Source organism: Nycticebus coucang, chromosome 12, assembly GCF_027406575.1.
Source record: "Nycticebus coucang isolate mNycCou1 chromosome 12, mNycCou1.pri, whole genome shotgun sequence".
Classification (NCBI taxonomy): Eukaryota; Metazoa; Chordata; class Mammalia; order Primates; family Lorisidae; genus Nycticebus; species Nycticebus coucang.
Window position 1 is genome coordinate 70,139,376 of NC_069791.1, and position 71,712 is coordinate 70,211,087.

Sequence of the window (71,712 nt, forward strand, 5' to 3'; positions counted from 1 at the left end):
TGGCTGACTGGATACATAAACTCAGACCAGATATCTGCTGTATACAAGAATCTCACCTTACCTTAAAAGATAAAAATAGACTCAGGGTGAAGGGATGGGCTTGTATAATACAGGCAAATGGAAACCAGAAAAAAGCAGGGGTTGCAATTTTAGTAGCAGATACAATTGGCTTTAAACCAACAAAGATAAAGATAAGGAAGGTCACTACATATTTGTCAAAGGAAACACCCAACATGAAGAGATTTCGATAATTAACATTTATGTACCCTACCAGAATGCTCCTCAATTCATAAAGCAGACCCTAATGGACATGAACAACTTGATATCTTCCTGCACTATAATAGTTGGAGATTTTAACACCCCCTTTGACAGTTTTGGATAGATCCTCCAAGAAGAAACTAAACCAAAAAATATTAGACTTAAACCTGACCCTAGAACAAATGGACTTTATAGACTTCTACAGAACGTTTCACCCTAATAATACTGAATATATATTCTTCTCATCAGCTCATGGGTCATCCTCCAAAATAGATCATATCCTAGGACACGAGTCTAACCTCAGCAAATTTTAAAGTGCAGAAATTATTCCTTGTATCTTCTTGGACCACCATGGAATAAAAGTTGAACTCAACAGCAACAGGAATCTTCATACTCAAACAAAGTCATGGAAGCTAAATAATCTTTGGCTGAATGATAGCTGAGTCAAAGATGAGGTTAAGAAGGAAATCACAACTCCAAGCCTGAAGAAGCTATGTTGAATGTGAGTGAACAGGTGTCTCAGGAAATTCATTGTGGCCTCAAGGACCTGGGCTTTACTGCCCTAAGCAGTGAAAACACAGTATGTCTTATAGGACAACTCCAGAACATCACCAAGAAAGAAAACCGTGTCCGTAGTATCATTGATCAGCGCCTCCTTTTGTTTCTCAAATGCTGTTTGGTTCGTGGCATGCAGGAGTCTCTGCTACACTTTCCTGAAGGCCTTAATCACATCGAAGGAGAGTTGACAGAACTAGGCCGGAAGTTTGTCAAGCTGATGCATCATAATCAGCAGGTATTTGGCCCATACTATGCTGAGATCCTAAAAAATGTCGATACTCTAGTTCAAGCACAAGAAACAGAAGTGGAACCTATCTGATAGTGCTGGACTCCAGCCATGGCAACAGGGACCCAGGAGAGAGGGCTCAGCATGTTCCTGAGATGATATCACCTGTGGCCAGCAGAGAAGTCAGCCATCTTCCTCACTACAGCCGGGATACAGGGCTGCAGCGGTCAGCATGTAAACACCAGCTGACCCAACCCCGTTGGTTAATAAACTTCTGAGCTGCAAAAAAAAAAAAAAAAAAAAAGAAGGAAATCACCAAATTTTTGGAGCAAAATGATAATGAAGACACAAATTATCAAAACCTGTGGGATAGTGCAAAGGCAGTCCTAAGAGAGAAATTTATAGCATTGGAAGCCTTTATCAAGAAAACAGAAAGAGAGGAAGCCAACATCTTAATGGATCATCTCAAGCAACTGGAAAAGGAAGAACATTACAACTCCAAACCCAGCAGAAGAAAAGAAATAACCAAAATTAGGGCAGAATTAAATGAAATTGAAAACAAAAGAATCATTCAGAAAATCAAGAAAACCAAAAGTTGGTTTTTTGAAAAGATTAACAAAATTGATAAACCTTTGACCAACCTACCCAGAAATAGAAAAGTAAAATCTCTAATATCATCTATCAGAAACGATAAAGGAGAAATAACAACAGACACTTCAGAAATTTAAAAAATCCTCAATGATTACTACAAAAATCTCTATTCCCAGAAATATGAAAATCTGAAGGAAATGGACCAATACCTGGAAGCATGCCACCTTCTTAGACTCAACCAGAAAGAATCAGAAATCTTGACTAGACCTATATCAACCACTGAAATAGCATCAATAATATGAAATCTCCCTAAAAGGAAAAGTCCAGAACCAGATGACTTCACTTCCGAATTCTATCAAACATTTCAAGAGGAACTGGTACCTATATTATACAACATTTTCTAAAGCATAGAAAAAGAAGGAATACTTCCCAACACCTTCTATGAAGCACATATCACCCTGATCCCCAAACCAGGAAAGGATCCAACAAAGAAAAAAATTGTAGACCAATATCATTAATGAATATCGATGCAAAAATATTCAATAAGATCTTAGCAAACAGAATTCAACAACACATCAAAAAAATTATACACCTTGATCAAGTTGGTTTTATTCCAGGGTTACAGGGTTGGTTCAACATACGCAAATTTATAAATATAATACATCACATCAATATAATAAAAACCAAAGACCATATGATTCTCCCAATTGATACAGAAAAGGTCTTTGATAATATCCAGCATCCTTTCATGATCAGAATTCTTAAGAAAATAGGCATAGAAGGGACATTCCTTAAACTGATAGAGGCCACCTACAGCAAACCCATAGCCAATATCATATTGAATGGTGTAAAATTGAAAACATTGCACTCAGATCAGGAACAAGGCAAGGATGCCCATGGTCTCCACTGCTATTCCACATAGTAATGGAAGTCTTAGCCATCACAATCAGGCAAGAGAAGGTGATCAAGGGTATCCAAATAGGGTCAGAGGAGATCAAACTCTCACTCTTTGCTGATGATATGATCCTATACCTGGAAAATCCCAGGGACTCAACTTCAAAACTCTTAGAAGTAATCAAGGAATACAGCAGCATCTCAGGATACAAAATCAATACTTACAAGTCAGTGGCTTTTATATATGCCAACAATAGTCAAGCTGAAAAAACAATCAAGGACTCTGTTCCTTTTACAATAGTGCCAAAGAAGATGAAATATCTGGGAATTTACCTAACAAAGGACATGAAAGATCTCTATAAGGAGAACTATGAAACTCTGAGAAAATAAATAGTGGAAGATGTTAACAAATGGAAAAACATGCCATGCTCATGTCTGGGAAGAATCAAATTGTTAAAATGTCCATACTACCCAAAGCAATCTACATATTTAATGCAATCCCTATTAAAGCACCATTGTCATACTTTAAAGAACTTGAAAAAATTGTATTTCATTTTACATGGAATCAGAAAAAACTTCAAATAGCAAATTCATTACTCAGAAATAAGAACAAATCAGGAGGTATCACATTACTAGACTTCAGGCTATACTATAAATCTATAGTGATCAAAACAGCATAGTACTGGCACAAAAACAGAGCAGTAGATGTATGGAACAGAATAGAGAACCAAGAGATGAACCCAGCTACTTATCACCATTTGGTCTTTGACAAGCCTATCAAAAATATTCAGTGGGAGAAAGATTCCCTATTTAACAAATGGTGCTGGGTGAACTGGCTGGCAACTGTAGAAGACTGAAACTGGACCCACACCTTTCACCATTAACCAAAATTGATTCTTACTGGATAAAAGATTTAAACGTAAGACATGAAACTATAAAAATACAAGAAGACAGTGCAGGGAAAACACTTGAAGAAATTGACCTGGGAGAATACTTTATGAGGAGGATCCCCCGAGCAATTGAAGCAACACCAAAAATACATTACTGAGATCTGATCAAACTAAAAAGCTTTTGCACAGCCAAGAGCACAGTAAGTAAAGCAAACAGACAAACCTCAGAATGGGAAAAGATCTTTGCAGGTTCTGCTTCCAACAAAGGTCTAATAACTAGAATCTACAGAGAACTCAAACTAATCAATAATTAAAGAATAAATAACCCCATTTCTACGTGGGCAAGAGACTTGAACAGAAACTTCTCTGATGAACATAGGCACAAGGCCTACAAACACATAAAAAAATGCTCATCATTCTTAATCATCAGAGAAATGCAAATCAAAACCACTTTGAGATGTCATCTAACTCCAGTTAGATTAGCCCACATCACAAAATCCCAAAACTACAAATGTTGGCATGGATGTGGAGAGAAGGGAACACTTCTACACTGCTGGTGGGAATGCAAGCTAATATGACATTTTTGGAAAGAAGTTTGGAGAACACTCAAGGAACTAAAAGTAGACCTACCATTCTATCCTGCAATTCCTCTACTAGGTATATACCCAGATGATCAAAAATCATTTTACAACAAAGACATTTGCACCAGAATGTTTATTGCAGCCCAATTCATAATAGCCAAGACATGGAAACAGCCCAAGGGCCCATTGACCCATGAACGGATTAACAAATTGTGGTGTATGTACACCATGGGATACGATGCAGCCATAAAAAAGATGGAGACATCACACCTTTTATGTTTACCTGGATGGAGCTGGAACATATTCTTCTTAGTGAAGTATCGCAAGAATGGAAAAAAGTATCCAATGTACTCAATACTACTATGAAGCCAATATATAAACACTTACACACTCGTACAAATGGCAAAACATAACTATAGTCCAGAAAGTAGAAGGAAAGAGGAGAGAGAGGGGAGCAGAGGGGGGATATGGGAGAAAGGAGGATATATGGGATATCTGGACCTCACTTAATGTGCATGATGCAATAGTAGGTACATTTCAAAATGTTAAGAAATGAGTATAATTGTGACACATGTTACTTAGTTCAATGTAAGCATTTCACATTGTATATTGAAGCAGTACCCTGAACCCCATAAATGCATCAATTACAAAGTTATGATTTAATAAAAAATTTTAATTTAAAAAACAGAGAGAAAATAGAGGCAGTGCATTAGTAAAGGTTCTGATTAATCCCCAGTAAAGCAGAACTATTTTCAGAGCAAAAAAAAAAAGGGCGGGGGAGTGGACATTGGGTTACACATGCTTGGAAGACCAGCGTTTCCATCTATAACATGTGCTACAGGGCTGAGAAGCAATCACAGGTTGCAGGATCTTAGCATTGAGAAGGCAGAAAAGAGTAAATGAGTCACTGAGGCAAGAAGGATCATTGTCTTTAGCTACAAGAATGCCAAAGAAATCATCAATATTTATTGAGCAAGGCAGGGGAGAGTCATTGTTTATGGAGGCTTCTGACTGTTAAATTGAGCCCACGAAAGTTGGGATGCTGACACCAGAGAATCTGAGTAAGAGGGCACAATGAGGAACTCTTCAAAGAAATGCTTTAGACAGCATGGCCCACAATGACCCTTAGAGATCCTTCAACAGCCTCTAATTTGTCATGGAATGAATCGCCACTCAATGGACGTTGGAAGAAGATCCAATCATAGGGTTTCTTTCAGGCAAGTCAGGTGTCTTCATAACTCTGCAAAGTAGAGAATCAAACAGAAGCTGATTTTTTTTTCCTACGTGTGAAGAGACCTAAATGGAAATTCAGGAGGTACAATGGACTAGCACTCTCTTCCTGGTTCACTGGAAGGAATCCTCAGATTAAGGGGATAGACATTGAGAGATGGGTTGGGAGCAGTAGTCAGAACACATCTGCCTAGAACCTGGTTATCTACTTTGAGGGACCCACCCCAAGAGGAGGTCAGCAGGACAGACATCAGTAAGAGAGAGTGTCCCTCTCACCTGCTTCTCGAAACTGCTCTTTTGTTTCCACCACTGGAAAGTTACCAGTTAGTTCCTTACATCTTCTGGTGCTCTCTGAAGTTGGGCAGTAGTTAGAGGAAGAAGTGTTGTGCTTCTGGGTTTTCCACCATCTTTTCAAACCCAGAAGCACAAGCTCCAAAAGAGTAAACAGAAGACAGAACCCACTGACCCCAAACATGGTCTTCAGGAACAAGGTCTTCTCAGAGGGGCGGGACAGATTACAGGTTATACTACCAAGGCAAGGCTCTCGACGACATGCAAAGGAGCTGGGCACCTGAAAACCATACAGATGATACTGCCCTCCCAGGGCTGCCCCCTCCAGGGCCAGTCGAGCCCCCAACTGTGCCGCGTAGGCCCAGAGCAGCAGGGGGCTTTGAGCCCCTGGGGCATCTCTGCTCCTCTGCCCTTCACGGAGCAGGGTCTCCTCCTCCTTCTTCACCTTTTCCCATTCTTCCCAGTGCCAGATCACATGATACAGGGTGAAACCCATGTAGAGGGCGCTGGGAACAGCCACCAACATGACCTGCAAGGTCCAGAAGCGCAGCGGGGAGAGGGGATGGAGGGCGTCGAAGCAGGCGGCCTTGCAGCCAGCCTGCTGGGTGTGGCACACGAATTCACTCTGCTCGTCGCCGTAGATGCCAGGCCCACTGACAGCCAGCAGCACGAGGCGGAATCCCAGGAGCACAGGAAGCAGGAGGCGCCCCACTGGGGTGGAGTACCGGGCCTCCTCAGCCAGCAGCCGCCACAGCAACCTGCCGCACATGCTGCTGCGGAGAGAAGACAGGGATCAGTGCGTGTGCGTTGCTCACTGTCCTTTAGGGGGAGCTCCAGTCTACCCTGTCACTCCTAACTCAAGGATCCGGAGGCAAGCCACTTTTTTCTTTGGCCCGTGTGGAGTGCGATGACCTCATAGCTCACAGCAACCTCAGACTCTTGGACTCCAGTGATCCTCTTGCCTCTGCCTCCGGAGTAGCTGGGACTACAGGCGCTCGCTAAAGAGCCCGGCTGTTTTGTTTTTTTTGTTTGTTTGTTTTTTTAGAGACGAGGTCTCGCTCTTGCACAGGCTAGTCTCGCACTTCTGAGCTCAAGCAATCCACCCATCTCAGCTTCCCAGAGTGCTAAGATTACAGGCATAAACCACCGCATCCGGCCTGAGGCAAGCCTTTTTACTCCTCTCCAAGATCTGGTTGATCAAATACCAAGACTGATTGTACCTATTTATTAGTTAATGAAATCATCCACATAAAATAATAATAGTGGAAATAGTGGAGATGCAGTTAGGTTAGCATAGGGACAGACAAAGATATTTGTGCTTTCTCGCCCATGGATTTGGGTGTGGGACAAGATAAAGTTGTCTGGGCTTTCTCCAGCATGGCCTTGCCGGAAGGCGCCATATGTTCCTAGATAGCCATACTGTACACGGTGACGTCAGCTCATGTAGCTGTTGCTTGGCATGTTACCACTTTTGTTCCCCTGGGTATAAAGGTAAACAGGGCCTTCCCCTTGTGCAGATGGCAGAACATAGATTGTGGACGATCTATGTACCTCAGCTCCACAGCCACCAGAAGCTTGATAAGGGCAGACATCAATCGCTAACACTTAAAATCCCGCTTAAAGGCAATAAGACCAATTCTAAGGAAAAACAAATTGGGGGATAGGAAAACATACTTGAAAAGCACTTTCAGATTTCAGAAAATTAAATTGGGGTATTGGAAAACATACTTGAAAAGCACTTCTAGAATAATTTAAAATAATATTTTCCTAAATTGAAAATCAAGACAATAAAACAAAATCACTATCAGGAAGGAGAAAGCACTTCATGAAATGCCTGGAGAAAAAAGTAGTTTTTCAATAAATGTTTGGCTAAGTTTTGTTTGGGGAAATACTGAGTTCCACAGAGGGCCACAGGAAGGTTCACCTCCAATACTAGTATCAAGTTTTTCAATCTTGGCATTATAGGTATCTGGAGGCCCATAATTCTTTGTTGGGGTTGGGAAGAATCTGTGCTGTGCATTACAGAGTGGTTTGGCAGCACCTCTGGTCTCTACACACTAAATGCCAGCAAAACACCTCTCCCCTCCTACCTACATTATGACAACCAAGACTGTCTCCAGACGTTACTAAATGTCCCCTGGAGAGCAAATTCCACCCTGGTTACAAAGCACTACATCAAGGTCACACTGGGCCATCAGTTCTCCACTTGTGGCCTCAGTCGCCAGCTCTGAAGAGCAAAATGTCTGTAGCAGAGCATCTCAAAGGGCATTTCTAGCCTTCTCCACCACAGAGCTCACCACAGAGCTTTGGGGGGTTGGAAGGGAGAGAGAGAATATAGCAAGACAAAAGGACTGTCTGAGGACCCCTTGGTTTAGAGCTCCATTGAATAATCCTAAACACACTTCCTGTGGTTCACCTATGGCTGCTATCACCAAAACAATGCTTATTTCACACACATTCATCTGGGGCCTCCTGGCGTATGCAGACAAATTCATCTCCACCTCCCCAAGTCTGCAAACCAAAAGGTGCTTACTGTACAATGGCCTCATTCCCCTTCATCCCCTCCCTTCTTGGGATCCTGTAGTCTCCTAAGTCAGATCCAGTTGTTCCCCCCACATACACCTGTTGTCTCCTTCTCTGAGACCTACATCCTCTTCCCATGAACAAGTGTTCAGCTTTTACCCTCCAGGGCACAAGGCCCTCAAGCCAAATTTCAGGACCCAGAGGGCTGAGACAGAAGAAAGGGGAGATGCTACCAAAGTTGCCAGCTCAGCATTGTTGACAAAGTTCAGCTTAAAGGACACTCCTGCTTCTAAGAATGGAGAAACAGTTTGCAAATAAATTTTAAGGTTAGCAGGATCTGGGTGCTGTCAAGATTTTAGTCAGCCAAGTAGTAACTATGAGTTCCAAAGTTGGGAGAGGAAGAAGGGCTTGAATGGATTGTCAAATATTCTCACAGATTTTTTGAAATTCCATTATGACTTTGATAAGAACTTTGCTAAGCATCTCTTACTGTTTTGGAGGGGAAAAAATGTAGGATTCTGTTGGTGGCAGAATCCATCTCAGGGAGTTAGGGTGTGAGGAAGGGAATGTCCATTGTAGAAAGCAGGGCCCCGGAGGTTCAGACCCAGGCTCATAACTGTATCTCACCCCACCCAGACTGAAAAACATTCTAGGGCTTTTATTCAGTGTGGCCATGGAGCAGCAACACCAGCATTACCAGGAATGCAGAATCTCAGGCCACACGTCCCAGGGTTGCAAAATATCTGAATTTTAATAATATTATCTGGTGATCTGGGTATATATCAGAGTTGCAGAAGCCACTCTAGAGCCCAGGGCAGCCCTCACCACCTCTGCCAGCAGGCCTTGAGCCAGCTCCACCGCTCTCTGGCCCTGGACTCACCTGGTAGCTTTGAGCAGAAGCACCCAGAACAGAGGAGGGAAGCAGAAAGACGATTCCTCAGACTGGAGTCTGGGGATCCCACTCTCCTCTAGCCCTGCCTCCCATGCACCCACTTCTTCCTCCTCCCCTTTTCATTCCTGGCAGCCTTCCTAAAGGGGGAAAGAATGGCAGCTGGGGGCAGCAGCAGCCCTGCTGTTGAGCTCTGCAAAACAACTCTCTGTTGTTAAGAGTGAACTGAAACAGAGGAATGAAACAGGGATTTTCAGACCCTCTGAAAGAGCAGTTATGGCTTCAGCATGTTTCCAACATTGGGACTTGCAGCAAAACAGATGGAAATTCCACGGGTTTGAATCTCTACTAACTACTTCACACTCTCCTCCCCAAAGTATCCAAAGCACAAGTTTACCCACAAAAGAGTGTGTCCCGCATGTATGTAAGGGCCTACAAATATGTATTTGCATATTTATATGTGTTGGCTTCATTTCCTCAGGCAGCCCTCATCTCAGAACTCATGGTGGCCTGGGATGTCCTCTCCCCTGGTGTGGGAGAAATAGCATAGGCTCCCCTCACAGCAAGGAGGGAATCTGCTCCATGTGCCCTCAGCAACCCAGGGAGCCCAACCCCAGCCAGCCAGCCCCATTGAGAACTGTGACACTGCCCCCCAACCCATTCCTGCCTCCATGGCTGGAGCAGGGATCCTCCAGAGATGTGAGTGAAAAGGTGAAGGGGAAAGGCAGGAGAGCAGGTGGCTGGGTGAGGGAATGTGGAGTGAGGGGCTGATCTGCCTTGTTACCTGAGGTAATTCCTGGATCAACACTGGTCTCCTCATGGAAGAGGAGATGCTAGAGGGAATCTCGGTGCCAGAAACTTGGCAGCCCTGGCTCAGGCACAGGGTTCAGGCACAATACTCCTCTCTGTCTCTGAGCACAACTGCTTCCTGGGCACAAAAGCATGCTCATAACCCAGGACTGAATCAGCATCCGTCACCCCAAATCCTAATCCCTGATGGCCTTTTTTCCCCCTAGATCCTGTCCAGGACCCTGGTTCCTTCTTGTTTAAGGTTCTCCAAAGTATCTGCTGCCAGCAATCAGCTCTGCAGAACCAGTGTTCCCTGCAGGGGATGAGATGTCCAGCACTTTCCATGTGTTCACGGATGGGGATCTTAAGAACATTTCCTAGTAGCAGAGGTCTCCACTGCTTCATAAGGGTGGCTATCCTTGGTGCTTCTGGCAAGCTTCACATCTTTCCTATGGTTCCCTGAGCAGCCTGCAGGACATCGTAAGAGTAAAGGCCGTCCAAAGGGAAATTGCATTGGCATCACCCCCGTCTAAAGCAGAGAAAAAAAATATATATATATCTCACATGAGAAGAGCATCTTACTAAAATTATATTGAGAGCTTACACAAATTATAAAATAACTCTAAGTGCACCAAGATATAAACTTGGCAAGGACACAAAGAAACAATTCATAGAAAAGGTAATTTAAAGCCTATACATACTCAGCCTAGGTAGGAATCAAAGAAATAGTCAGAGACTATTACCAATGACCCAACATCCATTCTTCCCTTTTTCCTTAAAGGAAACCCAGGTTTTATTTAATGTGCCTGGTTAAAAGACAATATTTCCAAGCACTCATTACAGTTAGGGGTGGATAAATGAAATGTAAGTAAAATTGTTTAGCAGAACTTCCAGAAAACACATCTGAAACTATGGCCTTGGGGATGGAAGCCACATTTGAAGAGTCCTGCCACCAGCTCTGAACTGCTTACCTCTGAACTTATATGAGAGAGAAATGGGCTTACAGTTAGTCTTAAATCATTGAAATGTCTAATATATTACTAAAAGCTTAAGGCAATTTCTTTTTTTTTTCTGTTGTTTGCCACATCAACACTTTTTTATGTTCAAAACTACTCGAAGAGGTAAATGTTACCTTTTCAAAGATGAGAAAACTGAGACTCTTGATGTTACCTACAATGACTGAACTATACAGTAAGAGGCATAGCCAACATTAGAATCCAAATCTTACTTGAAAGCCCATGGCTTAAACTTTTCAAAAAAATTCCTGACAGATGTAATTCCTGATTATGAAAGAATTATTTGGAAAAAGAGGAGGAAGGGAGAAAATGAATTCATGATCCTAACTCCCAGTGGTGCTATGTCAACATTTAAGTACCCTCTTTCCAGTCTTCCTGCTGTATATTTTTTAACACATGAACACGTGGCATATCAAAATGGATGTATCAGTATTTTAAAAATTAACATCTTTTTTTTTTTTTGCAGTTTTTTGGCCCGGGCTGGGTTTAAACCCACCACCTCTGGTATATGGGGCCGACGCCCTATTCCTTTGAGCCACAGGTGCTGCCTAAAAATTAACATCTTTTAATTTTTTTCTCTTTTTTTGAGACAGAGTCTCACTTTATCACCCTTGATAGAGTGCCGTAGCATCACAGCTCACAGCAACCTCAAACTCTTGGGCTTAAGCAATTCTCTTGCCTCAGCCTCCCAAGTAACTGGGACTACAGGTACCCGCCACAACGCCCGGCTATTTTTTGGTTGCAGTTGTCATTGTTTAGCTGGCCTGAGCCAGGCTCGAACCCGCCAGCCTCTGTGCATGTGGCTGGCGCCATAACCACTGTGCTACGGACACCTAGCCAACATCTTTTGATTTTAATAGGAAAATATATATTAAAGAAAATTTGAAAAATACTGAAATATATAGAAGGAAACTAAAGTCACCTAGAATACCATTACCCAAAATTAACCATAGTTAATATTTTATATATTCCCTTCATCTTTTTCTTAATTTTCTTTTTATATAGTTTAGTTCATAATATACAAGATTTTTAAGTATAGTTAACAAAGATTTAAATAGATGAGAGAGGAGGGTCTTGATGAAAGTATCTGCCACTCAAATTACCCATAGATTTTAGAGAGGCAGAAAATAATCATTCGCATTCATTTATTTATTCATAAGGCCATTAAAATACCTGTAAGTATTAAAACCTGTGCTAAATTTCCACTAAGGTGAAGCTTGACAGAAACTATCACTTTGTTTTATCCAAGTGAGTCTAAATCATTTATATAATACTTATTACATAAAACTTTCAGTACCACATTAAAGGTCCTCCAAGACAGGAAAGGTAACAGGTGTAGTCCAATTAAAATTTTCTAGTATCTCACAGTGAAAAAGAATGTGCCTTAAACATTTTGCATACTTAAATTTACATAAAATAGGTTTAGTAAGAAAATTGGGCACAATTGATCATGGCTCAAAGAAGTTCTTTTTTTTTTTTGTAGAGACAGAGTTTCACTTTATTGCCCTCGGTAGAGTGCCATGGCATCACACAGCTCACAGCAACCTCCAACTCCTGGGCTTAAGCAATTCTCTTGCCTCAGCCTCCCGAGTAGCTGGGACTACAGGCGCCCACCACAACACCCGGCTATTTTTTTGTTGCAGTTCGGCCAGGGCCGGGCTTGAACCCGCCACCCTCGGTATATTGGGCCAGCACCTCACCGACTGAGCCACAGGTGCCGCCCTCAAAGAAGTTCTAAACGAAGTAAAAGATCTTGTATCTTGTATTACTAAGTTTCAAAGAATTTATTATCAAAACATCAGCTGTACATAAGTAATAAACCCTTAAACCAGCTATCAAGGAAAAGTGGCAATGCAAGTTTACACTAACATTACTGAAGGCAAAGAGTAAAGGTGAAGAACTCCATTTGAAATGTCGATTATATTCATGCAGCTTCCTTCTTGATTTAAACACTCATGACACATTGAATGAAATCATCATATTGGAAATTCACAACACCTTGCTAAGCAGTATCCCTTCTTCCAGAAAGCTGTCTGTGAGAGCCCACAGTTTCACGCAGCAGGTGATGTAGTCACCAAAAGTGATCTTTTCATTGGTGCTGTATCATTTTTCAACTGAATTCACAGCCTGGGGACTCAACCTAAATCCCATTGTTGTCAGGGCCTTTTACAATTCTTGAGGCTCCACTGTTCCACTCCTGTCACTGTCAAAACTGATGAAGTGGCCCTGTGCCTTGGGTCACACCTGTAATCCTAGCTCTGTGGGAGGCCAAGGCAGTGGATTGCCTGAGCTCACAGATTCCAGACCAGCCTGAGCCAGAGCGAGACCTCATCTCTAAAAATAGCCGGGCATTGTGGTGAGCGCCCATAGTCCCAGCTACTTGAGAGGCAGAGACAAGAGAATCTCTTGAGCCCAAGAGTTTGAAGTTGCTGTGACCTGTGATGCCACAGCACTTTACCAAGGGTGACAAAATGAAACTCTGTCTCAAAAAAAAAAAAAAAAACTGACGAAGTGTTGTCTCCAGCCATTCAGTACATACCAGAGTTCTTTAAATTCACTGAAGCCTGTTGTGCCTGACATATCTCTATCCACCATTGAAACCATAAGCCCACAAGTCTCTAGGTTAAAAGCTTTGTATTCTCCTGTGATGCTAGACTGTGTCACATATCTCTGCAGTTCATCAGCATCTATTTGCCTGTGCTGTCCGTCTACAGCAGCAGAGTAACAATACAGCGGATCCCAGGTTTGTCCGGGAAACTCCAGCCCTCTGGGAGACCCTACATACCCACCTGGGGAGCACCCATCACCCACGCTGGGGTGCCCAGGGTATGCCATGGTGCCAACTGCATGGCCTCCCCCAAGGCAATTCCTTAAAGTAATATTTTTGACTAGTAATTCCTAAAGTTGGCAAAAATGTGATAGAACATGGATATATTTACATATACATACATATAGCCAATTTTAATGCAAATTAAAATGGATGAACTTGTCTTTTGATAAACTCCTGGGAAATATCTATCATAAGCCTTAATTATGTTTATATTCATTGAGCCAATTAATCAATTTCAAACTAGAGATGCTTCACTGTATAATGGCTGTGAATACTTATAGTCTCTCTTTTCGGGATAGTGGTATGTACACATACGTACCCACATATGCACATATGTACACACATATGTACATGTACTTGTGGGTTAAACTTAGCTTTAATATGTCATTGTTTATATCAAGGATTTCCAACCTGTGGCCCGTGGGCCACATGCAGCCCATGATGGCTATGAATGCATTCCAACACAAAATCACAAACTTGTTTAAAACATTATGAGATATTTTTGTGATTTCTTTGGTGGAACTTGATTGCATGGCTCTCAAGTGTGAACTTTGTAGACAACAAAATCATGTCACAATGTCATGTAAAATTAACATACATACACTCTTGCTATTTTTAATGTGTGGCTTCAGTTTTCCAGCAGTGTGCAGCTTCTACTGTGTTATCTTCCAAGGGCACACAATCGAGTTGACACCATCAGACGTTACATATGTTAGTGGTGACATGGCAAAGCAACAATTATCAATAATGTGTCAACCTACCATTGCAAAGTTAGGCATTTTATGTTATTTAGAAGTCAGGTGAGCATTCTTACTTGATTTTTAAGGGTACTTCCATACCTCAGCAGCATCTCACACATTGCCTGCCAAGCTTTACAATTGGTCCTCTGCCTCACCCTGCATTGGCAGCTGGGATGTGGAAAGCCCCAAACCTTGCTTTCTATTTTCCTGTCAATTAATTTTCATAATAAAAGTAAAACTGTTCACTTATCTATTACTATATTTTTAATCCCAGCATGGCTTTTACAATGTCTCAAAAGAAAAAAGAACCCCCAAAAAAGAAAAGTTATGGATAAAGGAAGATTGCTCAATGACAAGTAGACAGATGACAACTTTTTTGTTGAGGCAAATAGTATAGCGCTCTGCTCAATTTTTAGGGAATTTGTAAGTTTTTGCAAATTTGTAAGTTTTTGCAAATTTGCAAATTTTCAAAGACTGTAATTTGAAAAGACATATGCAAATCCTGCCGTCAAATTCGATGCATATGATTGTGTCGTAAGGACAAAATAGTAGAACTGAAAAAGTCTGTCTTCTCAACAAATTTTTTTTTAAGTTACAACTCAGATTTCATTGTTCCATTGTCAAAGCTAGTTATGTGGTAACATATTTAATAGCAAAAAAAAAATCCAAACCATTTACTGATGGTGAGTTTATTAAGCAACGTATGGAAAGAATAGCAGATATAATTTGCCCTGAAAATAAGGAGGCTACTTCTAAAATCAGTTTGCCTTAGCAGACTATAGACAGGTAAATTGAAGAAGTTGGAAAATCTGCCAGACGAAGTGGCTCATGCCTGTAATCCTAGCACTCTGGGAGGCTAAGGAGGTTGGATTTCTTGAACTCATGAGTTCGAGACCAGCCTGAGTAAAAGCAAGACCTCATCTCTACTAAAAATAGAAAAACTGAAGCAAGAGGATCGCTTAAGCCCCAGGAGTTTGAGGTTGCTGTGAGCTATGATGCCATTGCACTCTACCCAAGCTTGAGACTCAAAAATAAAAAGTTGAAAAATCTACCAAAAGAAGTTTGGAGAGTAAAGCTACTAATTTTAAATTTTATGCTTTGGCAATGGATGGCAGCACTGATGCTACAGATACGGCTCAGCTTGCTTTTTTTTTTTTTTTTTTTCATTTATTTTAAGGGTATATAGAATTACATTGTTTGCATTTGTTAGAAAAAGTCCAAGTTATATTTAAGTCCTTTACCCAGGGGGTGTGCCATATAACCCTACGTTGTACCCATTAGGTAGGAGCTTACTGAGCCACTCCCCCTTCCCCCCTTTGAATTTAATTGTGTTTTTCTTCTTGTGTGGGCCTATAGTTATTCATGTACTAGTTTCAAATTAGATTTAGTACATGGGATGCTTGTTTTTCCATTCTTTCTTTTTTCTTGAGGCAGAGTCTCACTCAGTAACCCTGGGTAGAGTGTCATGGCATCATAGTTCACCTCAAACTCCTGGGCTCGAGCAATGCTCTTGCCTAAGCCTCCTAAGTAGCTGGGACTACAGGTGCCCACCGCAGCACTCAGATAGTTTTTTTGTTTGTTTGTTTGTTTTGTAGAGACAGAGTCTCACTTTATCACCCTTGATAGAGTGCTGTGGTATCACAGCTCAGAGCAAACTTCAACTCCTGGGCTTAGGCGATTCTCTTGCCTCAGCTTCCCGAGCAGCTGGGACCACAGGTGCCCCACCAAAATGCCTGGCTCTTTTTGTTGTTGTTGTTGTTGTTGTTGTTGTAGTTTGGCCGGGGCCAGGTTTGAACCTGCCACCCTTGGTATACGGGGCTGATGCCCTACCCACTTAGCCACAAGCCCTGCCCATTTTTTCTTTATTTTTAATAGAGACAGGGCCTCACTCTTGCTGAGGCTGGTCTCGAAATCCTGAGCTCAGGCAATCCACCCACCTCAGCCTCCTAGAGTGGTAGGATTACAGGTGTAAGCCACCTCCCCCAGCCTGTTTTTTCCATTCTTGAAATACTTTAGAAGGAGAATGTTCTTCAGCTCCATCCAGGTAAATACAAAAGATGTAAATACCCCATCTTTTTACAACTGAATAGTATTCTATGATATACATATACCACAGTTCATTAATCCATTCATGAATTGATAAGCCCTTGGGTTGTTTCCACATCTTGACAATTGTAAATTGAGCTGTGATAAACATTTGAGTGCAAATGTCCTTATGGTAATATGATTTTTTTCTTCTGAATAGATACCTAGTAATGGGATTGCAGGATCAAATGGAAAGTCCACTTTTACCTCTTTGAGGATTCTCCATACTTCTTTCCAAAAGTCTATATTAGTTTCCAATCCCACCAACAGTGTGTAAGTGTTCCTGCTCTCCTCACCCTCACTAGCATCTGCAGCTTTGGGATCTTTTAATGTGAGCTATTCTCACTGGGGTTGGGTGACATCTCGAGGTGGTTTTGATTTGCATTTCTCTGATGTTTAGGGATGATGAGCATTTTTCATGTGTTTGTTGGCCATTCTTCTGTCTTCCTGGGAGAAGTTTCTGTTCATTTCTCTTGCCCAGTGATTAACTGGGTTGTTTGCTCTTTTCTTGTTGATTTGTTTACGTTCTCTATAGACTCTGGTTATTAACCCTTTGTCAGATTCTTAACATGCAAATATATTCTCCCATCTGTAAGTTATCTGTTTGCTTTGTTTATTGTGTCCTTAGCTATGCAGAAGCTTTTAAGCTTGATCAGGTCCCATTTACTTATTTTTGTTGTTGTTGCAATTGCCAATGGAGTCTTCTTCATAAAATCTTTCCCCAGGCCTATATCATTAAGAGTTTTTCCCTCACTTTCTTCTAGAGTTTTTATCATTTTGTGTCTTAGATTTAAATCTTTTATCCAGCATGACTCACTTTTTCTAAGGGGTGAGGCGTGCAAGTCTTTTACATGTGGCTAACCAATTCTCCAACACCACTTATTAAATAGGAATTCTTTTCCCCAGTGTATGCTTTTGTTTGGTTTACCAACAATCAGATGGTGATAGGAGGCTGGTTTCATCTCTAGAGTCTTTATTCTGTTCCATAGATCTATGTCTCTACTTTTATGCCAGTACTATGCTGTTTTGATCACTATGGACTTGTATGTAGTCTAACCTTAAGTCTGATAACATGATGCCTCCAGATTTGTTTTCATTTCTTAGAATTGTGTTGATTATTTGGAGTTTTTTCTGGTTCCATGTGAAACAAAGAACTATTTTTCCAAGTTACTCAAAATATGATGTTGGGTTAATTCAAAGTATGATGTTGCTTTTAATGCTTTTAATTCAAAGCATTAAATCTGTAGATCACTTTGAGTAGAACAGACATTTTAACAATGTTGAGTATGGTATGTTGTTTCATTTGTTAATGTCTTTTGCTATTTCTTTTCTCAGGGTTTCATAGTTCTCTTTGTGGAGATTCTTCACATACTTTGTTAGGTGTATTCTAAAGTATTTCATTTTCTTTGAAACTACTAGGAAGAGAATTTATTTGACTGTTTGCAAGCAAAGGAATGATTAGATTCTTAGCTTGACTGATTTGTGGACATTCATTTTATATCTTAAGATGTTACTGTATTTCTTCATCACTTCCAGGAGTCTCGAATTGAGTCCCTGGGGTTTTCTAAGTATAAGATCGTATCATCAGCAAAGAGAGAGTGAGTTTGATCTCCTCTGTCCCCATTTGGATCCCTTTAATATCCCTCCCTTGCCTGATTGCATTGGCTAGGACTTCGAGCACTATCTTGAATAGTAGTGGCAATAGTAGACATCCTTGTTGGGTTCCAGTTCTAAGCAGAAATGCTTTCAGTTTGATCCAGTGTGATCCTGGCTGTGGGTTTGTTGTAGATGACTTCTATCAGTTTAAGAAATGTCCCATCTGGGTGGCGCCTGTGGCTCAAGGAGTAGGGCGCCAGTCCCATATGCCAGAGGTGGTGGGTTCAAACCCAGCCCCGGCCAAAAAAAAAAAAAAAAGAAATGTCCCATCTACATTAACCCTATTAACGGTTCTTGTCAGAAAACGATGCTGAATTTTGTTGAATGCTTTTTCTACATCTATTAAGAGGATCATATGGTCTTTAGTTTTGATTCTATTTATGTGGTGAATTACATTTACAGATTTACATATGTAGAACCAATCTTGCATCCCTGGGATAAAGCCCACCTAGCCAAGATGTATAATTATTTTAATGTGTAGCTATATTCTATTTGCTAGAATTTTATTGTGCATTTTTGCATTCATTGGTCTGTAGTTTTCTGTTTTTGTTGGGTCCTATTCCAAGACACTGAGAAGGAAGGAACCCTCACCAACTCCTCCTATGAAGCAAATATCACCCTGATGCCAAAACCAGGAAAGGACCCAACAAGATGGGGTAGATGCCCAGTAATGGGATTGCAGGATCAAATGGGAGGTCTAGCTTGAGTGCTTTGAGGTTTCTCCATACTTCCTTCCAGAAAGGTTGTACTAGTTTGCAGTCCCACCAGCAGTGTAAAAGTGTTCCCTTCTCTCCACATCCACGCCAGCATCTGCAGTTTTGAGATTTTGTGATGTGGGCCATTCTCACTGGGGTTAGATGATATCTCAGGGTTGTTTTGATTTGCATTTCTCTAATATACAGAGATGATGAACATTTTTTCATGTGTTTGTTAGCCATTCATCTGTCATCTTTAGAGAAAGTTCTATTCATGTCTCTTGCCCATTGATATATGGGATTGTTGGCTTTCTTCATGTGGATTAATTTGAGTTCTCTATAGATCCTAGTTATCAAGCTTTTGTCTGATCGAAAATATGCAAATATCCTTTCCCATTGTGTAGGTTGTCTCTTTGCTTTGGTTATTGTCTCCTTAGCTGTACAGAAGCTTTTCAGTTTAATGAAGTCCCATTTGTTTATTTTTGTTGTTGTTGCAATTGCCATGGCAGTCTTCTTCATGAAGTCTTTCCCCAGGCCAATATCTTCCAGTGTTTTTCCTATGCTTTCTTGGAGGATTTTTATTGTTTCATGCCTTAAATTTAAGTCCTTTATCCATCTTGAATCAATTTTTGTGAGTGGGGAAAGGTGTGGGTCCAGTTTCAGTCTTTTACATGGAGACATCCAGTTCTCCCAACACCATTTATTGAATAGGGAGTCTTTCCCCCAAGGTATGTTCTTGTTTGGTTTATTGAAGATTAGGTGGTTGTAAGATGTTAGTTTCATTTCTTGGTTTTCAATTCGATTCCAAGTGTCTATGTCTCTGTTTTTGTGCCAGTACCATGCTGTCTTGAGCACTATGGCTTTGTAGTACAGACTAAAATCTGGTATGCTGATGCCCCCAGATTTATTTTTATTACTAAGAACTGCCTTAGCTATATGGGGTTTTTTCTGGTTCCATACAAAACGCAGAATCATTTTTTCCAAATCTTGAAAGTACGATGTTGGTATTTTGATAGGAATGGCATTGAATAGGTAGATTGCTTTGGGAAGTATAGACATTTTAACAATGTTGATTCTTCCCGTCCATGAGCATGGTATGTTCTTCCATTTGTTAATATCCTCTGCTATTTCCTTTCTGAGGATTTCATAGTTTTCTTTGTAGAGGTCCTTCACCTCCTTCGTTAGGTATATTCCTAGGTATTTCATTTTCTTTGAAACTATGGTGAAGGGAGTTGTGTCCTTAATTAGCTTCTCATCTTGACTGTTATTGGTGTACACAAAGGCTACTGACTTGTGGACATTGATTTTATATCCTGAAACATTGCTGTATTTTTTGATGACTTCTGGGAGTCTTGTGATTGAGTCTTTGGGGTTCTCTAAGTATAAGATCATGTCATCAGCAAAGAGGGAGAGTTTGACCTCCTCTGCTCCCATTTGGATTCCCTTGATTTCCTTGTCTTGCCTAATTGTATTGGCTAGAACTTCCAGCACTGTGTTGAATAGTAAAGGTGACAGAGGACAACCTTGTCTGGTTCCAGTTCTAACAGGAAAAGCTTTCAGTTTTACTCCATTCAGTAAAATATTGGCTGTGGGTTTGTCATAGATAGCTTCAATCAGTTTTAGAAATGTGCCACCTATGCCTATACTCTTCAGTGTTCTAATTAGAAAAGGATGCTGGATTTTATCAAATGCTTTTTCTGCATCTATTGAGAGGATCATGTGATCTTTATTTTTGCCTCTGTTAATATAGTGGATAACGTTTATGGACTTGCGTATGTTAAACCAGCCTTGCATCCCTGGGATGAAGCCTACTTTTTTGATGATAAGCTGTAATCTATTGGCTAGGATTTTGTTGAGAATTTTTGCATCTATATTCATGAGTGAGATTGGTCTGAAATTCTCCTTTGTGGTTGGGTCTTTTCCTGGTTTTGGTATCAGATTGATGTTTGCTTCATAGACTGTGTTGGGGAAGATTCCTTCTTCCTCAATTTTTTGGAATAATTTCTGCAGTACAGGAATAAGCTCTTCCTTGAAGGTTTGATAGAATTCTGGAGTGAAGCCATCTGGACCGGGGCATTTTTTGGTTGGAAGCTTTTTTATTGTTTCTTTGATCTCAGTGCTTGAAATTGGTCTGTTCAGGAGCTCTATTTCTTCCTGGCTGAGTCTAGGGAGAGGGTGTGATTCCAAATATTGATCCATTTCTTTCACATTGTCAAATTTCTGGGCATAGAGTTTCTAGTAGTATTCAGAGATGATCTCTTGTATCTCTGTGGGATCAGTTGTTATTTCCCCTTCATCATTTCTGATTGAGGTTACTAGAGATTTTACTTTTCTATTCCTCGTTAGTCTGGCCAATGGTTTATCTATTTTGTTTATTTTTTCAAAAAACCAACTCCTTGTTTCATTAATTTTCTGAATGATTCTTTTGTTTTCAATTTCATTGATCTCTGATTTGATTTTGGATATTTCTTTTCTTCTACTGAGTTTAGGCTTAGATTGTTCTTCTTTTTCCAATTCCATAAGATCTCTTGTGAGATTGTTGATGTGCTCTCTTTCTGTTTTTCGAATGTAGGCATCTAAAGCGATGAATTTTCCTCTCAAAACTGCTTTTGCAGTATCCCAGAGGTTTTGGTAGCTTGTGTCTTCATTGTTGTTATGCTCAAGGAAGTTAATGATTTCCTGTTTTATTTCTTCCTGCACCCATCTGTTATTGGAAACACTATTTTCTATTAGCATCTCCATACATTCCTGCATGTCAGGACCCTTTAGCCACCATTTCAGTCTTGCTGATCACTATGATAATTATGCCCATCTTCATTCTAATGTTCAAATGCTTCCAATTAGCTTCTGCTAATGCAGGATCCTATCATCCCTATTGCTAGTACGGAGCCAGCAACAGCATCTCTCGCAATCAGCCTTAGTCTACAAAAGATGTATACTACCAAGCTTTTCATAGCTATTAGGATCCACCCTTACCAGCACATTCACTATTGCTTTGGTAAAAATAAGTGCTCACCAGGACTTCCAAAGCAATGTAGTCTGGTGGTGGACTTTCTAATCTCTTATTACAGATTTATTCACCCAGCTACATTTCTCCACATTTTTCAAATCTTTTTCACAATTTTCCATAAGAATGTTCTCATGTCTTGACTTTGTTAAAGGAAGCTCTTTCATTTTCCAAGTTCCCTAGAGCCACCACAGCAGCATATTATGTCAACCCCTAAGAATAATCTTACTAGAATATTAAATCTAGTGTCACAGGGTCCTACATTGACCAACTTCCAGATCCCACTTTATATTTTAGCCCCTTCCTCTGATCAATAGTCTTCAGAATTTACTAGTCTACTTTTCTTATTCCTGATGACCCATGTTATCCACATTCTGCAGCTCCTTTGGTATCAAAAACTTAATAAGTCTAGCACTTCTCCATCTGGGGTATCATGATATTTGATCTTTGTTATGGGTCTGGTGGCCAAAAGGGCAGGTAGGGACATATCTTGAGGAGAGTCAGCATTTTTTTACCATGCATTTGTCTAGTTGAAGAATTTTGCAAGGTTATCAAGCAAAGGCAGGATTCTATCTTCCAACAAAAAGAGTTAGCTACTTCTGCAAAACCAAATATCAGAAGAATCTGATGATTCAAGGATTCAAGGATCTCAAAGGGCATCTACCTATCTCAAAGGGCATTACCATTCTAAGTAGCAATGTCTTACTCTTCCCCATTAAAATCCTGACTTTGGCACTGGAGACATTCCTAGGCTGAAAATTCAACCTTCTCTGAAGTTATACCACTCTTACAAGTAAGTCCTTAGCTTGATCTGTCTAGCCTCAGGGAACTAACGATAAGCATCTCTTTAAATACTGTCAAGGGGGCATTCTAACTTTTGTGTTTTGCTTTAAATTGGTTACTTACTGCCCTAGTCTGGTGTTTTTTCTCTTCAAGGAATCAGAAGTGCTCAGTGATGGCCAACCAATTCCAAAATCCTTATCCTTACAATTTTTTTCATATCTTTTAAATGCCAGACATGTTGCATGAGCTAGAACATCTACTTCCACCTGCCTCCTTGCAAGTTTATCCCAAGTAAAAATCCTAACCACTGCATTGCCAAAACACAACAGAAACTATTACTACTTCACCTACCATCAATAGTGCTATCCCCATTGCCAGAACCCTGACAAGTAACCCAGCCCTAGAATCCCATTCTTATATTGTGCTTCCTAGGACCACTCTAGGTATCCAGAGTAAAAACAATGGCAAAAACAATAAAGGAAATTTCTGAGGAAGCGGAAAATAATCAAAAGGAAATCCAAAAACAATCAAATAAGAGATGAACACCCATCTATGACATACCCACAGTTAACATCATACTGAATGGTATAAAAGTGAAAGCTTTTCCACTTAGAACCGGAACCAGACAAGCATGCCCACTATTGCCCCTATTATTCAGCATAGTTCTGGAAGTTTTAGCCAACACAAACAGTCAAGAGAAGGATATAAAGGGCATCCCAATGGGAGCAGAGGAAGTCAAACTCTCCCTCTTTGCTGATGATATGATCTTATAATTAGAAAACTCCAGAGACTTGGCTCAATGCCTGTAGCTCAGCGGCTAGGGCACCAGCCACATACACAGGAGCTGGTGGGTTTGAATCCAGCCCAGGCCTGCCAAACAACAATGACAACAACCAAAAAATAGACAGGCATTATGGCGGCTATAATCCCAGCTACTTGGGAGACTGAGGCAAGAGAATTGCTTAAGCCAAGAGTTTGAGGTTGCTGTGAGCTGTGATGCCATAGCACGGTACTGAGGGTGACATAGTGGGACTCTGTCTCAAAATTAAAAAAGAAAGAAAAAGAAAACTCCAGAGACTCAACCACAAAGCTCCCGCAAATCATCAGGAAATACAGTAATGTCTCCAGGGTATAAAATCAATGTCCACAAATCAGTAGCCTTTGTATATTCCAATAACAACAAATAAAGTTGAGAAGCAAATAAAGGACACAATTCCCTTCACAGTAGTTTCAAAGAAAATGAAATACTTAGGAATATACCTAACAAAACAGGCGAAAGATCTTTTCAAAGAGAATTATGAAACCCTAAGAAAAGAAATTGTAGAAGACGCTAACAAATGCAAGAACATACCATGCTCTTGGCTGGGATGAGTCAACATTGTCAAAATGTCTGTTCTACCCAAAGCAATCTACAGATTCAATGCAATCCCCAGTAAAATACCAACATCAAATTTGAAGAATTGGAAAAAATAATACTTCATTTTGTATGGAACCAGAAAAAATCCTGTATATCTAAGGCCATTCTTAGTAATAAAAACAAAGTCAGAGGTATCACCCTAACAGACTCATGCCTTATTACAAGTCCACAGTAATCAAAACAGGATGGTATTGGTGCAAAAATAGAGACATGAATTGGTGGGACCACACCTACAGTGCATCTTACAAGGGTACAAGGGAAACTTAGTAAACGTAGAATATAAATGTCTTAACACAATAACTAAGAAAATGCCAAGAAGGCAATGTTAACCAGTTTGCTGAAAATATTTCAAATCGTATATAAAACCAGTGCATGGTGCCCCATGGTTGCATTAATGTACACAGCTACGATTTAATTAAAAAATAATAGAGACATAGACATATGGAACAGAATAAAGAACCAAGAGATGAAGCCAATCTCTACTTGCTATCTGATCTTTAATAAGCCAAACAAAAGCATACAGTGGAGGAAAGAATCCCTATTTAACAAATGATGCTGGGAAAACTAGATAACCACCCATAAAAGACTGAAACTCAACCCACACCTTTGACCCCTTACAAAAATTGACTCAAAATGGATAAGAGACTGAAATCTAAGACACAAAACAATAAAAAAATCTTAGAAGAAAATGTGGGGGAAACTCTTGATGGTGTTGGACTGGGGAGTTTTGTTTTGTTTTATCTTTGAGACAGAGTCTCACTTTGTCACCCTAGGTAGAGTGTCGTGGCTTCACAGCTCACAGCAATCTCAAACTCTTGAGCTTAAGTGATTCTCTTGCCTCAGCCTCCCACGTAGGTAAGTCTACAGGTGCCCGCCACAATGCCCAGCTATGTTTTTTGTTGTAGTTGTTATTATTGTTTGGCAGGCCTGGGCCTGGTTCAACCCCGCCAGCCCTGGTGTATGGGTCCAGGACCCTAGCCGCTGAGCTATAGGCACCAAGCCTGGACTGGGGAATTCTATGACGAAGACTTCAGTGTCCATCACAACAACAAAATGAACAAATGGGACTTAATTAAGCTGAAAAGCTTCTGCACAGCTAAGAACACAACAAGTAAAGCAAAAAGACAACCTTCAGAATGAGAACAGATATTTGCAGGGTATCAATCTGACAAAGAATTGATAACTAGAATCTACAGAGAACTCAAGTTAATCAACAGAAAAAGAGTAAACAATCCCCTCTACCTCTGGGAAAGAACAGAACTTTCTCTGACGAAGACAGATGAATGGCTAACAAATATTTGAAAAAATGTTCATTATACCTGATCATCAGAGAAATGTAAATCAAAACCACCTTGAGATATCACCTAACCCCAGGGAGAATGGCCCACATTACAAAGTCTCAAAGTTACAGATGCTGGTGTGGATGTAGAGAGAAAGGAAAACTTTTACACTGCTGGTGGGACTGTAAACTAATACAACTTTTTTGGAAGGAAGTATGGAGAATCCTCAAAGAACTCAAATTAGACCTCCCATTTCATCCAGCAGTCCCATTACTAGGCATCTACCCAGAAGAAAAACAATCCTTTTATCATAAGGACATTTGCACTAGACTATTTATTGCAGCTCAATTTACAATTGGCAAAAGTGGAAACAACTTAAATGCCCACCAACCCAGGAATGGATTAACAAGCTGTGGTATATGTATACCATGGAACACTATTCAGCCATTAAAAAGGATGAAGACTTTACATCTTTTGTATTAACTTGGATGGAGGTGGAACACATTCTTCTTAGGAAAGCATCACAAGAATGGAGAAGCAAGAATTTAATGTACCCAATTCTAATATCAAGGCAGAGATGATCTAATACAAAGTGGGGGGGGGCAGGGGAATGAGGGATTAGAGTAAGTGGAGGAAGGAGGGGGATTGGGGTCATGGTATATGGCACACCTCTTGGGGGCGGGACACAATTACAAGAGGGACTTTATCTAACAACTGCAATCACTGTAACCTAATTCTTCGTACCCTCAATGAATCTCAAACAATAAAAAAAAAAAAGAAAGAAAGAAAATAGGCATAGATGGGACACTTCTCTTCTTTCTTCTTTTTATTATGTCAGATTAATATGAGGGTACAAATGATCAGGTTACAACGTTTGCATTTGTGAGGTAAAGTCCCTGTTGTAGCTATGTCCTGTACCCAGAGGTGTGCCATACATCTTTATATTGTGCCCCTTAGGTGGGAATACATCAATCCCCCTCCTTCCTCCCCTCTCCCACTTTCTTCTCCGCTCACCCTTTCCCTCCTCCCCTCTCCCTCCAACTTGAATTGAATTGAGTTTTTCTCTTGTGTGGGCGTCTATTAGTTCATTTGCTGGCGTCATATTAGTTTTGAGTACATTGTATACTTGCTTTTCCATTGTTGTGGGACATTTCATAAAGTGATAAAGGCCATCAACAACAAACCCACAGCCAATATCATATTAAATAGAGTAAAACTGATCCACTTAGAACTGAAACCAGAGGGATGTCCACTATTGCCACTGCTATTCAACATAGTTCTGGAAGTTCTAGCCAAAGCAATCAGGTAAGAGGAGGCCATCTCTTTAGAGAAGAAGAGAATCCATGAGCCAATAACACACAACAGTAACAAGAGCTTGGGAACAGGTGCTTCAATCCAGAAAAGAGAATCTAGACAGGGCACCAACAGCAAATTAGAATGACACTAGATTTCTTGTTGGAAACAATACCAGCTAGAAGACAGTGGAAAAACATCTGTATAGTACTCAGAGAATTACGCTGTCAACCTAGAATTAAGTACTGAGCAAAAATATTTTTCAAAAACTAAAGCAAAATAAGAACTTTTCAGATACACAACAGCTGAAAGAATTCATTACCAGTATGAAATAAATAATTTATGCACTATAATAAGTATTAAAGAAAGTCTTTTGAGCTAAAAGAAAATGATACCAGATGAAGTTTTGCATTTATGTGAAAGAATAAAGAACACTAGAAATTATAACTATGGGTAATTATAAAGATTATTTTTTTACTATTTAAATCTCTTTAAAGTTAATTGATTGCTTAAAGCAAAAATATATCAATGAAGTTTTGGGTTTATAACATTTATAGAGGTAAGACACATGGTAACAATTACATAGAAGGGGGCTTGGAGCCCATAGCACAGTTGTTATGGCGCCAGACACATACACCGAGGCTGGCGGGTTTGAACATAGCCCAGGCCAGCTAAGCAACAATGACAACTGCAACAGAAAAACAGCTGTGAGTTCTGGCCGGCGCCTGTAGTCCCTGTTACTTGGGAGGCTGAGGCAAGAAAATCGCTTATGTACAAGAGTTTGAGGTTGCTGTGATGCCACAGCACTCTACCCAGGGCAACATAGTGAGACTCTGTCTCAAAAAAACAACTGCATAGAAGGCAAGGGGGAAGAAATGGAAAGGCCATTTGTAAGGTTCTTATACCATGGGTGGAGTGGCATAATAGCAATTGAAAGTAGACTGCAGTAAGATAAAGACATAAAGTCTAAGCCCTAAAATAACCCCAAAAGTGTTATAGCTAATAAGGCAACCACAGAAATAAAATGGAGCAAGTAGACAGAAAATCCGTAAGCATATAGAACGCTTGAACAATGCTGTTCAGGCACCATGACCTAGTTAACAATAGAACACTCTACCCAACAACACATTCCTGTCAATAGCACACAGAACATTTACCAAGATAAAACATATTTTAAATCATAAACAAGTCCTGATACATTTCAAAGGATTTAAGTACAAATATGTTTTCCGATCACAATGGAATTCATGATGATGATTTTACATGTATATACATGTCGAACCATCATGTTTCGCACTTTACTTGAAGGTTTTTATATGATATACTTTAATAAAGCTGTTTTTAAGTCATGAAGAACATGAAAAAACAAGCCTTGTTATCAGAGATATATAAAGAACTACAAATCAATTAACAAAAGATAAACTTAAGAGAAAAAAATGGTAAAAAAAAAAAAGAAAAAAACATGAAAAGTCACTTCACAGAAGAAAACCAAATAGCCAAAAACAAATAAAATATTTCCAGAGTGAACTCATCTCCCTCTGCTGAATTGCTTCCCAATTCAGAGGAGCCCCTGCATCAGGTGTGTTCAGCACTTTTTGCTCATATTGATTGAATCATATTCTTGGGAATAGAGAACTACAACCCCACTCTCTGGGGCTATACAGATTATCAGGCCAGAGTGACCAAAGTCCCTGTGTAAATATCTGAAGTGGGGGTGGAAAGTGGGGAGATGTACAGGGCCTGGGGAATAGGAACATTTTTCAAAGTTGCATAAATTTCTCCTGATTCGTCAATGGCTCCATTTATAAATGTCCACTGCCCTGGGTCAGTGTAGTTATCAGGGAGGAGGCTAAGCGTGGTGCTGGGGGTTGGGAGAGGGGATTTGGAGTTCTGCCTATTTCTAAGCTTCTGACATGACTATAAAGCAACAAGACAAATTTCTCTTTCACGATAATTTTCTGAGGATTGGTGCCAGAAAAAAAGCTCCCAAGGGTCAAGGGAGTTCTCATTCCACTTCTTTATTCTACCAACAATGCCCTTCTTATATCTCCCCTTCCCACCAGACAAGACCAGCCTCCTCCCACAGCCATCTGTTGATGACACGTGCCAAGGCCTGAGGCAACAGGGCACCAGAGGTGCAGGGATCACCCAAGGGACCAGTAGAGAAACACATAGAAACCCAGCATCTACCCTGTTTCCCCGAAAATAAGACCTACTTACAGGAAAGATAAGACGTCCCCTGAAAATAAGACCTACCGCATCTTTGGGAGCACACCTTAAAATAAGACACTGTCTTATTTTCAGGGAAACAGGGTATGTACCCCAAGAATGACGGATATTTCTTGTCCCTCCTTCCCTCTTTTACACAGCTGGATGTATCCACCTGGTTTGGGGAAGAGAAAGGAACATAAGGAAAAAGAATTGAGGTAGAGTCAAAAGAAGGAAAGTCCCAGAACTAAAAGGAAAACCTCTCCCCACAGAGTTGGATACAAGTGCACTTGGTCTGGGAGAAAAGGGAGCTGAGCTAGCACTGGGCCCATCATAACACAGAAACCTAGAGGAAACAGAACTAAAATTGCACAGGTTTCAAATCTGTAATATTTACACACAGTCAGCAAACACAAGGATTCAACTGTGCAGCAAGTTAAATGCAAACAACTGGTAATATGGAAGAAGCATCCTGGTTTCGTTCCATTCTGATCACTTCTGGTCATTGCCTGAATTTTCTAATAAATTCTCCTTGCACTTTGTACCGTATAAAGACAAGTCATTCTGCCCATGTGGGCATGCTGCCAGGGTGACCACACAATGCCGAGAAGCTGACAGGAAGAAAAGGCTGGACATGAGGAAGGAAAGGGCATCTATTGACCCCAACTACCAGGTCCTTCTTCTTGACCCCAGCTACCCCACACCTCAGAGTCCTCTCTACTGCCACAGGTCCTTACTCTGTGATTTTCTGTATATCAGATTGTCCAGGCCCAGTGAAGCCCTCTGTATGTCTCAGGCCACTGCCCACTTCAATGACCAGGCCTTCTTATTCTGATTTTGAAGGCAGGAAGACTGAGCCCCTAGGACCCTAAATCCAGGTGGTAGAGACTGAGGAAATCTCAATAGCAAAGTTGAAAAACATCATGGACTAGTCCAAGGACAGAGAAAGCCAAAAAACTGAGGGCTGCAACTGGAAGGTAGGAACATGCTATTTTCACAAACTCCTGGGGTAGCCCCAAAGGAGTGTGAAAAGAGGAGTTAGCAAGAAAAAAACCTCAGCACCCTGCATATAAGTAATATATGCGGGCCACGCAGACTGCTAGATGCAGTGCAACATTACAAGCTGGTTCCTCAGACCATTGATATAAACTATGGAATAAGAGGTAAAGGGTGGAAGCAGAGAACAAAATGTCCAAAGGACAAAGAATCTGGTTCCAAGAGGAGAGCTCAGGCAAGTAGCCTGAGGACTATCTCCTAAGGAGGAAGGATTAAGGTACAGAGGACAGGGAAAGGGAAGGACATTGGCTGGAACAGGAAAGTCATGGACAGAGTCATGAACATCAGAGACAATCAGTGCTAGGTACTTACAGTAGATAGGATTTACTGAGTACTATATACCAAATACAAGTTATCTTGCTTAATTCTCACCAAAAAAAAAAAAATCCTTCATGAAAAAGCTATTATATAATATTCATTTTAATGATGAGGAAATCGAATCACAAAGGAATTAAGGTCACAACTTTAGCGGGTAGTTGTGGAGCTTGTGTTCAAACCTATTTGTAAAAATCGGATCATTAACCGTAATACTCATTATGTTAGGTCAAATCTTTGTTAGGAGTTACCATTTTCAAATCTTTGGAAGGAAGAGGTTGAAACTGTAAGTAAAAGTTACACTGATCCCAGAAAGTGGGGGTTCAGGAAGTGGAAAATAATGAAGAATTATTGAAAATAGGTGGGGGAAATGGAGACATGAGGAACTTGGGATAGGGATGATAAAACCAGGATGAAAGAGTAGAAGTAATCACTCTACAATCACTTGACAGGGCAAGTGAACTCTTAGCTGAAAAGTGGCAAAAAGTCTAAATAAGGTTTAAAATAATTTTTGTTTACTTTTGGAATACTTATGAATGGTGTCGGGTCTGGTTGTCCCAGTATTTATGAGATAACCAAAGGAATAAACTCTTTAAATTGAATTCAAGCAGTGGCAAATCTTATTTTTCCTCTTCCAGCCCACTGATGGGCTCTCTCTTGTGGCAAAACATGATTATTACTCCCAAGTCTCAAGAAACACTAACCTGAGAGTCAATGTCTGGCTCTGACTTTATGAAGACATTAAGAGTTTCGTTTTCAAAAACCTTTTTTCCTACTTGTGTTGCAAATTGCACTAGGAATAACTAGAGGTGGGAGGGGAGGTTGTGTAGGAAAAAAGTAGAGAATGGGAGGGGATTCTGCACCCTTAGTTCAAAATCCAGTTCCTTGGAGGTAAAAGGTTAAGCTTAAGGAACGATTCAGGAGGGACTTTGAAAGACTTTCCTTTAACACAGCTGCTTCAGAGATCCAGGGGAAAGCGAGATACACAGTTAAGGAGGAACTCCTTCCCCGGCGTCCGTGTGAGCCCAGCACTGGTCTCAGACCCTGAGCCCTGGGAGCCTTGACCCCTGGACCCCTAGATCGTGGGAGAACAGGGTCCTCCGCAGGGAATCGCTGTGGACAGGTTGTAACACCAGGGATCCAGATCCGGGGGAACAACCGGGCGTGGGCACATGGTGGGCACAGAGAACTCTGGGGTTGGAGAGGTTCCGCAACTTACCCAAGGTCATTCTGTGTGTAACCAACACACAGCTCCCTGCACCCACCCCCGCCTCTGGAGTCCCGCTGTGAGGGTCGGGACCCTCTCCGACCTCCCCAGCAGAGAAAGACCTCCCTGCACCCACCCCCCGTGATCGGCTGCCACCTAGCGACCACTTTTATGTCGTTTCTCCAGTGCTCCGGACCCTATCACCATGGGCTCGAACTGGCCCCGGTGTGCCCAACACAGTAGGGCACTAGGGCCAGTGCCCCTGCAGTGGGTACCGAAATTAAGTGCATGTATCACCGTCACATACAGAGGTTGTCAGAAAATGTATACACATTTTAAGAAAGAAAAAACTTAAAATTGTAATACTCAAGTCACGCTTGACTTCTGCAATTACAAGAGATGCAAGAAACACTATGCAAGATAACAAACGTTATCAGTATATATTGAGCATTGAAATCTTAATAGTTTTTTCTTTTCTTAAAATGTTTATACATCTCTTGGCCCCCTTCTGTATACAAAAGAAACAGTCTATGTTCCAACCCCAATCCCAGCCCTAATCTCCATCACGGTAGGGTGGTTGGCTCAGCACACACCCTTCCTGCAGCAGGAACCCCAGTACAGGCAGGGGAAGGCCTGGGGCCATCCCGTGAAGCAGGTGCTTGCCAGGGTCTGGAATTAAAATCTAATTTCAGGCCAATAAATTAGCCTTTTGCTGCTTCATGGATGCTGGCAGAAGACAAGATCACTCTGGCTCTGAGACTAATGACTATTGATCATGGCACAGGCAGCAAGCACCTTGTTGGCGAGAGGTTCCCAGAGTGGCTAAATACCAGATGGTGACTCCAGCTTTCCAGGTGGGTGCTATGCGTGCAGTGAGCAGATTTGTTTCAAAGTCAAGGAACCCTAAACTCGGGGAATTCATGTTATTTATAGTGAGTTGACAAGCCTGCTCTTCTTTCAAAGGAGATCAGTACATGATCCCCTGGAGTTGCTTGAAGCAAATACTAACTACCCTGAGTAATGGCCTTGGCCTTGGTAAAAATCAGACAGGGCCTTATATTCTTGACATGCTCACCAAGAGCATGAGATTCTACAGAAAATCTCAAGGCCCATGGTGGATTGCCTCTCCCAGTGGCATCCTCCTCAATCCTTCCCACCTGCTTTTGTGCTGGATCAACCAGTTGGGGTGGGGGAAGGGATTTGTAAGCTGAGTTTTCATTGATTGTAACAGGATTGTGTCCAAACCAACTAACACTCTGCTCTTTAATGACTCATAGACATGGACTCAGGATGAGTTCAGGATTGTAGGCTACTGATGGGCCACCTCCACACCACTCGGTTCGTGCTTGGGGCTGGAGTCTGACCTGTGAGTGTCACCTTGGACCAACAGCACGTAGGGAGATGGGATGGAGCCTGGTAATGTCTACCTACCCTGGCCCCAGGTTCCATGCCATGTGTCAGATGTGGCCAAAGAAGAGGCAGTGCACCTGTGTCTCCAGCTGGGCTTTCCAAATGAAAGTGGCCACAGATGGGGTAATCACAGGGGCCACATCCTCAGTGGCCAACATCATCATGGTAACTTGGTGCCCTCTTGGTCCAGGATTAAGTGTGAGTATCAAGGGACGGATGGACTGCCCTTCTAACTGGTCCCAGAAGGCCCCAGGTGGTCCATCAAGTGTGGAGCTGAGCAATGGGTCATTCCCTCTGCCAGAGCTGGGGTGGGGAGTGATGGATACTGCATCTCTGTTAGGGGACTGAGGGAACAGAAAAATGTATAGAAGCAAAAGCATGCTGTCCTTGGCAGCTGACATGGTAGCTCAAACTAGCAATGCCCTCCTGTAATAAATTGGCATGTGCATACTAACATAGTAAAAAGGCAATGCTTGCAAGGGTGCAAGAGCACCCTCAAGAAAACAGCCAGATATCTCGTGGCATCCGTTGGGGCAGCAAAGACTGCCCACCAGGTCCTCAGTTCTAACCCAGGTATAGACTGGATGGGTTCCTGAGATATAACTGAGGCACACAGATGAAGTCCAAGTCCTTCTGTCTACTAATGTAGCATATGTAAGTCAATAGCAATTTCCTCAAAGGGGAAAAGAAAAAAGACTTCCCATTTGTTGATTAGTACAGAGCCCTTAGTTCCTCCCATTTTGTTCCACTGGAGTGGAGAAGAAGTTACCTGATGAGCTCAGAAAGCAGTCCAAAGTCGCAGCAGCACCCCTCTCCCCAGTGTGAACCACCCTGCAGGCCCAAGCAGAAGTCTGCATCTAGAAATGGTTCCCGTAACTTTTCCACAACCCTTGAACAAACAGATTACTGGAAGGACTTTTTCTGATGTGATGCAAAACCAAATACAGTTTGTGTAATTCTGATTTTAGAGTGGATCAGCAAAAATTCCACAAACACAGCTAAAGTGAATGAAACACTGCGCTGCTGTCATGAATCAGTGACTCTCCTTTAACTCTGCCTGATAACTCTGGGGCACATGGCCACCAGCCTCTCTGAACCCCAATAGATCATGACTACAATGGAGTAGTATTTGGTTCCTAAAATGTCTGAACAGAAGAATTCAGGCCGTTCCACACTCTGAAAGTCAAACTAGCTTAAAAGAAGAAATATCTAAATTGATTTTTTTAATAAAACATATTTCACCCAAAGAATTGAATTATTCCTAAGGGCTTGAGTCTGGTATAACAAACAATAATTAAAAATAAAATCTATTCACTATAATTTAAATATGTTGAATTTTAAGTGGAAAATGTCCAGAGATTTGCAATAAAGATGGCACATTGAATACATGTGTCTACTTTCAATCCATCCACTAAATCAAAAGTAAAGGGATTTTTTTTTAAAGACATAAATCCATAATGTCAGGTGGGGGGGTAAGAAATAACATCAACACGAAAACATCCAGAAAGTAGATGGAAGCAGCAACAGACTTAGCAGAATGGAGAGATCCAGATTCCCTACCATAAGCAGGGTTACTTAGAACCAAACTGATTTATGCCTTATGCACCTTAAAATCCCCAAAAAGGCTCAGGGAAATAACAGCACAAGATACTTCTGGAAGTGGCAATAAAAACAAAGGATAAATAAGGAAGAACAGTTGAAAATCTAAAAGGTTTTTATCTTCCCCCATTTCAAACATTTAAGTCCTCTCTCCCACCCCATTTCAAAACACTGCTCAGCCCTCTTTCCTCACTTAGCTTTCAGAAGACTGAACACCAGGCCTTGTTACAAACACGCCACCACGCAGGAGCCGGAAGGGGTTTCTCTGGAGAATGTATAAGCCCTAAAGGAGAAGCCATAAAGACAAAGACTTTGAAGGTTCCCTAATCAATGGCCTGTCAGTTTGACCTGCTGTAATTCTTGCAGCCAGCAGATTCCCGCAATGCTCAAAGCTTCCAGTTAGCTTTTCAAACTCTCTAGTGAACAGGACCAGACACCCTTGTAATCTTGAGCATAATCAGACACTCAAAGTAAAATAACTTTTGGGAACAGAGCTCAACCAGAAACATGGCAGTTTTTATAAAAACAACTAAAATTAATATACTGGGAAACAAGGGAGACAGTAGGTATTGCAACCAAGAAACAAAAAGAGGATCCTTTAAAGGGGGGGATGTTTGGAAAATGTTCTTAGAAATTAAACATATTGAAAGCAGATTTGTGTGAGTGTCTGAGCAGATTTTAGTAGAGATGGGGGTCTCACTTTTGCTCAGACTAGTCTCAAACGTCGAAGCTTAGATAATCCACCTACCTCAGCCTCCCAAAATGCCAGGATTACAGGCCTGAGCTACTGTGCCCGTCCTCAAAGCAGAATTTTTAAAACCATTAGGAGGATTGTAAAATATTGTTGAGAAAATCTACCAGGAGGGTAGATGGCTCATGAATGGCTTGGTGCTGTTCTTGAGAGACGGAATAAGTTCTTTGGTGTGAGAGGGTTGTTCTAAAGCCAGGAAGCCCCTCAGGTTTTCTTCCCTCTTTGCACACGTCTTTATTCCCTTTGACCTTCTCACAACCATGTTGTCTCACAACAGAGAAGCCTTTGCCAGAAGCCAGCATCAGACCCTTCAACTTCTCAGCCCGCAGGATCATGAGCTAAATAAATCTCTTCTTTTTTTAAATTACCCACTCTCAGGTATTCTTTTTTAGCAACACAAAGTGGCCTAGTACAGTAACACTCTGCAGGTACACCTATCTACCTGGTACAGAACTTCATCAAATGCAACAAGGAAATCCCAGCTTGAGTCCCCTTGGACCCAGAAGCCTTGGGCCCCAAGCAAAAGTGGGAAGCAGAGAGCATCCAAGTGCAGCAGGCTGAGGCTTGCCCAGAGGAGGAGTGCCCTGAGATGCTGCCAAGGAATCACCTGCCACCTGGACTAAGTGTTCAAGCTTCTTACATTCTACTTACCAACATGGAGGAAGACAAGGACCAAGGAACCCTGAGGAGCAGACACACAGAGGATAGATCACCCAACAAAAGGGGAGGAGGGGGATGACAGGCTCAGAGTCATGTTGCTCAGAATCCTACTTAACCCACTAAAAATACATCATTAGTCCCTCTTAAAACCCAGAGAAGAAGACACAATTTGTGATTTTGTCCTAATTCCAAACTTTTCCATGAGAAATTGAACTGGATAAGCCCCATGGTCCCTAATTCTCTCTCATATTAGTATTTTTTCTTACATAGTATTTAGTGGACAATCTATCAAAATGCTGTCTCCGATAGGTATATTCAATTTAGTCAGGGAAGAAAAGCCAAATAACTCCGAAGGAAACAACCAGCCAGTGAATATTTCAAAGCAACTTCTTGTGCTTTGAATGAATAAAGAGTAGCACATGACAGCCTAACCCATGAAAGGAGAGATGGGGGAGGTTGCACGAGGAGGACAAAATCTCAAAGACCCGATTCCAGGCCAGATGTGGGGGACGTAGGGGAGGACCCAGAACCACTCAGACCTCTGCAGTCTTTTTAACACAAACACAAGCCTCTCCTGTGCCTCAGTTTCCCCAGAGCTCCCTCACTCCCAGTGAGACATCACTGTCCCCTCCAGCTGCTCAACATTCCCCCCAGCATGTTGGCCTGGGCCCATACTCTGTGAGAGCTTATTTGAGAACCCTCGGCCCCCTAGGGCACAACTCAAGGAAGCAGGAACTGGCCCTGAGGTTCTTAGATTCCCTCAAAATCCCTTTGAGTGTGTTTATTCAAGTGAGTCAGCCACTGCCACACATAGTTTTCAATTTCAACCCCAAAAGACCAAGCAGAGCTCTCATACCTTTTTTTTTTTCAGTTTCTGGCCAGGGCTGGGTTTGAACCCGCCACCTCCGGCACATGGGGCCAATGCCCCACTCCTTTGAGCCACAGGCAGCCACCCCTCTCACACCTTTTTTATGAAGGCTCGCCTATAACTGTGTTTTTCTCTCTTGAGGGGCAAGAACTACCTAAATACCTTTTATCTTCAGCCTCTCACTCTGGATTATTCCAAAATCAGTCCTCCCAGCTGAGTTCCCAAAAGAACCATTCTCAGCCTGCAGAATTCTGGCTATCTTCTTTCATGAAAGCTTAAATTGGAAGGCTATGCCACATTTTTAATGCTTCTGCTCCAATTTCAAAATCAAAGTTGAGAAATTACTGCTTTAATCTACATGAAATCCACATTCCCATCTTCTGGCACAAAAAGCCCTATTTGAATAGCAGAGAGCCCCAGAGAAGAAAAAACAATCAAGATGAAAAAATATAGCAATTGATATTTCAATATATGATGACACCATCTGCAAATAAAACATAAAGGATCAACATTTTCAGATCAACAAGGAAACCTAAAGTCCACACAAGCAGTCCAGGGCTAAGGAGGAAGAGACATGGCGTCATCTACAACAGGAGATATGGATAGGGGAGGACAAAGAGCAAGAAAGCTCAGAAGACCCAAGTCATGACCAGGTGTGGGAGGAGGACAGGGGCCCAGAACCACTCAGACTCAAGATACAACTTCCTGGAGGAAGTCAGATATCAGAGGAAGTGGGAAGGCCTAAGACAAATTGCCAAGAACAGGTCAAAAGGTTCTGAGACAGGAGGGTCAAAAGAGGTTCTGACAAATGAGGTAACCTGGCAGGGGACTGGGCCATGGGCCATGGGCCATGGGCCTCCACTGGGAGCACCAGGGACAATTAAGGGGTTAAAGTACCACATGTGGGTCCTTCTATGGTTATCTTCGGCTCACCAACATATTCTCCTGCAGACAGGGTCCACCAACTCCAAGCGCAATTTGAAAAGGCCCCAGAATGGAGAGTGTCTTTATCACAAATTATCTCCTTCTTTAATAATTTGCCATTCACAAATAAATAAATAAATAAATAAATAATTCACCATTCACTTTAGAATAGCCTGTTACTCTGTACTTGGGGGAACCATCTGCAAACAGCCCACCATCCTTCAGAGGAGCATAGAAAGACCTAGTTTCCAGATAACTGGCATCTTCTGTATCCTATGAGCTTTTTTATGCATTAAAAATGATCTTGAGAATGACTGGAAAAGGAGTAGATGGTATGAAAAGTTGAGAACCACTGACCTAGATGAATGGAGCAGCCAGAGAACACCAGCCGTAAGGGAAAGGACACAATCATGGAATGTTTCCCCATTCATTGAGTGACACTGGACGCGACCACTGACTGGAGCCTTCTACAATCTGATTTCAACCTCTCTCCTGCATTTATCACCCCTACCTTCCCCAACCCTCAACTGTCTTCATCAACTCTCTCAGTTGGCCTCAGTAACCCTCACAAGTGTCTGATCTCTTTTTCTCTTTGCTGATTCACCCTTCAGTCTATTTTCATTAGCAATTATCATCTGTCTTCTTTCTGCCAAGCACCGGGGACAGAGAAAGGAATGGGACAGACACCATCCCTGTCCTTAGGAAATTTCACCCAATTTGCCAATGAAATTCCATCCTTGTTCCATGTGCTGCTCAGCCAAACTTTCTCCCATGATGCCTTTCTCAATGCCTTTCCATAGTGGAGTTCTCTCTCCCATGAAGCTCTTATTAGTTGACATTGACCATCAGTACCAATCCAACAAGACAGGCAAGAACACCTGAATTGCATTTTGTTATTAGATTTATTAGGTTTTGGTAATTATGTTACAAAATCATTTTTTTTTTGTTATTAGGGGGTTTTCTTTATTTTGTTTTCTGTTTTTGTTATTTGGAGATTAGATCTTGCTATTTTTCTGAGGCTGTGCTCAAATTTCTAATCATCCCACCTCAGCTTCTCAAGTGGCTAGGACTACAGACATGAGTCACTACCTGCTAATTTTTTTATGTTTTGTAGAAACCGAGTCTTACTATATTGGCCAGGCTGGTCTCAAATTCCTGGCCTCAAGCAATCCTCCCATCTGGACTCCTAAGCATAAGCCATTTCATTTAGCACAGATTATAATCATTTGGACATTATTGGAGTTGGAGATTTGTTTCACCTTGGTAACTAAATAACAATAAAATAGAAATTGCCCAATTTTCAGATTGTGCCATGAGTCACTGGTTTCTGTATTTGAGTTTATTCTTTTTTTCTGTAAGCTTTCTACCACTCAAACTTCCCAGCCATTAAATCTTGGTTTCCTCATGTTCTTCACTCTGCATTATGGTACCAGCCACTTATGGGGACTTAAATTGTTGCCTTCAATGAAAATTTTATTCTAGTTGACCACAAAACAATACTCAGCCAGCTGTTTTACCCACCACTGCACACCAGGACTGCAAGAATCCACAGGACATCTATATTTTCACTCCCTTCAGCCACAATCTGGCCCTGTAACCACTCTCAGGTTGCCATCATTTTCCTGAGACCTACCGCCTGAAAACACTCTTTGTACCAATATGTGTATCTGTATCACTCAAGATCATTCATCACTAGAAACACAATATAAATCTGATAAGCAGAAAATAAACGCATCTATTGATTGGCTCTGAGAGTCCACATGGAGGATGAAAAGCTCAGCCTCAGAATTAGGCAGGAGAAGCACAGTCAAAATCACACCCCACATCTAGTGCTGGAAACACACTGCAGCTGCCAGCAAGGGGCGCAGATGCCACAGTGAGGAGTAATATGACACCAACATGGACTGGACACAGGACATCCCTGTGGCTACTGCTGTTCTGCTGCTCCCAGAAGCTGGCAGTTGCAGATTGTCAGCTGTCAACAGAAAAGACTGTCCACTGTAGCTGTTTCTCCAGGAAAGGAGCACCTACCTGCTGAACCCACTCCATGTGCACACCTGGTCCTTCTATTATTGCAAGAGAAGCTGCAAAAGGGGAAATCTCACTATTTCGTCCTCCATGATGGAAGGATGAGATTCCCAAAGCATGCAAAGGTAGGTAGGGAGACACGTGAATGTCCTCCAGATAGCGCTCTGGCAGGGTAGGGTATGAGAGAGTCAAAATCCCACACCAGCTGGGATCTACTCATGTACATGTTCTGGACATGGAAGGCAAAGCCCCAGGGACCATGGGAAGATGTGGAAGAAATGGAGAATTGGAGAGTTTCTCTAGAAAAGAAGGATGAAATATAACCTGAATACATCCAAATCCTCCTAAGTCCCCCCACACACAGGATGTCATAATAAACAGAAAAGATGACACACATCCCAGGCATCTGTCCCCTGCCACACACACCTCCAGCCCACTGACATCCGTCTGCCCAAGAGATACACAAAGCCCCAGTCCCAAAACTAGCTAACTCAACTCTCAATCTGCAGACTCTGTAGATTCACTGGCCACAACCACTGCCCAGTCTGGTTCCTGTGTCCTCTTTCCTCATTGTCAGGGGAGGAACCAGTTCTGGTATTCCCATTGGCCTGTAGATTCTCCTCCCCTGGGCAGGGCCCTGGGACCCAGAAAAAGACCTGTGTTTCCCTCCCAGAACCTCAGAACTTTCCAACCAGGCATAATGGCAACAATCGTGCCTGTCTTGCTGCTCCTACTGCTCCTTCTTTGTCCTGCAGTCCCTGAGAAGACCCAACCTTGTGAGTAGGGAGGTAAGGGGTGCATACTGGAGAGCTTGGAAGGAAGGGGAAGAACAGGACAGATGGCTGGGAGGAGGACCTTGATGCAGCTGGGATTCCCAGGTATACAATAATAATTGACATCCAAGGAAAGGCAGCTGGGATTCCCAGGTATACAATAATAATTTGTATCCTGGGAAATCAACTAACTCAGCTCACACACATCTAAGAGCACTTCCTACTTGAACCAGGAATCCACCATATTAAAACCAAAATTAGTAACACCCAGGTAAGTTATATCATAAATTAGTTATAGAACTATTTATGGAAATATCTCTCTCTCCCAGTTCCTATCTTGTACAAAAATGCAAGGTAAAACTCTGGGAAGTCTAAGGTCAACTTAGTCTTAACCCATGCTGATCCATTCTGAGTCTTTTCTTGAGTTTTCTAACGTATTTCCTCCTCCACCTTCTAACCTTAGGTTTGAATAATATTGTTTATTTCTTGCTCATGTCAAGGTCAATGCAGATGAGCTCTTTTCTCTTTTCCAAAGGGTGACTCAGGGATCCAGGCTGTTTGCATCCTATGATTATTCTGTTTTATCCTGTGTCCTGTAATTCCCACAGTCACTACATAAAGAGGGGCCAAGTCAGCTCCTAAGACTTTGAATTAGTAAAGGGACATCTGTTCCACTCATAATCTGTTCAGCCAAAATGCAATTACATGGTCCCAATATATATACAAACAAGCACAGAAATATTATCTTCTTACATGCCAAGCAGAGAAAAGAAAACAACATAGTGAAAACATAGAATGGTCTCTGAAATATCATCCCCCAAAGTGAAACAGCTTGTTCTCTTGAGTGAGCCTCTGGTGGTGTGAGGCTAACTACGGGGTAGAGAGAGCTGCGAAGAAAGAAGCCCAGTGGCCAAGTCTTCCCACCTGACCCTCTGCAGCCCCACAGTGGGACTTCCCTGTGAGGACACCACTCCACAGAGTCTTCTCTTCTTTTTCAGGTAATTACACCCTGACCTATCTATACATTGGGCAGTCCATGCCAAGTGAAGACTCCCCCAGGTTTCAGGCCACTGGCTTCCTCAATGATAAGGAATTCCTGAACTACAATAGTAAAGACAGAAAAGCAAAGCCCCAGGGACCATGGAAAGACGTGGAAGAAATGGAGGATTGGGAGAAGGAAAGCCAGCTTCAGCAGGCCAGAGAGGCCATCTTCATGGACACCCTGAAAGACATCATGGCCTTTTATAACGACAGCAATGGTCAGTACACAACAGATGGCTGGGCAGAGGCTCTTAGCTCACAGGCAGCCCCACAAGTGTGAGTAGTGTGGAAAGGGGTCTGTGGGAGGGAAACTGACCCTGTCCAAACAAGGAACAAGAGGCACAAGGAGAGATACATAGACACATGTGCCTCTCCCACCCATAGCACCTTCTTCCTCCTGCCTTAGTCTCCCCACTCTCACTGTAGGCCTCAGCTAAAACCAGGACATATGCCAGAGTCACATATTATCCAGGTACCTCTGACTTCTCTCCTCCACATCTCATTTGCTGAGGCAGATCCTACTGGAGAAGGACTCAGACTCACCTTTGTCCAGGGGTGTTGGGTGCAGACCCTGCCATCAGTCACACCTGGGTTCCCATGATCAAACCTCCAGTGACTGGCTGTTGACAGTAAGCAGGTCCCTTATCGTGTCTAAATCTGCAAAAAAAGAAGCATTGGGACCTACCTCCAAGAGATGCTATAACACTTCTCTGTATCTCCTCCAGGGGGATATCTCCATATCCCTTGTATCCCACCATATAGGGCAATGAACAGCCAGTAATATTTGCTCAATTGCAATGTGTTGCATGAATATAGAAAGATAGCTATCACAAATCTTAGCCCATACCAGGAGCTCTATGAGTGGTGGATTCAAAACCATGGACCACTACATGGACCACTACAGTTACATGGAATTATAAAGATGTTCCTGCCACATGGAATAGACCTGGGAGATGTCATGCTCACATGGTATGGAGAGCTGAGGTAGAGCCAGCAGAGTCCTAACCCTGTGTTCCTGGCCTGGCACTCTTTCTCCTAAAAACATTCCTGCCTCCCTAGGAAGCCAGACTCAGGCCTGGTGGATGATAGATGTTGAATTACTATACGGTGTGTGTTCAAAATGCCCAGAGCTACTAGGAATATGAAGATTTCCAAAAGGACACAAAAGATCTGTAGACATCAGGAGGATGCAGAATGGGAAGTCATGCTAAGGAAAATGGCCTGGGTGGTGTGTCTGAAATCAGGGAGGGGAGGCTACAGGTGCTCCTTAAGGACCCTGGAGGAATCTTTCATTGACCGGAATAGAAATGTTAAAGTGAATGGTTACGAGTAAAGAGAAAGAAGGCCCAGCAAGTGGCTCATGCCTATAATCCCAGCACTCTAGGAGGCCAAAGGAGGGGGATCACTTGAGCTCAGGAGCTTGAGGCCAGCATGAGCAAAAGTGAAACCCCACCTCTACTACCCTGTTTCCCGAAAATAAGACATCCTCTGAAAATAAGACCTACTTACAGGAAAGATAAGACATCCCCTGAAAATAAGACCTAGCGCATCTTTGGGAGCACACCTTAAAATAAGACACTGTCTTATTTTCAGGGAAACAGGGTAACAATAGAAAAACTAGCCAGGCATAATGATGGGCACCAGTAGTCCCACCTACTCGGGAGGCTGAGGCAGGAGAAGCACTTGAGCCCAAGAGCTTGAGGTTGCTACAAGCTATGACAGACTGAGACTCGGTCTCAAAAAAAAAAAAAAAAAAAGAGGAAGAAGAAACACAAAGAGAGCATTAGAAATTAATAGGAGCTGACATTCAGCACTTAATCATGTGCCAGGCTCAGGTATTGACATAATAAATGCTCACAATAACCCTCCACATTGTCCACATTGGCATTTTGCTATTGGCATTTCACAGACAAGAAGAGAAGCAGAGAGGTTATTGGCTCAAGGTCATGAAACAAGCCAGGTGGGCATGGGGTGAGATCTGGGATTTGAGCTCATGTGGCTTGAGAGATGTCAGAGCCTGTGCCAGCAGCACTAACTGCATTAGATCAACCCTCCTTTCGCAATCACAATGAAGAAGTGTGGCCCAGCGCAGTGGCTCATGCCTATAATCCTAGCATGCTGGGAGGCTAAGGCAGGTGGATTGCTCTGAGCTCACAGGTTTGAGATGAACCTCAGCAAGAGCAAGACCCCATCTCTAAAAAAAATAGCCAGGCGTCGTGGTAGGCACCTGTACTCCCAGCTATTTGGGAGGTTGAGGCAAGAGAATTGCTTGAGCCCAAGAGTTGGAGGTTGCTGTGAGCTATGACACCACAGCACTCTACCTAAGTTGACATAGTGAGACTCTGCCTCAAAAAAAAAAGAAGAATTTGTGTCACCCTGCCTGAAGAAGGTCCATTTCTGAGAGTTGTTGCTAATAGGCAAAGGTGTTGGGGCTTCAGAGGTTTGGAATAAAGATAGCAAACCAAAAGGACAAAGGTAGTGGTCACATTAGGTTTACTCAGGCGAGGATATGAATACCTAGACCTCACAGTTACGAAGAGATTCCTATAATCTGTAAGAAACAATTTAAAACCTATTGAATTTCATAATGCACTTTGGTGTGGCTGTGACAGGGCCCTCAGTGCTTCCCATAAATTCAAACACACACATTCATTAGATGAGATGCTGCAAATGGGTAGAAATCTGACTGTATTCTACAAGTCTCTGAAGTTCCTGGCTAGAAAGAACAGGTCTCACCTCAGACAGTCCTGAAACACCAAACTGGAATTGGTGGCTCTCTGTCTGCTCTATGCCAGGTAGTAAACTATTTGCCATGATGGACAGACAGTGTGCCTAGAATTCAGAAACATTTCTTGCTGTGAAGCTGAAAGATGTGCAGGAGGAAGAGTCATTCAGATGTGGTTGGCACCAAACTAACTGCCTCCCTCTGGGTTTGGGGGAGGTTTCAGGGTCTCATACCTTTCAAGGAAGATTCGGTTGTGAGCTGCAGAATAACAGAAGCATTGGAGCATTCTGGAAGTATGCCTATGATGGAAAGGACTTCATTGAATTCAACAAAGAAATCCCAGCCTGGGTCCCCTTAGACCCGGCAGCCTGGAACACCAAGAAGAAGTGGGAGGCAGAGGAAGTCTACGTGCACAGGGCCAAGGCCTACCTGGAGAAGGAGTGTCCTGACTTGCTGCGAGGGTACCTGAACTACAGCAGACACATCCTGGACCAGCAAGGTACTCACTGCTTCCTGATCCCAGTACTGAACTGGGAGAGACCAAGGTGACCTCAGGCTAGGAGCTCAGGGAACATCTCAGGTTGGTCTCATCTATCCCTGAACGTCCCTCACATTCCCAGCTTTCACCCTCTAGTATTTGTTCCTTCCCTGGGAGGACATGATGTAGGCTCCAAAAAAATATTCATCAAAATTTCAGAAAGGATGGCAGTTCAATGGCAGCTTCCCTAAATTTCCCCCATTGACAGAAGGGAGTAACCAAGAGAAGCTGAGTTTCCCTTAACACTGTCCTTAAGAGGCAGAGCTGGGGCACAAATTCCATAGTTCAGATTCCAAATCCCATACCCATTTCTATGTACAATGATGCCACCTGTCTTGCTGGTGAAGAGAAGACAGGTGTGTAAAGTGAGAGGTTTAGGGATAGAGTCCGAGTGAGAGTCTGCAAGAAAGAGAGGAGGCCAGTCCGGGGATTAAGAATAGGCTTTATTTTAATGAAGCGGAGTGGAGTCTGATCAGGAGTCAGCTCTCCCTCATGCAGGGGGACTTTTGTTAGGTGGAATGTGGGAGGGGGTGTGAGAGGTGAGGGAAGTCATCTTTTTTCCTGCAGAGTGAATGATGCTGTGTCCAAGACTGATTTAGAATTATTGCCTTCTGCAAAAGGTGTTCATCTTCTACCAGGGCCTTATTTCTAGTGCCAGCCAAGACCAGGGTAGGAGATTCTGAGATTTTCTAGGAACACCGGCCTTGATGCACTCCAGGAGGGAGGGGAGGGGGTTGCTGTGACCAAGCCATTTGGTCTCTGACCTGTTTTCTATCACTAGCTGTCCTCCTAGGATGGCTATACTCTTGTCAGGGTCATGAGGATTTACAGGAGTATGGGAAGGGGGTTGCTGCGATTATGTAACTTGGTTTCTGGCCTTCTTTCTTTTGCTACCTGTCTCCCAAATGGCTGTGCTCTTGTCAGGGCCATGAGGATTTAAGCGTTTGCCCTAAAGGACCTGAATAAGCCAGTGTGACCAGAATTCACAGCCACAAGCTGAAACTTTGATCTCAGAAGTAGTGAGAAGCAGAACTGTGCCATGGTGCAGGGAAAACTGTGGGACAGAGCCACAGGCGGCTCTAAGGAGCTGGGCTGAGACCAAGGGAAGCAGAAGCTGCAAGCCACTGAGATACTGGAGAAAACGGGGAGGAGAATGGGGCAGAGCAAGTGGGCACCAGCAGAGGCCAGGGCACACTTGGGGAAAGGGGATGGTGCATAGGACAGTGGCTAGCCCCCATGATCCCACAGGGAAGGCCTGAGGGAAGCCTCAGCTCTCCCTGACCCCTGTGAAGCTCTCCTGGGGGAGGCAGGTACAGACTCAGCACTCTGCTGATATCTGACATCCAGGGAGGGGCAGTGGGAGGGGACATGGGCCTGGAGAAGTGGCCCTTATTCCTCAATGCCCATGTTTTGTCCCTCCACAGATCCTCCCTCTATATTAGTCACCAGCCGTGAGACCCCAGAAAAAACCAGTATCCTCAAATGCCAGGCCTATGACTACTACCCAGAAGAAATCAATCTGTACTGGACTCAGGCTGGTGAGGTGCAGGAGTCTGAGTCAAGGGGAGAGGTCCTGCCCAGCGGAGACGGCAAATACCTGTCCTCCATAGAGTTGTCAGTGCTGCCTCAGGACGAAGACATTTACTTTTGCTCTGTGGAACACAGTGCCCTGGCCCAGCCCCTCTCAGTGTCCTGGGATGGCAGGCAGGAAGCAGGGGCAGAGAGCGCTGTGGGGGCTCACCCCCAGTAGCCACCATCTCTGCCTGTCCTGAGAGAGATGAACGTCAGAAGTCACCATAAGTGGCATCAGCCAGGCCCAGGAGTGGTGTACAAGGCAGACAGGTGGGGATTTGGAGAGAGGAGACAGGAATGCTGGGCACTGAGCTGACTCTCAGGGCCAGGTTGCCTCACCTACCTTGCAAAATAATGGCCCCCCAGTGCCTAGTGTGTACAACCTAATAAATAATAACCTTGCCTAGCACAAAAGAGACTGGTGTTTTTCATTTTGTAATTCTTTAAAAATGAGAGTCAGCTCTATCATTCCTCCTACTCCTAAGTATTCAACACATCTGAAATTCTTGGTTTCCAATGAAAGCCTGGGTATCTTGACCTGGGCAATCCCAAGTGTGTCTTAGATCACCTGGTCCCTTGGGTACTGTCCAGGCTTATATTGCTGATACTCATACACGGGCCATGGGCAGCCCTCTAACTGATGACCCACAGTTCTGCAAATTCTATAATACAAAATCAAGATCATTCTGTGCCTCAGTTTCCCCAGAAGTCCTTTACTTCATTTAAAACATCACTCTCCACTCAAGCTACTCAACATTCCCCCATATCATGTTGAACTTGGCCACACAAGTTGGCCAGGGCACAACTCAAGGAACCAGGAACTGGAGGTTCCTGAGGAACAAGGAACCTGCGGTTCTTAGACTCCCTCCAAATCCCTCTGAGTGTGTTTGTTCAACCAAGTCATTAATTGTAATACACAGGCAAAACCCAAAAGACAGAGCAGAGCATTCACACCTTTTCATGAAGGCTCACCTGCATTGACCTGTGTTTTTCTCTTTTGAGGGACAAGAGCTTCCTATACCTCCTATCCTCAAACTCCCACTCTGGAGTTCCTCTGGCTGAGTTCTTTGAAAGAAACCATTTCCAAGCTTCAGAATTCTCTGCACCATAACATCTTTCTTGAAAGCCTAAATTTGAATGCTATGCCACTTTTTTTAATGCTTCTTCTCCAATCTGAAAATCAAAGCTGGGAAATTACTTTTTTGTTTGTGTGTGTGTGTGTGTGTGTGTGTGTGTGTGTGTTTTCGAGACAGAGTCTCACTTTGTCGCCCTTGGTAGAGTGCTGTGGTATCACAGCTCACAGCAACCTCCAGCTCTTGGGCTTAAGCAATTCTCTTGCCTCAGCCTCCTGAGGAGCTGGGGCTACAGCACCCCGCCACAACACCCGGCTATTTTTTGTGTTGCAGTTTGGCCAGGGCCAGGTTTGAACCCGCCACCCTCGGTATATGGGGCCAGCGCCCTACTCACTGACCCACAGGTGCCACCCCTAGGGAATTACTTCTTTACTCTGCATGAAATCCACATTCCCTTTTTCTGGCACAAAAAAGTTAAAAGTCCTATTTGAACAGAAGAGGGCCCTACAGAAGAAAAGACAAAAGTCTAGAGGAAAAAATACACCAGTTAATACTTCAACATATGATGACACCTTCTACAAATAAAACAGAAAGGATAAACATTTCAGATCAAAGTCCATGTTAACAGCCCAGGACTGAGGAAGATTAGAGTGTGAGATCTTGCCTTACCTACAACAGAAGAGATGAATGGAGCAGACAAGGGTAAGGAAAGCTCAGAATGATGGCGGCCACTGTTATCCTAAATAACCATTACATATAGGATATAGGGCACTGCTAAGCAGGCCCTGGCCAGGCCAGATGAGCCCATGTGCTGCCATCTGGAGTTGCTCGTTCACATACAAGGCCTTCTGTTATAAAATTAGGAACTGAATGCTCCAAGGACCATGGTACCAGACAAGGACCCACTGCATGAAGTACACTTAGTAATCACTAACTATAAATTTAATCTAAAATAAAAATGCTTTAAAGATATAACCACTTTAAGATAGGAAGATACTGTGTAATCTTGTAACCTATGAAGATAAATTATTTAATGTATACTAGGATGATTAATAACATGACTGAGGCTTACTTCTATTGTGAAAGTATAAAAGAAATAAAGGGAAACAGGAAAACAGAACAGCTCTTTGAGGAAATATGTTTGCTATTCTCTAGAATTTCTGACTTTTCTGTAAATAAAAGTGAAACTGTTTATCCCTCATCCACTTCTCCGTTGATTGACTTTGGTGGGTTAGAGTCCCCATCTGGTTGTGCATGGTGGTTTGAGTCCCCATCTGATTTTGCACAAGGGTTAGAGTCCCTATCTGATTGCCTAGGTGTCTGAATTTTGCATGGAGCCCAACCATGGGAACTTAGTTGTCAGTTCCAGAGGATCGCCCTTTGGGTCATATCCTATATGATTGGCCATCTTATGGGTACACACCTATGACCAAGAAAAAGATGAGGTTTTACTGAAACACAGCCTGGCCTATGTACAATCTTAATAATAAAAAAAAATAGCCATTAAATGGATCCTTAAATTACTATACTATTTTATAGCTAGGTCTCTTTTGTCAAAGATCAGGAAAATGGAACAAAATCTCCTGTGTTCAAAGTTTTATTTCTATCTGTGTACACATCTGGTATCTGTCTGACTGTGTGTGTGGTATTCATCTCTGTGGGTGTGTGTAGCATGTGTATACACCTGGAGGAAAGTCTGTTGAGGCGAATCTTGTCTGATTGAGCCACTTATGAGTATTACTCTCTGACTAAAAGGAAATTAACATTCTATTGTAACACTATTTAGCCTATGTGTGTTTAGGCTCTGAAAAAAAGATGCCCTTTGAATGGTTCCTTAAATTATTATACTATTTTATAGCTTAAATTATTTTTTCAATGATCAGGGAAATTAAATAAAATTCTATATGTGATAGCTATTTTTTTTTTTGAGACAGAGTCTTACTTTTTGCCCTCAGTAGAGTGCTGTGGCATCATAGCTAACAGCAACCTCAAACTCTTGGACACAAGTGATTCTCTTGCCTCAGCCTCCCAAGTAACTGGAACTACAAGCTCTTACCACAATGCCTAGCTATTTCTTTTTACAGACAAGTTCTCACTCTTGCTCAGGGTGCTCTCAAACCTGTGAGCTCAGGCAATCCACCCACCTCAGCCTCCCAGAGTATTAGAGCTTTTTATGTCTTTACATGATACAGATGCTAAAAAAAAAAAAAAAAAGAAGGAAATCTTCTAATGGTTCAGAGAACAGAGGGAGAAAAGTCAGCCACATGAGAGAAAAAGGTTATAGTTCAGGGTGAGGATGACCACTGTAAGCTGTGCTCCTGGGCTCCCATTGGCTCCAGAAGGGGAGCTAAGACAGTCAACTCCTCCTTACCCAAGGGAAGGGGATCTGGAGGTGGTATCCCCATCTAAAACTTGTCAGGGACCTCAATATACTGAGAGCCAGTAAAAAGGAGGTGTGTCTCACTAATTTACTTTTCTTTTGCTTTCTTTTTACTTTACGTCCTGCTGAGGTTTAAATTTACTGGGCTTTCTGATCTACCTCTGCCTGCTTTCATTGTCTTCACTTTCCAGATAAGGTGTCTCCTTCCCAATTTAGATCCTGACATTAGGGAGAGATAATCAATCCTGACAGCACACTTCATTTCCCAGTGGGTTCCCTGATATTTGGCATAAGCTCAAACAATGTGTAAAGGAACCTCAAACTCCAGAAATGGAATTCCAAACCTGTCCTTCAAAGGTCTTTTGATGAGTGGATGGAGACAGAGAGGAGAGAGAGAGGAGACAGGGCCAGCAGCAGGTCTCAGGAGCAGAAAGAAGTTTTCAAATGATGGCTAACCCTATGGTAGAAATTTTTGGAGGCAGAGGTACTCTGGAGGCTCAGGTAAAAGATGTCAAAAATGCACCCTAACCTGGGAACTGCACTGCTTCTTCTGTAGCCGGCTGAGTCTCTGGACAGAAATACTCCAGGGAGCAGAGCTCACACCCAGAACTAGCAGAGTCTCCCTCCCCAAGCCAGCATCCTCCATACCCACGGACCCTCTAGGACTACTTCAGTCTGATGGACAGACCTCAGCCTCAGAACAAGCTCAACTTCATCACACCAGGATGGATCAGCCTCGGGTAACTTTCTCTGTTGCAGAGGCTATCTGCTTGCAACACTGGTCACCCACCGGGTATCAACATTTACAACAACTAGACATCCATTTGTATGAAAACCCCACAATTATGAACAACTGCACCCCATTTACTGCAGCCCTCTGGACAGACATCCACTCCCGTCCTAACAGAGAGCTGATTGCAGAGCCCACTACTCACACCACCCCCTTTTTAGCAAGAAACAGAGCAGTCAGTGACCCATTTCCTAAAAAATGGGCTCTACAAATCAGAAGGGAAATGTTAAATTGGGCAGTTGGTTAGACATAAACAGGGCAAGTGTGGCTATAGCTAGGCTATTTAGACTATTTTAGACTGGCTTGAAATAGGCAGGTCTGAGTTGTCATACTGAGTTAACATGAAAATGGGGCTGTTCAAGACCTTACAAGTGGGCTTCCTTGGGCTTCCTATCAATGTCCCAGATACTTTCTGACATGGACAGAAAGATGTGGTCATATGTCATAGTAACTTGAGTTATGTTGAAAACAGCCTGATTAGGACCCTAGAGGTGCACTTAGTAGTGACTAACTATAAATTTAATTTAAAATAAAAATTCCTGGAAGATACAACTACTTTAAGATAGGGAGATATTTTGTAACCTTGTAACCTATGAAGAAAAATCTGTTTAATGTATACTATGATGACTAATAGCATTACTGATGCTTAATAATAAATAATTATTTTTGTGTAGATATATATATATATAAATAGTTGGGAACCATTAAATAAAATATCAAAAAATATATTTTCTTTATAAGGATAATAACCCCAAGTAACTCTTGTGTCAACTTCATGAGGTATTGAATACTAATCCTTAATGCACCCAGACCTCCTATATAACCAGACAACCACCCTGTTCTTATGCTTATATACATTCTCAAGCTGCCTAAAAGATGGTTTGTCTTTGTAAGTCCCAAGCTTACTCTTATGTCCTAGTTAATAGCACTGGCAGGCCCTCCACTACTGGACTTACACCTTTTCTGCCCAGTATACAGACATACAGCACTCACTGGACACACCCAGCAGGTATATTTGGGAACTACATCTCCCCAGCACCTGCCATAGTGATGTGCACTGTTCAGTCAGTCCGGCCGAGTATATCTCCTTATCCATTTTTGTGGTGCCTGTTATAACTATCAGTCTTAATAGTCAGATTAGCTGCTTGGCCTGTGCTATGACAAGAATCTTAAATACTACTCCTCAAGCTATACGTGTTATTAGCACAAAATTAGGACAGGTTAGGAAAGCAGTCTTAAAAAATTGGGCTGCACTAGGCTACTTATTACTGAAATATAACCATGGGTACCAAGATTTCAAAGATACATGTTGTTCTAATTTATCAAATAATACTTAGTTAATTGAGAGAAAAATAAAAGCCATTAATAATACAATCCAAGACATAGGAAGAAAAATTATTGAACACCCAGCTACAAAAACTGTGGTCCTAGTTCCCAGACATCAACTGACTACCATATGGCAAAACCCGCTCAGGGAGGGGTCTTCCTATTAGGCCTTCTAACGTGCTGCTGTACACAAAGTGTGCCTGCTTTCTTGTCCTTCTGTGCCTTGTATTAAATTCCAACTAAGAGACTTTATGACTTTAAAGTTCATTCTTTAAATCATAGTCATATTTCCATGTCCAAAAAACCAGAGATCCATAGATATGGACCCATAAATAGTAAGAGTGGAGACTGATGGTGGTCACTGTTATCCTAAAACCATTACATACAGGATACTGATAGATCAGGTGTACCTGCCCAAATAAACTCGCCCCATCCAGACAGAGTCAGGTTCATGGCCCTCCCAGAGAGGATCACTCATGTCCCTCTAGGAAATAGGAATGCCACCAATCCTGACTGCCCTAACCCTTTAAATCCCTGTCCGCCATAGCCCATGTGTGGATTTCTCCATGGTCAGGAACCTCACCTCCACCTGTACTCTAGGTGAAATAAAAGGCCACTGTTTTATTGGATGAATTGGATCTTCGTTTTCCTTTCGTCTCGAGTCTCTGAATGATTTTATCCTTGGGTGCGGAACCTTTCAGATACTGCTTAACAGGATCTGGCAGGGGTGGATGAGGGGCGGTATGCTGCCGTCTGGAGCTGCTCACATACAAGGCCTTCTGTTATAGATAGTTAAGAACTGGACATTCCAAGGACCATGGTACCAGGCAAGGACCCACTACATGAACTATACTTAGTAATGCACTTAGTAGTCATAACTATGAATTTAATCTAAAATAAAAATGCTTTGAAGAGGCTCGGTGCCTTTAGCTCAAGCTGCTAAGATGCAAGCCACATACACCAGAGATGGCTGGTTCGAATCCAGCCAGGGCCTTCCAAACAACAATGACAACTACAAACAAAAAATAGCTTGGCATTCTGGTGGGCTCCTTTTGTCCCAGCTACTTGGGAAGCTGAGGCAAGAGAATCGCTTAAGCCCAGGAGTTGGAGGTTACTATGAGCTGTGACGCCACAGCACTCTACCCAGGGCAACAGCTTGAGGCTCTGTCTCAAAAAAAAAAAAATGCTTTGAAGATATAACCACTTTAATATAGGATATTGTGTGACTTCGTAACCTAGGCAGAGAAATCTGTTTAATGTACACTATGATGATTAATAACATTACTGATGCTTACTTTTATTATGAATTATTAAAGAAACAAAAGGAAATAAGAAAACAGAACAGCTCTTTGAGGAAATATCCTCACAGTTCTCTGGAATTGCTGCCATTTTTGTAAATAAAAGTGAAACCGTTGATCTCTCATCCACTTCTCCATTGATTGATTTAGGGGACAGGTGGATGGACTCTTTGGTCTGGCAACAGCAAGACCCAAGTCATGGCCAGGTATGTGGAGAAGGACAGGGACCCAGAGCCACTGAGACACCAGAGAAAACTTCTGGGAGGGACTCGGATGTCAGAGGAGGTGGGCCAAAAAGAGGTGAGAAGTAGGTTTTTAACCAGGTGGGTGTGAGACAACAGAGAGGGGAGGGTCACAGGGGCCTGACAAGGGAGGTGATATGGGAGTGGGGGTGGGCCAGGCATTTCCTGACCTTAACAGAAACAATTAAGGGGTCTGGAGAACCACATGTGGGTCCTTCCAGAGTCACCTACTGCTCATCAACACATTCTCCTACAGACAGGGCCAACTCTTAAATGCAACTTGAAGAGGCCCTGCCATGGAGAGTCTCTTTATCACAAATTGTCTCCTTTTTTAATAATTCCTCAGTTGCTTTAGTATATAATGTCATTCCGAGGAAACCGTCTGTAATAACAGATCAAATGTGTAAAATGGTCTATAAAACCAGTGTATGGTGCCCCACGATCATATTAATGTACACAGCTATGATTTAATAAAAAAAAAAAAAAAATAGCAGATCGCCCTCCCAAGGTGTGTGGAAAGACCTAGTTTCCAGATAACTGGCTTCCTCTGTAACCTGTGAGCTTTATTTTATGCATTAAAAATGATCTTGAGAATAACTGGCAAAGGAGCAGATAGCACAAAAAGGTTGAGAACCACTGACCTAGATGAATGGGACAGCCAGAGAACACCAGCCGTAAGGGAAAGGACACAATTGAGGAATACTCCTCGTTCATCCTGGGGCAATGAACATGGCCCCTGACACAGGCTCTGACTTGACTTCAAACTCCCTTCTGCATTTATCTCCCCCACCTGCCCCACCCCTCAGTTGTTTCCATCAACTTTCTTTCAACCCAATTTGCCTCAATGACCCTCACAAGTGTCTGCTCTTTTTCTCTTTGCTCATTCATTTTCATTAGTGTTTATTGACTGTGTTTTTTTTTATTAAGTCTTTTGTACATAGATCATAAATACATTTATGCCCATTTCAGTGTGTTGATTATTTGTACAAATTGGAGTGCTTACATCATACTAATCAGCATAGCTCTCATCTCATTTACCCAATTATAGTATTAGGACATTTGTGTTCTACACATGATAGAACCAACTTGTACTTGCAATGTGCTCCATAGTTGTGGTCCCCCTACTATCCCTTACTATCCTTCCCACCCCCTCCCCATCCCTTGCCCTCCCCTTCTCTCATTCATCATAGCCTAAAGTTGTGTTTCATTTTTCATATGCAAGTGTGAGTTATTATAAATTGGTTTCACAGTACTACTGAGTATATTGGATACTTTTTTTTTCCATTCCTGAGATACTATACTAAGAAGAATATTTTCCAGCTCCATCTACGTAAACATAAAGGAGGTAAATTCTCCATTATTTTTACTGCTGCATGATATTCCATATACCACATTTTATTAATCCATTCATATACCACAATTTATTAATCCATTCATGGGTCGATGGGCACTTGGGCTTCTTCCATGACTTGGCAATTATGAATTGAGCTGCAATGAACAATCTGGTGCAAATATCTTTATTGACAAATGATTTTTGGTCCTTTGGATATACACCTAGAAGAAGAATTGCAGGATAAAATGGCAGGTCTACATTTAGATCCCTGAGTGTTCTCCAAACTTCCTTCCAAAAGGAACGTACTAGCTTGCATTCCCACCAGCAGTGCAGAAGTATTCCCTTTTCTCCACGTCCACACCAACATCTGTTATTTTGGGATGAAACTCTGAGAAAAGAAATAGCTGAAGATGTTAACAAATGGAAAAATATACCATGCTCATGGCTGGGAAGAATCAACATTGTTAAAATGTCTATACTACCTAAAGCAATTTACAGATTTAACGTGAACCCTATTAAAGCACCTCTCTCATATTTTAAAGACCTGAAAAAATTAGTACTTCATTTTATATGCAAACAGAAAAAACTTTGAATAGCCAAGACATTACTCAGAAATAAAAACAAATCAGGAGGAATAATGCTTCCAGACTTCAGACTATATTATAAATCAATAGTGATCAAAACAGCATGGTACTGGCACAAAAATAGGTAGATGTATGGAACAGAATTGAAGACCAAGAGGTGAACTCAGACACATATCGTCATTTGATTTTCGATAAGCCCATTAAAAATATAAATTGGCCACGTGCCCTCCAGAGCCCTCCCTGCCTCTGCGCAGAGCCCTTCTCCTGGCCAGAGACTGCTGGAGCCTTGGGCTCTCTGTGCCAAGGTCACTGGGTGCCAGGCACTCCCAGAACCATGTGCACCACCTCCCACCCTGTTGCTGGATCCTGGTGTGTCACACTCCAGAGCTGCTTCCACAACCAGAACTCCCTGCCTGGGGCAGCCCCAGAAGAACTACACAGGGTCACTCCCTACAAAGATCTAGCAACAATAGAGTGATCCCACTGGGGTCTAATCTTGGAGAGACACCTCCCCAACTAAGAGGACAGCCAGAGGCAAAGGTGAAATCAACAGGAAAACTCTGGCAGTATGAATAATCACAGTAGATCAACTCCCCCAAGGATCAATGGGGCAGACACAGCACAAGATCCCATGCACAAACAAATAGCTGAGATGTCAGAAATCGAATTCAGAATCTGGATATCAAATAAGTTCGAATTAGAATTCCAAGCAGTAATCCAAAAGATATCTCAAGAATTCAACGAATTCAAAGACCAAATGACCAAAGATTTTGACACACTGAGACAAGAAGTTGCAGCCCTCAAAGATCTGAGAAACACAGTAGAATCCCTCAGTAACAGAATGGAGCAAGCAGAAGAAAGGATTTCTGACACTGAAGACAAAGCTTTCAAATGCTCCCAAACTCTCAAAGATGAAGAGAAATGGAGGGCAAAAACAGATTACTCTCTCAGAGAGCTCTGGGGTAATTCAAAGAAAACCAATATTCATCTTATAGGGATCCTCGAAAGCGACGAAGTGGCTTCACAAGGCACAGAGTCTCTTCTCCATGAGATTATGAAGGAGAATTTTTCAGACATGCCAAGAGACTCTGAAATTCAGATAGCAGACAGTTTCAGAACTCCAGCATGACTCCACACAAATAAGACATCCCCCAGACACATCATAATCAACTTCACTAAAGTTAATATGAAGTAGAAAATTCTGAAAGCAGCCAGATGAAAGCAAACCATCACCTACAAGGGCAAGAATATTAGAATAACTACAGATCTCTCTGCTGAAACCTTTCAAGCTAGAAGAGAATGGTTATCGACTTTTAATCTCCTAAAACAAAGTAACTTTCAACCCAGGATCCTGTACCCAGCTACACTGAGTTTCATTTATGATGGAGAAATTAAATACTACAATGACATTCACATGTTGAAGAAATTTGCTATAACTAAACCAGTTCTCCAGGATATTCTCAGACCTATCCTTCATAAAGACCAGCATAATCCTCCACCACAAAAGTAAATACACCCAGAAAATTCTGATCAAATCCCAACTTCCACAGTTGCAAAAGGATTAAAAATGTCCACCGTACTCTCGAAAGGCTATCAATATTCTCAATTAATGTGAATGGCTTAAATTGTCCTCTAAAGAGGCACAGGTTGGCTGACTGGATACAAAAACTCAAGCCAGATATCTGCTGCATACAAGAATCGCATCTTACATTAAAAGACAAATATAGACTCAAGGTGAAGGGATGGTCATCTATACTCCACGCAAATGGAAAGCAGAAAAAAGCAGGCGTTGCTATCCTATTAGCAGACACAATAGGCTTTAAACCAACCAAAATAAGGAAGGATAAGGATGGACATTTCATATTTGTTAAAGGTAATACTCAATTATGATGAGATCTCAATTATGAATATTTATGCACCCAACCAGAATGCAATTCTCAATTTATAAGAGAAACTCTAACAGACATGAGTGACTTGATTTCCTCCAGTTGCATAGTAGTTGGAGATTTTAACACCCCTTTAGCAGTGCTGGATAGATCCTCCAAAAAGACGCTAAGCAAAGAAATCTTAGATTTAAACTTAACCATTCAACATCTGGACTTAACAGACATCTACAGAACATTTCATCCCAACAAAACTGAATACACATTCTTCTCATCAGCCCACGGAACATACTCCAAAATCGACCACATCCTAGGCCACAAATCTAACCTCAGCAAATTTTAAAAAATTGAAATTATTCCTTGCATCTTCTCAGACCATCATGGAATAAAAGTTGAACTCAATAACAACAGGAACCTGCATACCCAAACAAAAACATGGAAGCTAAACAACCTTATGCTGAAGGATAGATGGGTTATAGATGAGATTAAGAAGGAAATCACCAAATTTTTGGAACAAAACAACAATCAAGACATGAATTACCAGAACCTCTGGGATACAGCAAAGGCAGTCCTAACAGGGGAATTTATAGCACTGCAAGCCTTCCTCAAGAAAATGGAAAGAGAGGAAGTTAATAACTTAATGGGACATCTCAAGCAACTGGAGAAGGAAGAACACTCCAACCCCAAACCCAGCAGAAGAAAAGAAATAACCAAAATCAGAGCAGAATTAAATGAAATTGAAAACAAAAGAATTATACAATAGATCAATAATTCCAAAAGTTGGTTTTTTTAAAAGATCAATAAAATAGATAAACCCTTGGCCAACCTAACCAGGAAAAAAAGAGTAAAATCTTTAATTTCATCAATCAGAAATGGTAACGATGAAATAACAACAGAACCCTCAGAAATTCACAAAATCCTTAACGAATACTACAAGAAACTCTACTCTCAGAAATATGAAAATCTGAAAGAAATCAACCAGTACTTGGAAGTATGCCACCTACCAAGACTTAGCCAGAATGAAGTGGAAATGTTGAACAGACCTATATCAAGTTCTGAAATAACATCAACTATACAAAATCTCCCTAAAAAGAAAAGCCCAGGAGCAGATGGCTTCACATCAGAATTCTACCAAACCTTTAAAGAAGAACTAGTACCTATATTACTAAACCTCTTCCAAAATATAGAAAAAGAAGGAATATTACCCAACACATTCTACAAAGCAAACATCACCTTAATCCCCAAACCAGGGAAAGACCCAACAAGAAAAGAAAATTATAGACCAATATCACTAATGAATATTGATGCTAAAATACTCAATAAGATCCTAACAAACAGAATCCAACAACACATCAAAAAAATTATACACCACGACCAAGTGAGATTTATCCCAGGGTCTCAAGGCTGGTTCAATATACATAAATGTATAAATGTAGTTCAGCACATAAACAAACTAAAAAATAAGGACCATATGATTCTTTCAATTGATGCAGAAAAAGCTTTTGATAATATCCAGCACCCCTTCATGATCAGAACACTTAAGAAAATTGGTATAGAAGGGACATTTCTTTTTTTTTTTTTTTTTTTGTAGAGACAGAGTCTCACTTTATGGCCCTCGGTAGAGTGCCGTGGCGTCACACAGCTCACAGCAACCTCCAACTCCTGGGCTTAAGCAATTCTCTTGCCTCAGCCTCCCGAGTAGCTGGGACTACAGGTGCCCGCCACAACACCCGGCTATTTTTTTGTTATTGCAGTTCGGCCGGGGCCGGGTTTGAACCCGCCACCCTCGGTATATGGGGCCGGCGCCTTACCGACTGAGCCACAGGCGCTGCCCAAGAAGGGACATTTCTTAAACTGATAGAAGCCATCTACAGCAAACCCATAGCCAATATCATATTGAATGGAGTTAAATTGAAATCATTTCCACTCAGATCAGGAACCAGACAAGGTTGCCCATGTCTCCACTGCCCTTTAACATTGTAATGGAAGTTTTAGCCATTGGAGAAAAGGCTATCAAGGGTATCCATATAGGGTCAGAGAGATCAAACTTTCACTCTTCACAGATGATATGATCATATATCTGGAAAACACTAGGGATTCTACTACAAAACTTTTAGAAATGATTAAGGAATACAGCAATGTCTCAGGCTACAAAATCAACACCCATAAATCTGTAGCCTTTATATATACCCACAATAACCAAGCCAAAAAAACCATCAAGGACTCTGTTCCTTTCACAGTAGTGCCAAAGAAGATGAAATATTTGGGAGTATACCTAACAAAAGACGTGAAAGATCTCTACAAAGAGAACTATGAAACTTTAAGAAAAGAAATAGCTGAAGATGTCAACAAATGGAAAAACATACCATGCTCATGGCTGGGAAGAATCAACATTGTTAAAATGTCTATACCACCCAAAGCAATATATAATTTTAATGCAATTCTTATTAAAGCTCTATTGTCATATTTTAAAGATCTTGAAAAAATAATACTTCATTTTATATGGAATCAGAAAAAAACTTGAATAGCCAAAACATTACCCAGCAATAAAAACACAGCAGGAGGAATCACGCTACCAGACCTGAGATTGTACTATAAATTGATAGTGATCAAAACAGCATGGTACTGGCACAAAAACAGAGAAGTAGATGTCTGGAACAGAATAGAGAACCAAGAGGTGAATCTAGCTCCTTACCATTATTTGATCTTTGACAAGCCAATTAAAAACATTCAGTGGGGAAAAGATTCCCTATTTAACAAATGGTGCTGGGTGAACTGGCTGGCAACCTGTAGAAGATTGAAACTGGAACCACATCTTTCACCATTAACTAAGATAGACTCTCACTAGATAAAAGATTTAAACTTAAGACATGAAACTATAAAAATACTTGAAGAAAGTGCAGGGAACACTCTTGAAGGAATCAGCCTGGGTGAATATTTTATGACGAGGACTCCCAAGGCAATTGAAGAAGTATCAAAAATACACTACTGGGACCTGATCAAACTAAAAAGCTTCTGCACAGCCAAGAACATAGTAAGTAAAACAAGCAGAAAGCCCTCAGAACGGGAGAAAATATTTTAAGGTTATACCTCCGACAAAGGTCTAATAACCAGAATCCACAGAGAACTCAAACGTATTAGCAAGAAAAGAACATGTGATCCCATCTCAGGGTGGGCAAAGGACTTGAAGAGAAACTTCTCTAAAGAAGACAGACACACGATCTACAAATACATGAAAAAAAGGTCATCATCCTTAATCATCAGAGAAATGCAAATCAAAACTACTTTGAGATATCACCTAACCCCAGTAACAGCAGCCCACATAACAAAATCCCAAAACCAGAGATGTTGGCATGGATGTGGAGAAAAGGGAACACTTCTACACTGCTGGTGGGAAAGCACACTAATACGTTCCTTCTGGAAGGATGTTTGGAGAATACTTAGAGACCTAAAAATAGACCTGCCATTCAATCCTATAATTCCTTTACTACCCTGTTTCCCCAAAAATAAGACAGTGTCTTATTTTAAGGTGTACTCCCAAAGATGCGCTAGGTCTTATTTTCAGGGGACGTCTTATCTTTCCTGTAAGTAGGTCTTATTTTCAGAGGATGTCTTATTTTCAGGGAAACAGGGTAGGTTTATACCCAGAAGACCAAAAATCACAATATAATAAAGACATCTGTACCAGAATGTTTATTGCAGCCCAATTCATAATTGCTAAGTCATGGAAGAAGCCCAAGTGCCAATTGACCCATAAATGGACTAGCAAATTGTGGTACATGTATACCATGGAATATTATGCAGCCTTAAAGAAAGGTGGAGACTTTACCTCTTTCACGTTTACATGGAGCTGGAACATATTCTTCTTAGCAAAGTATCTCAGGAATGGAAGAAAAAGTATCCAATGTACTCAGCCCTACTATGAAGCTAAATTATAGCTTTCACATGAAGGCTATAACCCAACTACAGCACAAGACTATGAGGAGGGCCAAAGAAGGGGAAGGGAGGGGGGACGTTAGGGTGGAGGGAGGGTAATGAGTGTGGCCACACCTATGGTGCATCTTAGAATGGGTACCAGGAGAAACTTACTAAAGGCAGAATACAAATGTCTACATACAATAACTAAGAAAATGCCATGAAGGCTACGTTGAACAGTTTGATAAGAATATTTCAGATTGTATATGAGACCAGCACATTGTACCCCTTGATTGCACTAATGGACACAGCTATGATTTAACAATAAAAAAAAAATAAGTAAAATAAAAATAGAAATTAGGAGAAAGATTTCCTACTCAATAAATGGTGCTGGATGAATTGGCTGGCAACTTGTAGGAGACTTCTGGACCCACACCTTTCTCCTCTACAAAAATTGACTCTCTCCTGGTTAAAGGACTTAAACTTAAGATGTGAAACTATAAATATTCTTAGAGAGAGTGCAGGGGAAACACTTGAGAAAATTGGCCTGGGAGAATACTTCATGAGGAAGACACCACAGGCAACTGAAGCAACATCAAAAATACATTACTGGGATCTGATCAAATTAAAAAGCTTCTGCACTGCCAAGAACACATTAAGGAAAGCAAATAGACAGCCCTCAGAATGGGAGAGGATTTTTGCAAGTTATACTATTGGCTGTCTTCTTTCTGACAAGCCCTGGGGACAGAGAAAGGAACAGGACAGACACTATCCCTGTCCTTAGGAAATTTCACCTCATGGCCAACATATCTATACTTGTGCATGTGCCGCTCACCCACATCTCCTCCCATGGTGCCTTTCCTGATGCCTTTCCAGCCTGGAGTTCTCTCTCCCATGAAGCTCTTGTTAGTTAACAGTGACCAATAAGATCAGTAAGAACATCTGAATTACATTTTGCTATTGGATTTATTAGATTTGGGTACTTAAGTTACAAAACCTAAGTTTTTCTGACTGAGGTTTTGAGTTTTTTTTTTTTTTCTGTAGAGACAAGAGTCTCACTTTACCACCTTCAGTAGAGTGCCATGATGTCACAGGACTCACAGCAACCTCTAGCTCTTGGGCTTCCGCGATTCTCCTGCCTCAGCCTCCCGAGCAGCTGGGATTATAGGCACCTGCCACAACGCCCAGCTATTTTTTGGTTGCAGTTCAGCAGGGGCTGGGTTTGAACCCGCCACCCTGGGTATATAGGGCCAGCGCCCTACTCACTGAGCCACAGGCGCCACCCTGGTTTTTTTTTTAATGAATTTTTGGAGATGAGGTTCTCACTATTATCTCAGCCTGGGCTTGAACTCAAGATTCTCCCACCCCAGCCTCTTCAGTAGGTGAGACTACAGGTGCACACAAGTACCTGCCCCACCCAGCTACTTAAATCTTAAAAATTAGGCATCATTGGGGAGTTTTATGTCTCTCATTCTGGCAGTGATGAAAGATAAAAGATTCTTTCTGCACACCTATAGAAGCCATTCAACATTCAGATTGTGCTCTGAGTCAGTAATTTCTACATTTGAGTTTGTTCTCTTTTTCTTTACATTTTCTACCACTTCTGGACTCACAGTTTGATTGCCTCATGTACTTCACTATGTACCAGCCACTTGGGACTTACAGTGTTGCCTTCTACAAACATTTTATACTCAGCTGGCTTTTTACCCACTACAGCGCACCAGGCTTGCAAGAATCCCCCAAGACTTCTGTGTATTCAGTGACTTCAGCTCCAATATGGCCCTGCAACCAATCTCTGGTTGGCATCTCTCCATTTCCCTGATCAACTATTGCCTGAAAACAATCCTTATATCAACTTCTGTATCAGTCAGGATCATTCGTCATTACAAACATCCCCCAAATATGTATTTAAGCAGCAAACAGATTTTTCTATTGTTTGGCTCTCAGAGTCCACACTGAGGATGGACAGCCCAGACCCAGAATTAGGCCAGAACAGCACAGTCAACATCACACCCCACAGCTAGTGCTGGAAATACACAGGAACTGCCAGCAGGGGGCAGCAGATGGCACAGTGAGGCCCAATCTGATACCACCACAGGCCCAGAAGCTGGTAGTTATCATTGCCACCACCAGCCAAAGGGTCTGTCCTCTATGGCTGCTTCTCTGTTTCCCAATACCTGACTCAATATTTAGAGCAAAAGTGCTTGCCTACTGAGCCCACACCATGTGCATGCCTGCTCTGCCTATTGCAAGGGAGTCTGCAAAAGGGGGAATCTGGCTATTTCTGCCTCCATAAGGGAAGGACAGAATTCCCCAAGCATAGAAAGGCAGGGAGGGAGACATTGAATGTCCTCCAGACACAGCTCTGGCAGGACGTGGCGTGAGAGAGTGATGGTTCCTGTGTCCTCTCTCCTCACTGTCAGAGGAGGAGCCCATCCTGGCACTCCCATTGGCCTGTAGACTCTCCTCCCCTGGGCGGTGTCCCAGTTACTAGGGAAAGACCTGTGTTTCCTGCCCAGAACCTTTGGACCAGGCACAATGGCCACAAAGATGCCCATCCTGCTGTCTCTGTTGCTCTTTCTGAATCCTGCAGTCCCTCAGAAGACCCAAGCTGGTGAGTGGGGAGGCAAGGGTGGGTGCTGGAGAGGCCTGCAAGGAAGGGAAAGAACAGGACAGATGGCTAGAGGAGGGCCCTGATGCAGTGTGATTCCCATGCTGACAGTATTAACAGATGTCCGAGGCTGTCTCACTAACTCAGCCCACACACGTCTAAGAGCACTCAGGGCCTCTTTTCTAAGAGCACTCAGGGCCTCTTGACTCATGCTGAACAAGACCTTAAAGGACTTGAATCTAAAACCCTTAATTGTCAGATGAAAATAACAAAAACCACAGAGGCAAAGTGACCTGCCTGGGGTCTGACAACCAGGACGAGGAAGGAACCACACAGGAAAAGCTGCTTCTGCTCCCTTACTTCCTCCAATGGCTGGATACACCTGTCTCACCCTAAGGGAAAGAGAGAGCACCCCAAGGGGCAAAGGGGAAGGCAGACTGACTGGAGGAAATGGGAGGAATGGCGCTACAAGGAGGCCCATGCCTTTACTCCACAGGCAGACGCTGCCATAGTGGATCTGGAAGGTAAGGAGCCAGGAGAGAAGACAGCAGGGACTGGGGACATCCAGAGTCAACTCCAGGGCAGGAGAATGCGGCTGTTTAGGACATAGAAATGTTCAGGGTAAATATACGTAAGCCAATCGTTTCTCAACTGTGCAAGCTTAAAATTCCTTACAATAACGAATTGTCAGAATAGTTAACTTCATGTTAGTTTTATAGCTATGACATTTAGAATAATAATCACATTCTGCCCCCAAAACTGAATAAGTAAGGGTTCTCCAGAGAAACAGTCCTAATATGAAGATCACATTACACTAAGTGTTCTCTATATAGAAAGAGATAGTTGGGTGGCACCTGTGGCTCAAAGGAGTAGGGTGCTAGCTGCATATACTGGAGGTGGTGGGTTCAAACCCCTCTCCAGCCAAAAACTGCAAAAAAAAAAAAAAAATGTTTGACAACCGAAAGAGATAGTTTTATATATGTCTATGGAAAAGAGAAAAGAGAGATTAATTTAAGGTGTTGACTCACGCAATAAACCTACAGGACAGGCCAGTAGGCTCAAGACCCAGGGAACAGTTCATAGTTCAGCCTGAGTCCAAAGGCAGAAAGGAAGCAGCAGTCTTTCTTCTTTGGAGGCCCCCAGCCTTTTCTCTTGAGGCCATCAACTCATGGGATGAGGACACCCAGATTATAGACAGTGATCTGCTTTACTCAAGTTCTACTTATTTAAATGTTAATCACATTTAGAAACTAAGGAGCAAGAATAATTTCAGGACTTAAACTAACAATCTGCCTTATAATCTCCAACATTAGCACTACTCATGTGAGTCATATCATCAATGAATTATTGTATGAAAAGATCCCCACTCCAGGCTCCCATCTCATACCACAATGCAACACCCAACCCTGGGAATAGTGAAATCCATCCTAGTCTGACCTATGCTAATTCATTCTGGGTCATTTCTTGGGTTTTCCAGTGAATTCTTCTTCCTACACTTTCTAACTATAAAGATTTCTCGAGTTTGACTAGAAATGTTTACTCCTCACTCATGCAGTTCAAAGCAGATTGGGCAACATTCCTCTTCTCCATGGGGTGACTCAGGGATCCATAGGGTTTGCACATCAAACTCTTTAGATTCCTCCTATGGCCTCCACAGTCAACACCAAGGAAGAGAGACAGAGTATAAGACAGTTCATAGGACCTTGGAACAAGAAAGATGTCCCTTTCATCCACTCACATTCTCTTCAACCAAAACTCAGCACGTGGTACCAATGTGTACATAAACAGGCAGAGAAATATTATTTTCTTATGTACCAACCAGAGAAAACAACATAGTGAAGACACAGAATGGTCTCTGAAATATTGTCCCCAGAATGAAAGTTTGTTCTCTTGAGTGAGCCTCTGGTGGTATGAGGCTGGCTGCAGAGAGAGCTGGGAAGGAAAAGGTCCAGTGGCCAAGTCTTCTCATCTGGCCCTCTGCAGCCCCACAGTGGGACTCCCCTGTTAGGACACCACTTCTCAGAGTCTTCTTCTCTTTTTCAGGTACTTACACCCTGACGTATCTCTACACTGGATTGTCCAGGCCCACTGGAGGCTACCCGTGGTTGCAGGCCATTGTCTTCCTCAATGACCAGGCCTTCTTCCACTATGACAGTGAAAGTGGTAAGGCTGAACCCCTGGGACCATGGAAACATATAGAAGGAATTAAGAATTGGAAGCAGGAGAGTCTTCTTCAGAAGGTGAGAGAGAGCATCTACCTGGAGACTCTGGAAGACATCATGGCCTTTTACAATGACAGCAATGGTCAGTACACAACAGACAGCTGGGCAGAGGGTCTTAGCTCACAGGCAGCCCCATAAGTGTGAGTAGTGTGGAAAGGGGCCAGTAGGAGGGAAACTGTCCCATCCAAACAAGTAACAGGAGGCACAAGGAGAAATATACAGACTCATGTGCATCCCCCACCCACAGCCCCACAGCACCTTTTTCCTCCTGCCCTGTTCTCTCCATCCTCACTGTAGGTCCTCAGCTCACACTGGGATGGATACCACAGTCACACCTTATCCAAACACCTCTGACCTCTCTCCTCCACATGTCACTCACTGAGGTTGATCCCACTGGAGAAGATCTCAGACTCACCCCAGTCCAGGGACATTGGGTGCAGAGTGAGGCAACCTTGGCATCAGTCACACCTGGGTTCACATGGTTGAACCTCCAGTCACTGGCTATTGACAGTGAACAGATTCCTTAATTATCTGGTCTAAACTACAAAAACTGCAACATTGGGACCTTACCTTCAAGGGATGCTGAAATACTTCTCTGTATCTGCGCCATGAAAAAAGTCTGTCTCCACATCCCTGTGTCTCATCATTGTAATCTGCTGTATGAATAGAGAAAGAGTAGCTATCTTAAACCTAGCTCAGTGAGTGCTGTATTCAAAACCACATACTTTTAGAGTTACAGGGAATCTTAAAGATGCTCTTGCCCATTCAGAATGCACCTGGGAAGAATCATGCACATGTGTGTAGGGAGCAGGGGCATGATTCCTGTGTCCCCTGCCTGACACTCATTCTACTAAACATACTGCCTGCCTCTCTAGGCAGTCTCAGGCCTGGTGGACTTTAGATGTTAATTTATTACAGGGTGGATGTTAAACTAAGGGCTTCTCAGTACAAAAATGCCAGGAAACCACATAGAATCTGAAGATTTTCAAAAGGACACAAAAAATCTGTAGATATCTGGAGGATGTGGAATGGGAAGTCGTGCTAAGGAAAATGGCCTGGGTGGTGTATCTGAAATGTGGAAGGGGAGGCCACAGGTACTCAGGAAGGAGACTAGGGAAATGTTTCATTGACTGGAATAGAAATGTCAACGTGAATAGTTATGAGTAAAGAGAAAGGAGAAAGCCCAGCCACAGGGGCTCACGCCTGTAATCCTAGCACTCTGGGAGGCCAAGGCAGGAGGAGCACCTGAGCGCAGGAGTTTGAGACCAGCATGAGCAAAAGTGAGACTCTGTCTCTAATAAAAATAGAAAAACTAGCCAGACATGGTGGTGGGCACCTGTTGTACCACCTACTTGGAAGGCTAAGTCAGGAGTAGCACTTCAGCCCAGGAGTTTGAGGTTGCTGCAAGCTACGACACCACGGCACTCTACCCAGGATGACAGAGTAAGATTCATCTCAAAAAAAAAAAAAAGAAAGAAAGAAGGAGGAAGAAAAAACACAGAGAGAGCATTAGAAATTAATAGGAGCTGGGTGGCACCTGTGGCTCAGTCGGTAAGGCGCCGGCCCCATATACCAAGGGTGGCGGGTTCAAACCCGGCCCCGGCTGAACTGCAACCAAAAAAAAAAAAAAATAGCTGGGCGTTGTGGCGGGCGCCTGTAGTCCCAGCTACTCGGGAGGCTGAGGCAAGAGAATCGCTTAAGCCCAGGAGTTGGAGGTTGCTGTGAGCTGTGTGATGCCATGGCACTCTACCGAGGGCCATAAAGTGAGACTCTGTCTCTACAAAAAAAAAAAAAAAGAAAGAAATTAATAGGAGCTGACATTCAGCACTTACCATGTGCCAGGCTCAGGTATTGACATAATAAATGCTCACAATAACCCTGCCCATGGGCACTTTGCCATTGGCATTTCACATACAAGAAAAGAGAAGCATAGAGCAGTTATTGGCTCAAGGTCATGAAACAAGCCAGGTGGGGAGAGAGAGATCTGGGATTTGAGCCCACGTGGCTTGAGAGCTATCAGAGCCTGTGCCAGCAGCACTGACATTAAATAAACTCTTCTTTCACAATAACAATGAAGATGTTATGTCAACCTGCCTGAAGAAGGTCCATTTCCAAGAATTGTTGCAAAGGTATTGGGGCTTCAGAGGTTTGGAATAAAGATAGCAAACCAAAAGACAAAGGTAGTGGTCACATTAGGTTTACTCAGGCGAGGATATGAATACCTAGACTTCACAGTTACGAAGAGATTCCTATAATCTGTAAGAAACAATTTAAAACCTATTGAATTTCATAATGCACTTTGGTGTGGCTGTGACAGGGTCCTCAGTGCTTCCCACAAATTCAAACACACACATTCATTAGACGAGACGCTGCAAATGAGTAGAAATCTGACTGTATTCTACAAGTCTCTGAAGTTCCCTGGCTAGAAAGAACAGGTCTCACCTCAGACAGTCCTGAAACACCAAACTGGAATTGGTGCCTCTCTGTCTGCTCTATGCCAGGTAGTAAACTATTTGCCATGATGGAGAGACTGTGTGCCTAGAATTCAGAAACATTCCTTCCTGTGGAGTCGAAAAGTGTGCAGGAGGAAGAGTCATTCAGAGGTGATTGGCACCAGACTAACTGCCTCCCTCTGGGTTTGGGGGAGGTTTCAGGGTCTCACATCCTACAGGAAAGGTTAGGTTGTGAGCTCCATGATAACAGCAGCAGTGGAGCATTCTGGAAATCTGCCTATGATGGAAAGGACTTCATTGAATTCAACAAAGAAATCCCAGCCTGGGTCCCCTTAGACCCAGCAGCCTGGAACACCAAGAAGAAGTGGGAGGCGGAGGAAGTCTACGTGCACAGGGCCAAGGCCTACCTGGAGAAGGAGTGTCCTGACTTGCTGCGAGGGTACCTGAACTACAGCAGACACATCCTGGACCAGCAAGGTACTCACTGCTTCCTGATCCCAGTACTGAACTGGGAGAGACCAAGGTGACCTCAGGCTAGGAGCTCAGGGAACATCTCAGGCTGGTCTCATCTATCCCTGAACGTCCCTCACATTCCCAGCTTTCACCCTCTAGTATTTGTTCCTTCCCTGGGAGGACATGATGTGGGCTCCAAAAATATATTCATCAAAATTTCAGAAAGGATGGCAGTTCAATGGCAGCTTCCCTAAATTTCCCCCATTGACAGAAGGGAGTAACCAAGGGAAACTGAGTTTCCCTTAACACTGTCCTTAAGAGGCAGAGCTGGGGCGCAAATTTCGTAGTTCAGATTCCAAATCCCATACCCATTTCTCTACAACAATGCCACCTCCCTTGTTGGTGGAGAGAAGGCAGGCGTATAAAGTGTCTGTCCTAAAGGACCTGAACAAGCCAGTGTGACCAGAATTCATGGCCACAGATGAAACTTTGATCTGAGAAGTAATGAGAAGCAGGACTATGCCATGGTGCGGGGTAGATACTGTGGGACAGAGCCACAGGCAGCTCTAAGGAGCTGGGCTAAGACCGAAGGAGGCAGGAGCTGCAAGCCACTGAGAAAACAGGGAAGAGTGTGGGGCAGAGCAAGTGGGCACCATCAGAGGCCAGGACACATTCAGGGAAGTGGGGTGGTACATAGAACAGTAGCCAGGGACATTCCATGATCCAAAAGAGAAGGCCTGAGGGAAGCCTCAGCCCTCCCTGACCCCCATGAAGCTCCCCGGGGGGAGGCAGGTACAGACTCAGCACTCTGCTGATCTCTGACACCCAGGGAGGAGCTGTGGGAAGGGAGATGGGCCCGGAGAAGTGGCCCTTATCCCTCAGTGTCCACTCTGTCCCTCCACAGATCCTCCCTCTGTGTCAGTCACCAGCCGCAAGACCCTAGGAAAAAACAGTATCCTCAAATGCCAGGCCTATGGCTTCTACCCACAAGAAATCAGTCTGCACTGGACTCGGGCTGGTGAGGTGCAGGAGTCTGAGTCAGGGGGAGAGGTCCTGCCCAGCGGAGATGGCAAATACCTGTCCTCCATGGAGTTGTCGGTGCTGCCTCAGGACAGAGACACTTACTCTTGCCTTGTGGAGCACAGTGCCCTGGCCCAGCCCCTCTCGGTGTCCTGGGATCACAGGGGCTAGGGGCACTATGGGGACTCAGCCCCAGTAGCCACCTTTTCTGCCTGTCCTGAGAGAGATGAACTTCAGAAGAGAAGGAGATTCGGAGACAGAAGAGAGATTCAGAGAGAAAAGATGGGAACCTGAGCACAGAGCTGACTCTCAAGGCCAGGTCGCCCTACCTCCCTACCCGCCCCCCAATGTCTAATCTGTAGAATCTAATATACAATAACCTCATTGCCAAGCACAACACAGAAAGGTATTTTCTTTTTAATATGAGTTGCTTTTATCACTTGTCCTATTTCTAAGCATTTGAGTTTTCTGAAATTCTTGGTTTCCACTGAAAGACAAGTTTCCTGGGTACCTTGACCTGAGCAATCCCAAGTGTCCCTTACACCACGTGGTCCCTTGAGTACTGTCCAGGCTTCCATTGCTGATATCTGCAGATGGAGCCATGGGCCCTCTTACTGTGTAGTCCTAGAAATCTGCAATCTCCTTAATAAAAAAAAAATCAAGCCTCTTATGTGCCTCAGTTTCCCCAGTACTCACTCATTCCTTGTAAGATGTCACCATCCATTCCAGCTGTTCAACATTACCCACAGCATGTTGGCTTTGGCCAACACACAGTTAGACCTTATTTGAGAACCCTCAGTCCCCCAGGGCCCAACTCAACAAAGCAGGAATTGGCCTGAGGTTCTAAGACTCCTTCCACATCCCTTTGAGTGTGTTTGTTCAACTGAGTCATCAACTACACTGGATTAAACTTCAGAATACAGAACAGAACTCTTACTCCTGATCTTTTTATTAAGCCTAACCTCCCTATGACTCTTTTTACTTTTGGTAAGACAAAAATGTTCTTTAAATTGCATCCTCAGCCTTCCACCCTGGATTACTCCAACATCAGTCCTTCAAGCTGAGTTTCTCAAGGAAATCATTCACAGCCTTCAGAATTCTTAGTCAACTATCTTACCTTTCTTGAAAAACTGAAATTTTAAGGCCATGCTATATTTTTTATTTTGATGCTTTGGCTCTAATTTGCAAATTATCTGAGAAATTGCTTCTTTAAACTACCTGGAATACACGTTCTAATCCTCTACCTGAAAGCCACATTCTGAGGCAAAGAGTCCTATCTGAACAGGAGAGGTCCCTGAGAAAGAAAAGTCAAATAGGGGCAGCGCCTGTGGCTCAGTGAGTAGGGCGCCGGCCCCATATGCCGAGGGTGGTGGGTTCAAACCCAGCCCCGGCCAAACTGCAACAACAACAAAAAAAAAAAAATAGCCAGGTGCTGTGGCGGGCGCCTGTAGTCCCAGCTACTCGGGAGGCTGAGGCAAGAGAATCACTTAAGCCCAGGAGCTGGAGGTTGCTGTGAGCTGTGTGATGCCACAGCACTCTACCAAGGGCCATAAAGTGAGACTCTGTCTCTACAAAAAAAAAAAAAAAGAAAAGTCAAATAGTCAAGAGGAAAAAGCATAGCCATTATTATTCAAAATATGATGATATCATGAAAAAAATAAAAGGTTAGCATTTCAGATCCATGAGGAAACCAGAAGTGCACATGAATAGACCAGGTCTAAGGAAGATTGGAGTGTGAGACCTGGACTCACCTGCCACAGGAGAGGTAAGTGAGTGTGGAAGAAGACCCAAGTCATGGCCAGGGTGGGGAGGCGGACAGGGGCACGGAGCTACTCAGACTCCCACAGAAAACCTCCTGGAGGGACTCAGGCTTCATAGGAGAATAGAAGGCCTAAGATAACTTTGCTTATGAAGGCAAAATATTTCCCTGCA

The 71,712-nt window shown here is 42.6% G+C and overlaps 3 protein-coding genes and 1 pseudogene across 6 annotated transcripts; 2 read left to right on the forward strand and 2 right to left on the reverse strand.

Annotated features, from left to right (window-relative positions):
* Positions 1-4,147: 4,147 nt before the first annotated feature.
* On the reverse strand, positions 4,148-33,545 carry LOC128561646 (gap junction gamma-3 protein-like). Of its 4 annotated transcripts, XM_053556146.1 has the most exons (4): positions 33,488-33,545; positions 9,716-10,249; positions 5,505-6,292; positions 4,148-5,238 (listed from the first exon to the last, which is right to left on the reverse strand). In XM_053556146.1, exons 3-4 carry the CDS (start codon positions 6,286-6,288, stop codon positions 5,231-5,233), a joined length of 792 nt encoding a protein of 263 aa, XP_053412121.1. In that variant the 5' UTR covers positions 6,289-6,292; positions 9,716-10,249; positions 33,488-33,545; the 3' UTR covers positions 4,148-5,230. The 4 variants fall into 4 exon arrangements, with proteins under 4 accessions (XP_053412121.1, XP_053412118.1, XP_053412119.1 ...); XM_053556143.1 differs by having other exon boundaries at positions 4,148-6,292; XM_053556144.1 differs by lacking the exon at positions 9,716-10,249 and having other exon boundaries at positions 4,148-6,292; positions 33,488-33,544.
* Positions 12,639-13,571, reverse strand: LOC128561647 (sorcin-like; annotated as a pseudogene).
* Positions 33,546-40,203: 6,658 nt separating the features above from the next.
* Positions 40,204-46,600, forward strand: LOC128562565 (zinc-alpha-2-glycoprotein-like). The gene is made up of 4 exons (XM_053557636.1): positions 40,204-40,324; positions 41,320-41,580; positions 44,311-44,586; positions 46,050-46,600. The coding sequence occupies exons 1-4, from the start codon at positions 40,249-40,251 to the stop codon at positions 46,373-46,375; spliced, it is 939 nt and encodes a 312-aa protein (XP_053413611.1). The 5' UTR covers positions 40,204-40,248; the 3' UTR covers positions 46,376-46,600.
* A 16,921-nt stretch (positions 46,601-63,521) lies between these two features.
* On the forward strand, positions 63,522-70,710 carry LOC128562564 (zinc-alpha-2-glycoprotein-like). The gene is made up of 4 exons (XM_053557635.1): positions 63,522-63,635; positions 65,676-65,936; positions 68,509-68,784; positions 69,665-70,710. The coding sequence occupies exons 1-4, from the start codon at positions 63,560-63,562 to the stop codon at positions 69,949-69,951; spliced, it is 900 nt and encodes a 299-aa protein (XP_053413610.1). The 5' UTR covers positions 63,522-63,559; the 3' UTR covers positions 69,952-70,710.
* Positions 70,711-71,712: the final 1,002 nt, after the last annotated feature.

What these genes read in the sequence shown, in the direction of transcription:
- LOC128561646 (XM_053556143.1), bottom strand. Translation starts at nt 6,288, where the DNA reads ATGTGCGGCAGGTTGCTGTGGCGGCTGCTGGCTGAGGAGGCCCGGTAC.
- LOC128562565 (XM_053557636.1), top strand. Translation starts at nt 40,249, where the DNA reads ATGGCAACAATCGTGCCTGTCTTGCTGCTCCTACTGCTCCTTCTTTGT. An exon ending in CCCTGAGAAGACCCAACCTT is followed by an intron (nt 40,325 to 41,319) that starts GTGAGTAGGGAG and finishes CTTCTTTTTCAG; the next exon opens with GTAATTACACCCTGACCTAT. An exon ending in CTTTTATAACGACAGCAATG is followed by an intron (nt 41,581 to 44,310) that starts GTCAGTACACAA and finishes GGGAGGTTTCAG; the next exon opens with GGTCTCATACCTTTCAAGGA.
- LOC128562564 (XM_053557635.1), top strand. Translation starts at nt 63,560, where the DNA reads ATGGCCACAAAGATGCCCATCCTGCTGTCTCTGTTGCTCTTTCTGAAT. An exon ending in CTTTTACAATGACAGCAATG is followed by an intron (nt 65,937 to 68,508) that starts GTCAGTACACAA and finishes GGGAGGTTTCAG; the next exon opens with GGTCTCACATCCTACAGGAA. An exon ending in ACACATCCTGGACCAGCAAG is followed by an intron (nt 68,785 to 69,664) that starts GTACTCACTGCT and finishes GTCCCTCCACAG; the next exon opens with ATCCTCCCTCTGTGTCAGTC.